At 43.5% G+C, this 59,628-nt stretch overlaps 1 protein-coding gene across 1 annotated transcript; it reads left to right on the forward strand.

Annotated features, from left to right (window-relative positions):
- Nucleotides 1-5,656: 5,656 nt before the first annotated feature.
- TRPM8 (transient receptor potential cation channel subfamily M member 8) lies at nucleotides 5,657-53,368 on the forward strand. The gene is made up of 25 exons (XM_064452172.1): nucleotides 5,657-5,761; nucleotides 7,381-7,454; nucleotides 8,994-9,150; nucleotides 13,866-14,043; nucleotides 14,394-14,566; nucleotides 15,698-15,872; nucleotides 16,928-16,995; nucleotides 22,053-22,250; nucleotides 24,662-24,764; nucleotides 25,747-25,865; nucleotides 26,203-26,493; nucleotides 27,622-27,717; nucleotides 28,610-28,739; nucleotides 31,174-31,319; nucleotides 32,045-32,157; nucleotides 34,311-34,527; nucleotides 37,394-37,485; nucleotides 38,465-38,606; nucleotides 40,248-40,419; nucleotides 40,660-40,837; nucleotides 43,256-43,446; nucleotides 45,827-45,926; nucleotides 47,271-47,304; nucleotides 49,468-49,554; nucleotides 51,503-53,368. Exons 1-24 carry the CDS (start codon nucleotides 5,663-5,665, stop codon nucleotides 49,516-49,518), a joined length of 3,297 nt encoding a protein of 1,098 aa, XP_064308242.1. The 5' UTR covers nucleotides 5,657-5,662; the 3' UTR covers nucleotides 49,519-49,554; nucleotides 51,503-53,368.
- Nucleotides 53,369-59,628: the final 6,260 nt, after the last annotated feature.

The following is a 59,628-nucleotide window of genomic DNA, read 5'->3' on the forward strand; positions in this document are numbered from 1 at the left end:
TTATCTCTTTCTCTGTGCCCTCCCTTAAAAGGAAAGCATGACACAGATTTAAAAAGGTGGGGCTTTGCAAGCTGAAGTATATCAAAACCTTCCTCTTTGAGTAATGATTTCAGTAGGATTGCTGGGGCATATTCTGGAGACTTTGGTAAGTGCTCCACACTGGTAGGTGATTAGGTAGTGTTTTATCTCTGCTTAAAAGTATATACTTTTAATATGCTGAAATTGAGGTAGCTGTGTATCTGAAGTCTAGCAACATCCTTTTCTTTTTGGAAGCTTTCACATAAAGCTGGTTGCTAGAATTATGTCAATGAAAACAGTGGTTAGATTTATCTGAAACCTTTCTGAGAATGGAAGCTGGTCTTGCTTTTTCAGTTGCAGATAAGTTTTTAAAAGCCTATTTATTAACGTCTCTTTAGAACTAGTTATTTTTTGTAACTTTTTTTTTTTATTAATCACTTCCAGGATGAAGATTTCCTTGAAATATGCTCCTTCAAGTGCTGTGGAAGTCATAGTAATAGTCTTTATATTTAGAGGTTTATTCTGATGTTTATCTAATGGTTATTACTCCCAAAATGTGTTAGTTTAAGAAGGTTATGCTTTAATGCACTAGTCTGTGCTTTAGAAGTGTCTTCCTATATATTTAATGAGTTGGAAATATGATAGAATGCATTTGCCTCTTACACAGACCGCAGCTGTGTCACATATTTTAAAGTATGTATGATTGTGTTATTTCTAATACTCATGGAGTTAATAAGCTTCACTCACAAATATCAGCTAAATGCTGTGGTGTCAATGCAGCTCTTCAAAACTTAAATTTACAAATAAGTCCAAGGTTTTCAGGCTTCCTTTGCACTCTCACTAACTTTTTTCAGTTTGTAGCATGGTCATTCTTATAAATTATTTACAAATGCTGTGAGACGTACTTGAAATCCTTTAGTGTTTTGAATGAATAATTTAATGCCCTTGTTTCCTTTTAATCTTCTCTCTGTACAGTTACTCCATAGTCACTTTTCTGATGTTAACTTATTAAACAAAACAAGTAAAGTAAAACTCTGCCAATAAGCATGTTGCATAGATCCAGACCAAAATTTATTTTTCCCCATGGAACTTTTGTCTTGAATTACAGCTTTAAAATCACCTCTACACCAAACATCAATCGTATGAAATGATAAGAACTGCATACTGGGTGATTAGGAAATAGCCTTCCAATGCACAGCTACCATTCTTAATCAGTTTAAGTGATTGTGTGTGTCTGTGTGTGCGCCCATCTTTGCTTGGTTTTAAACAGCATAGTGTTTTTAGGGACAGTACTCTCTCAGCCATCATCATCTTGGCTGTTACCAAAGTTAGCACTTCACAGGGGGAGGACAATTGCTTTGTGGCTGCAGGCTCTAAAATTCCTCTGGCAGCATGTCTTTGTAGAAGAGGAACTGCTAGAGCTGTGATAGTTGCTTCTTTGCTTTTAGCTCATGCCTTGAAACCATCCTTGCGCTAGGTAAAATGTGCAAAGCTAGTGTGCTGCCTGGGGAGGGAGGAACCCTAAAATGTTTGGGGTGCAGAGTGGATCATAGAATAGTTTGGGCTGGAAAGGACCTTTAGAGGTCATCTAGTCCAACCCCACTGCAGCGAGCAGGGACACCTTCAACTAGATCAAGTTGCTTAGAGTCCCGTTCAACGTGACCTTGAATGTTTCTAGGGGTGGGGCCTCCACAACCTTTCTGGGCAACGTGTTCCAGTGTTTCACCACCCTGGTTGTAAGCAATTTTTCCCTTATATCCAGTCTGAAACCTATCATAACCCAACACCAAGGTCAGCTGTGTCTTGTAGCTTGCCGTGTTTGGAAACACAGCATGAGAGCTATCAGTCTTCTGTTGGTGGACTTCTTGTTTACCAGGCCCTTCTTGATCTGCTCTGAGGTTAAGGTCATGCAGGGAAGGGGGCCATTACCTGCAGGACCCTGGACTTGTTTGGTGTTTAGACGGTTTGTGAAAAGCCAGGCAGGCCTATAGATTGGCAACAGGTGGTCCCATACTTAGGGAAGAGGAAGCCAGACTGTGTTTGACCAGACTGTATATCCAGCCTATAAAGTCAGAACCCCTATGTTTGGTCTTGCATCTGTAAATCAAGGAATGATGGTAGCCAAGTTGCTAAATGATTCACAGGTGGTTCCTTAGACTTCACTTCATGGGTGCCCAGCACGAGGCTCCACTGGCCCTGAAATGGTCTTGGGAAGTAATGAACAGAAATGGTAGTTTGCTCTTGGCAAGCTTCTAGTGCTTCGTATTCCTTTAATGGATCCTTTTCCATTGGGTCTGCAGGGACAAGCTGTCCTAGTGTATACATGCACACATGACACTCTTGGGGTTCACAAACACGCACATATTCACAGAACCCTTGAGCACTGGCACAGACCCTCTCTGCCCAGCACTCCTGCCTCAATAGTTAAGAAATAATTCATTAAAAAAATTGGAGTGACTGCAGTCATCAGGGCCTAGCCACACAAGACCACCTACTGATCCCATTTCATGTGCAGAGGGCCTGTTTTATACCCCTTTCTGCCTGTTTCTCTTTTGTTCCTCCCCATCTGCCTTCCCCTCATTAGCTGGCAGGGTTCCAGTGCCCCCACCAACGTTCTTGAACCTCAGGTTTGCATCATTATCAGCTGCAAAGCCCCAGTTTCCATACAGTTTTGTGATAGAACTGTCATAGCATGACTGACAAGGTGTGGGTTTTTTTCTTGCCTTTGCCTCCATTACATTTGCCTGCCAGGTTTGAGCCTCTCTATATTTCGCGTGTGGCTTCCCCCTTTTCCACAGTATCCCATTTGACAAACCAGCCCCATCAGATAACCTCTCTGGAATAAACATTCCCACATTCCACATACCCTTATCAATTAGTGTGGTTGACTAAGTCTGGGTCTCATTTTCTCAGTTTTTGTCTCTGTTTGTTCTTGTGTATGGCTTCCTCCTTTTCTTACCCTGTTTTTGCATGGAAAAAGTCCTTGAGCAGATACCTTTAAAGGAACAGAGCTCTCCTTCTGCAGACCCTTACAGTTCCTGGGCAAATAAAGCCATGCTTCTCTTTTGGACTTCTGAAGCAGGGCAGGATGAGACCAGTGGCCTCTTTGGAGGTCACTTTGTTCTAGTGTTTTTATGTGCTATTTTAGTAAGTTTGCTACAAAGACTTTTCTTCAATCTGGTGCAGAACTTGCCAGATTTCTACCCTTGCTCTGAAGCCGGGAAGTGCTAGAGTTATTAACACAGAGGCAATTATGAACTTCAAAGCAGGAGCATGCTCTATTTGCTTATGCAGCTTTTACCTGAAAAACAGCGTGACAACTTTCTGCAGTGCTGAAAGAGGAAATAAAATGGTCTGAGGCAGATGCACTGTCTGAAACCTTGAACAAGTGTGTATAGCCTGAGCCTGACATTTATCTGCAGCTGAAGGGTTCCCATGTGGAAGGCTTAGGCCAGCACAAGTGTAGGGTTCAATGGCACGTTTTGAGAAGTCACTTTTGGGTCACTATTTTGAAGTTTAAATTTGAGGGAAATATTATGATGGGAGGTGAAGAGATTATACACCATTGGGTTTTGAAGGAAAGAGGTTTTTTGGTTGTTATTCCTCTGGGCTGAGATTCCCGAATCCCCATGACTGGGGTCTGCAGAAGGTGGTATGGTGCTTAAAGCTCAGGTGCCTGTAGAGCCCACATGAAACGTAACCAAACTTCCGGACTATGTACCAGGTTTTCAGGTTTCTCTCATGTTACATGTAGGATAGCTCAGTTTGTCTTGGGAGGCCTGAGATGAGATTTTTTTTTTTTTAACTGTTTGATTTTGTTTTACAGAGGATATATAGGCTTCCTTTCTTCTTTCTCTGGAGGGATCTGTGCATTTGGAATAGGGTCTTTTCTCTGCAACAGGAATGCCAGCCCTGTTTGAAACACTGTGCTCTTGGCCATTCTTGCAGAGGCAGGCGTTGCTGTTCCCTCACACCCATTTGCTCCTCCAAGGTTTTGGTGAACACTGGCTTCCCATAGGTGCTGGTTCTAAGTGGTCAAATTAAAACCTGTGCCTGAATTGTGTATGGGTACCTTTATAGGCATCTTACTTTCATATAACACTAAAGCAGTGCAGAAAAATGAAACTTAACAGTGGAAATTGGGGACAACTGCACTATGCAATATGATGAAACACACTTTCCAGCCTTTTGTCTTCTCCTGTGTTTAATTCGTTCCTATTACAAGCTGGAGGTGGAAGAAGGAAGAGAGCTTTTCCCCTGTGCTCTTCCATCACCTACCAGTGACAGAGGGTGATCGAGATCCCCAGGCATGCTGAAAAATTTTGGGGAAGTACCTCTGGACTCTACCATGCACAGTAAACACCACAGTCAATCATGCTCAACACAAAATGTTTTTCAAAGTATTTATAAAATAACTGTGAAGAATAAACATACATGTTTTTGTGGAAACTTGCCTTTCCTGCTTTGGGGGTTGCTCCCATTGCGCTCCACCGTTCTATTTACGACTATAGCTTCCCACTGCCAGTACCATGCCCTTTTTCTCTCAAATGCACAGAGTAAATAGTTTTTCACACTTGCTAGTTTTTGGTCCTAAGAAATTATACATTCTTACACAGGAATGCTTTGTCAGAGCTTGAGAATGCACATTTCTGTATCTGAGAGGGATGGTTTTGGCCATACAGTGGCAGTATCACCTGAGAGGCAAGCTCAGTGCACACAGTGGGAGGAAAAGGCAGGAGAGAAAATACTGTTGAAAGGAGAAGCGGAATTTGAGCTCACCATGCTAGTTGGCTGCCAGCCTTCCTTTCAGGAAATGACCTTTTCCAGTATTATTTTGCAAAGTCACGTAAAGGGGATTAAAGTATTTGCTGTTAGCATAAGTAAAATTTTGTTCTGTGCTTTGGTGCAAATGAAGTGATGTTCCTTCAAAGACAGCTAGGTCAATACAGGTATCTGCTCTAGAGGGCAACTGATATGTGTTGGCTTCCAAGGCTGACTTAACTTTTGGATCCATTAACTTTATATCCATTTATATGGATAATTAACTTTCAATACACTTACAGTTCAGATTGCACATGTTGACTCTCCTTGTAACAGGAGTGGACAGAGACCTGAGGGATTGTTGTTCGGGTGCTGCATCTATTCTAAGCTTCTGGTGTACTGCTGGACCAACTTCTTTTTACATTCCAGTTTGTTTTCTCTGTGATGGAAATGTTTCTTCTTAATATCCCAGTTAATTTGTGTATACTCTGGATTAGGGACTGCTCATTGTATATAAACACTGAATAGCTCAAGCTCCTCAGCATGGCCATCAGAGACTGGAAGGGAGAGTTAAGGTATGGCAATGAATTGAATGGAATGGCATATAAGGTATGTTCCTTTCTCAAAGCATGTTGCTTTGGAGTTATTGGAGTGGGAAAGAAAGAGGAAAGTCTCTTTGTGGTATGAAATAAGAGAAAATATTTGTTCTGGATGTTAGTTTCACGTTTCAGGAATCAATACACATCCTAATTCTTTATGCTGGATTTGAATATCACCTCCCTTGCCTTCCAAGGGCACTAAGTGTCCTTGCTGTATTTTATCTAGTGAAAGAAATGACCGTTGCTTCTTCATCTCCCTCTCCCCTGTACTCTTTCAGGTTTCCATGGGCACCATGCGACACCGAAGAAACGGCAATTTTGAGAGTTCCAGACTCCTCTATTCCAGCATGTCTCGCAGCATAGATGTGTCCTGCAGTGATGCTGTGAGTATCTGCTACATCCTTGATAAACTTGGGTGTTGTCTTGGGTGTGGCCCCCAAGGGTTATGATTTAGGTCATGTCAGGAGAGGGATGACCCCCCCCAGTTTCCCCTTTATGGAGAAGTTTTTCTAGCCAGTGACCCATCAAGCAGTAGCAGTGCTTTGTTGACTTAGTGAAAGTCTAAGGATGTATTGCATTCCTTTTGATCCCTGTAACTCTTTATTGTACATTCTTAGCCCCTTCTGGTTTTAAATCCTTTTTCATATTTTGGTTAGAGACAAATCCTCAGTCTTTATAAAGAACCACCCCAACCTCTTCACAGAACTTGATAGCAAAGGCAGACAACGTATAATTATGGTAAACATCCCTTGAAAAGCCTCAATCATTTGCTGATCACAGCGATTGTCTGGCAGATTTCTTGCTTCTGATGGGCTTGCAAGAGGCCTAATGACTAGCTCTTAGGTCTTTAGCAAGTGGTTCCTCCTCCATTTTATTTTTTTGGTCTTGTATCATTGTGGCTTTTACTGGCTCATTATGTTCCTTTTCATTTTCTTTGTTTTGGATATTATAGTCCTTTTCAAAGAATGCTTTTCCATTTGGAATAACTTCCTCTAACTGCTGTTTAACTACAATGTTCAGTCAAAATGGTAGACTTAACTGTAGCTGTAAATCTTCCCTTTTCATCCCAAGCTAAATCTTGCCTTGCAAATCCAAGTTGTGCTTAAAAACTAACAAAAAACCCAAATCTCCAAACCTTTATCAGCAAGTGAGAAACTTTTCGTGCTTTGCTAGTTTGCAGAGGCAGATTAAGAGTGAATTTGCATCTCCCCGGTTTGAAAGTTCCCCCTGCACTTGTGGAATTTCAAGGTTAATATGAGAGTTAATGGTTAAACAAACTGGAGAGGCTTTGCATTCCATTGAGCTCACATAAAGCATGACTTCAGTTAGTCAGGTCTCCTGCTGGGGTCTTTTTGTGTTGAATTAAAATAGCCCCTCCCCGAGAGGACATTAATGTCTGTTGTTGTTGTTGTTGTTGCTGTTGACGGTGGTGGTTTGGGTTTTTTTCTTCGGAAAAAGTGTTTGCCATAGTCTTTTAAGCAGCATCTGGCCTAGAGTTAACCACTGTTTGAAAAATATTGTCAGTGCTGCAAATTATTTGAAAACATGGCAATGCATGCAAATAGAAATGCTCTGCAGTCTACAGCTACCGTATTGTGCCACTAAATTCAAGTAAGATGTTTTCTGTGTCGGTCTTTTGGATTAAAAGCTGAAATTAAAATAGGATCTCCAGCAACTCTTAGGGTATCAAATCTGCTTTGCTGTTCAAGAGGTTGTTTTTTTTGAGGGGAAAGCCATATCTTTTGTCTCTTTAGTATATATTGCACTTGACAGATATGAAAATACAGATATCACGTGTTTTTTTGGAATGCCTATTTATGATTTTAAGTAGTGTTTTGTGTCCTGTTGGCTCCCACCAGTACTTTCTAGTTGCCTCCCACCATCCACTTTGAGAAATGAGACTTGTGAATTTGCACTGGTTTTACTTTGTGTTTAAACTGACTATGCTGTTTCTGAGGTTTTTCCTGTTTATGAGTTATCTGAAGTATTTTTTTTCCCCAAGGATTTGGTCAACTTCATTCAAGAAAACTTTAAGAAGAGAGAATGTGTCTTTTTTACAAAAGACACAAAGTCAATGTAAGCAGACTTTTTACTCCTGTTTTACAGGTGTGGGGGGCTGGGAGGTGAGGGTATTTCTGCCCACTAAGAAATGTGACGGGTTGGGTGGGGAGCAAAGTTTTTGTTTTTTTTTCATAAGAGTCTGAATCTAGCAGGGCCACCTCACCTCAGCCTCACTTGTACAAGTCCCTGCGCTGTCGCTGCTTGTTTGCATATGCCTGGGGTATTCTGCTGTCATGGTCAAAAAAATGGAAGTTGGACAGGCAGCCTGGAGTGCTTCTTCCAGCTCTAGACTAGTGCTCTCCAAACTGTTTTGACTGGACACCCCCATCAGTAAAAAAATTTTGAGCATACCCCCCAATATATGTTTATTTATAAACTATGTATATCTACTACTCTACTGATACTATGTACTTTATAAAACATGAAAAATAGCAATTAAAAAAGGATGACATAAAGGTGAAAAACACTATTTTTAATTTTTTTAAAGTTTACTTAATGCTGGGATTTTTGTCTATCTATTTTTAAGGTAAACTGGTTTTATTTGCAAGCTACAGCAGAGTGGAAGGAACCATATAAGTTTTCTCTCCTTCAGAGAGGCATGCTGTGACTTACCTTTACAACAGTCTTCGCAGGGGAGCACTCAGTCTCATGTTTGCAGTCTGTAAGCTAGCTCTAAAGGTCACTGTAAGCACACAAATTAATTCCTCATCTTAATCCTTTTGGGCCAATGCATCCCCCTCTCCCGTATATTGCCAAATTGCACAGTGCTGTTAATAGCATTGCTCCTCTTGCTTTGTCTCCCCATCTACTTTTCTTTGTGCTTTAGCAAAACTAACATTGTGCAAGTGTTTACCTGATGTTCCTTGTTAACTCAGACTGTAGGGGCCCCACTTGCTCCCTCCTACTGCTCTTGATAATGCTTACTCTGCTGTCAGTCAGCCCTGTCTTTTCATAAGCAAGGACCCTTTTTCCATGCCCTTTGAGGAAGCAGGGATTTGGCTATGCAGAAGACTTCATGGTCTGTGCTGCAGCTCTTCCTGGGAAAAGAGTTCTCCTAGGTTCCCAACTAGTCCTGCACAACTAAAGTGCAGATTCTTGGTGTGTGATAATGAAAGAGGTCACACAGGTACGGCCCATCCAGAAGTGTCTGCCCATCTCTCAGCACAGACTGCTAGAGAGAAGCAGATCATAGGAGGAGCAAGCATGATTAGGTGCTGGTCTCAGCTGAGAGTTGGCTCCTCTTTGCTGTTAATTTGTCAAATCCAAGTAGAGTCCCATGCACAGCTAGTTCCATAGCTCCACCTGCTGCTTGGTTTGCTGTGTTTGTACAGCCGTGCTCCCAGAATTTGCACTGGACGGGAGTGCTATGGTAGGCACCCTGTATTCTACAGGCTCTAGGTTTGCTGCCGAACAACACTTCTTGGAGAAGTCCTGATTGAACAGAAGGTTTCAGCTGTGAAAAGTTTCTCTCTTGTTAATAAATATATCGGAGCTTACTTTTCTGTGCTTAAGATTATAACTGTGGGGTTTTGTGCCTTTTCACTTTTCTTTCAGGAGTAACTTATGTAAATGTGGATACGCTGAAAATCAACACGTAGAGGGCACTCAGATTAATACCAATGAAAAATGGAATTACAAGAAGCACACTAAGGAACTTCCTACTGATGCCTTTGGGGACATTCAGTTTGAAAACATGGGAAAAAGAGGAAAGGTAAGTGGTTGTACTAAAGGTATGCATCAGGCCCTTGTTGGGCGAGCTGTATTCGGAGTCCTGAATCCAATGCCAGCGGAAGCCCTTGCAAAGTAGGGAAGGTGAAGCTGAAGTTGATTTTATTCTAATGGGAATGGAAGGAGTTTGGCTCCGAAGGAAACATGCTGATTTCTCAAGCCTTGATAACAGGTAACAAAGTTTGTTTCATAGGCCAACAATGGGAGTGAAAAGAGGTTATCTATTTCCAGGCATGGCAGAAGAATGGGTGAATGAGGATGGTGCTTGATTATTATTTTTCTTGTAGCTAGTTCTACTGTACTTGCCTTGTAATACAATTCTGAAGGTCTTGGGCTAGGAGGAAATAATTTTAAACTAGATCTGTGATGTCTGTCACTGGGACTCTGTTTTCAGTGGAACGATTTGTATGGAAGTTGGGTCCCCGAAGGACTATTTCAGTGTGAAGTTACAATGGCTGTTTTGTAGTCCCCATGTATACTGAAATGTCATGGTGTTGAGGCGCAACTTACTACCCTTTTACCCATCTTCAGTGATGAAGCCAACATGATAAGCTTAAGAGCCCGAATGATCAAGCTCCTGATAAAGATGTTTTGTTCCTGACTTTAATGCCAAGACAAGGCTGGTTTTTTGGAACATTGCACCTTTCTAGTGTGGACTAACTTATGCTTTAGAAAGAAAATGGTGTGAGGGTGTGCACCGGTGCAACTCTTGGGAGAGGATCACGTGTAACATGCTTTGACTTTGAAGATGCAGCAGGATCCATGAGGTGATAACCATAGGGATTTCATATCTGTAGGGAGGTAAGACCTTTCTTCTGAGGGTCTGTACTTTTCAGTGCAGAAGCTGCAGGTACTGGCATGCTACTCCATAAAACCATCACCTGTGCTTCTTAATGGCTTTAACATTGCACAGCACATCATCCAACGCCTGCCTACAGAACTTGCTGACCTGTATGCCCTTCCTTCCTAGCTGTTGTATGTGCAGGCCGTTGCAGTCTGTGGATGTACAGTGTTCCTCCTTTCCATACAGTTGTATCTTATGCCTTGGACTGGACATTCTGAAGGATGTTGTGGGATGTTGGAATGGGCTTGTGTGCCCCACACCCTCATAGAGTAATTTTGTTTGGCAGGGCTCTCCAGTGTTTTCTAGCCAAAACTCTTGCTCAAAGCATACCCACAGAGACCAGCTTGCTCAGGCTCATAACAAATTGAATATAGTATTTCCTGGAGATCCTACAATGACAGTAAATTCAATGGGGATGTAAGATACCAGTGGAACTTCAGAAGTTTTATTCTGTTTGGGTTTTTTCTTTTTTTTTTTCTTCTGTTTACCCTTGGTGTGGGGATAGCAGAGGGGCAGAAAGAAAAAAAATAGCTGCTCTTGTTGTTTCTGATAATTTATACTGATACTGTGTGAGAAGTCACATGTGGCTGAGCTCATCTGCCTCTTCTGAATGACTGATATTTACTGTCAGCGCTGCTTGCTTAAGACAATCAAAATAAATGAGGAAAAATCAGAGCATGCTATGTAAATTAACTGGGTTTGTTTTATGCAAAGTAGCAGAAACGAGGCATTTGGGTGGGAAGTAAGACTGAAGGTTTTGAATCATGTTTAAACTGATCCAAGCACTTCACGTATTTGTTGATAAGCATATTTTAGCTTCATACTGCTGTGTTGTAAGCTGCTGTGTATCTTTACTAAAAGAAGAAATTTTTTAATTCTATTCCAAATTTCTGAGTTCTCAAAGCTTAAATGTCCTTTCTTCATGTTATGTCCCACTTCCCACCCTGGAAGTTGGTTTGTGTGCCCATAGTTGTTTCATGAGGGCTCTCAATGCCACTGTGCATATTTCAGAGCATAGTTTGTTCAAATGTAAGTCTGCTAATCCATCCATTCAGCACATTGGCTGGAGTTATGTGTCTGTTCCACATTCTCATTCCCTATATTGCAAGGTACCTGCTGGTCTTAAACTTTGCAAAATATTTTCTCTTGATATTGTGCACAGTGGGGAAAACTGTAAACTTAAGGTAACTTAAGAGCAGCAGATTATTATCCATGAGGGATGGGAGTTTTATACCCCACATCTTACTTTTTAGGATGGATAAGTACTAAAAAGTCCTGAGCAGAAACATTAGATGTAAACAGACCAATAAAATCTCTACATTTAATAAATCCTGTTTGCACTCGCTTATTTTTGCAGTGTTGCTCGGATCCTGTAATATCCAAGGACGCTGCAATTGCTGTATTTTATGTTCTGGTAGCCCTCAATCTGAAAAATGCTTCTTTGGAATACCTTTCTGAGTTCAGCTACTGTAACACTTGGCATCGCCTGTGTTTGAGGGCTGGATCAGTGACGGTTGGGGTGCACCAGCAGGCTGTACCAGGAGATGGCACCGTTGTACCTCGGAGAAAGGAAGTGGCTGAACCCAGGGGTTCATTGCCATGTATAGAGCCTGCAAAGGACTCTGGAGGTGGCAAGTGCCAGAGGTATAGTTGCTGGTACATTGAATGAAACCTAGTGTGTTTGCAATTGCACATTATTGTGATGTACAAGAGAACGAGATAAGCTGTACAGGCAAGTCAGCTTCGGCATCTTTTATTTGGTACTTGCTTTTTAGATGAAAATTACTTGTATAGATGAAAACAAGTCATTCAACTGGAAGCCCATACCTGTTGATGGAACAAAGGCAGTCATACAGGTACGAGGTACTTTGCGTTATCAGTAGGGTTTAGGAGAAATGCCCTCTAACTACAGAGCTAATAAGATTTGCTGTGGAGGTAGCTTACCAGTTCTGGAGCAGTTAATATTTCTGTCAGGCCCCCCTCTGTTATGGGGGATATTCTCCTGAAAAACAACCAAGGCTGCATGCGTCTGATGCTTCTGAGAGCAGAAGCTGTGAGAGTCCCTTAGCTCTCCTTTGTAGCTGCTGGAGCCTGTGAGGCTTCCTCTGTGATGTGCTGTTCTGAGCCAGATGCAATGACTACTCCTGGGAACCCCTCCTGAAACAGATTAATATGTTCTTTAGTTCAAGTTAAATGCCTCTCAAGACAGGACATTTCTTCCTCAGACTAACCCCTTAGTTTAACTCTCCTGCAAATACCGGGCAATCTATAAAAAATCCTCTACGATTCAGGTCCAAGTTACTCCTTTTCATCCTCTGGTATGGGTTGTATAGCCATGACTGTCTTCCAAAAGTCCATTGCACTAAACTATTAACAGTGATGAAATTGCAAAGGGGCTCTTAAATAGCATAGCAAAAAAGCCAGAGAACCTTTTACATAAATGGAGAGATGGTAGGTCCATCTGACGCCAGCTTATCCCTCTAGTGTGCTTTACGGCATCCTTGTACAGCGTTAAAGTTTTACTAAGAGTTTGATAAATTTGTGATGTATTAACTTAAAATGCTGTTGTGGGTATGTGTTGTGATGAGCATGCCATGCTCATGGTGCCTGGAATTTGTAGCTAGTCAAATTAAGGCTTTAATAGTGTAATCAAAATAAGACTGTAATTATTAGTAATTCACTTACAACAGTGCTACCACTAATCCATAATCCAAGCTACAAACAGCTTTGTTACAGTTAAAATTGTTATACCGTAAACCTCCCTGGTGTTGTATTCATCCTTCCAAGGCTCTTCTGAATCCCAAGGCCAGTGCTCTTGTCTTCTTTTAGTGGAATGAGGATTTGGAGGCTTTATGCTGACTTCTGAGGTCTTTGAAGGGATGTTTTCAGTACTGATCACAGGGATCCCATCCTTGCTTGGATTTCTTTCTAGAGATTTCTCTCAAGCCAGTTTGTTTATGCTCTTTTCTTTTCGGTGGTTCTGAATTATACAATTCTTTTGGTTGTATTTGTTATTTTTAAAAATAGTTTTACCTGATTCACAAAGTTGCACTCAAATAATGACCATTACTGGCCTTTGTGATTTGTTTTTACAGACTGGGGCATCTGTCATTTTTGTCTGCATTATTCCATGCCACCTTTTATTCTGGCCATAAATTGTTCAATCCCTGCAGAATAACTATTTGTTACTGTTATAACCTAAAGCAAATCAAATGCAGACAATAGTTGTTACACTGCTAGGCAACTGCCATCACAGCTGTACTCAGCTCAGGCCAAACATCCTGAAAATCTGCACTCTCTGTTCAGTACAAAGCCTGTGGACTTTTACTGGTAATGGCAAAAACTGTATTTCCAGGGCTGCACAGTTTTGCTGCTGACAAACTAAAGACGTACGTGGCGGAACGTGGTAGTGTAACCTGTGCACTGCACTACCCACTGACCCGACAGACCAGGGTGCTGGAGGTGCAGGTTGTAGTTTTGGGCGGAACGTGGAAATGGTGGAGCCGGAAGATCTTAGAGCCAGCAGTTATGTTCTTCACTATTCTGCTGATCCAAGACAAGTACTTTTGTTCTGCTTGCAGTAAGACTCTGCCTTATCTCTGGACCTGAGCACTGAGCTGTCAAGAGCGGAGATCACCTTGCAAGTCCTAGTTATGAGTGTCTCGTTGTAGGGGGAGCGTAAAGATGAGAAAGAAACAAAGACTTAAGCTCTGGTTCATCATCACTTTACCCTTTTTCTACCTGTTGCTGGAATAAGAGCGTACATTAGAGAAGGAAATACAATTCCTGGTCTGTTCACAGCTGTCGTTATTTATCTCTTGCTTACTTGTTTCTCCTCTTTTCTCTCGCCCAAGTACATCCGTTTGTCATGTGATACAGACTCCGAAACACTCTATGATCTCATGACCCAGCATTGGCACCTGAAAACCCCTAACCTTGTCATCTCTGTCACTGGGGGTGCGAAGAATTTTGCACTCAAGCCCCGGATGCGCAAGATATTCAGCAGGCTGATCTACATTGCCCAGTCCAAAGGTAAAGACCTGCATATGTGCCTGTATTATTTTATTGCTGCTTAATGTTGTTGGCAAGAGCAGCTCAAAGGGTCAGCAGGGCAGCAGAGCATTTGGTTTGTTTCTGCTTGGCTGGTGCACATGGGGCAAATGTGACCTAACAGTGTGGAAGTAACAGGGTTAAGAGCTAGTTGTCAGGATGCCCATGATAACGTAAGGTAAGTTGTGTAGCATATCGTTTGTATTTAATTGAAGAATAAATGCCTCTTCTGAGATAAGGCCTTGAGAGGGGATTGGGTTGTTGTATCTTAAAGCATCAGGGGGGTGGGTATTCCACTACATTCTCCCAGGTTATTGCATGTTGTTCCCCAGGTGCCTGGATTTTCACAGGAGGCACACATTACGGATTGATGAAGTACATTGGGGAAGTGGTCAGAGACAACACCATCAGTCGGAGCTCAGAGGAGAACGTGGTGGCTATTGGCATAGCAGCCTGGGGCATGATTTCGAACCGAGAAAGTCTGATTCGCAGTGGTGATAATGATGTAAGAAGTGCATACGGGTTGGTGGGGAAACGAAAAGGAGGCTCGGCGGTCAGTTATACAAATTATGTCCCTGACTGACTACTGCCCTTAGCAATAACAGTATCTGCGCTAGGCTCTGGTGAAGCAGAACTCAGTAGAATGCTTTCCAGTGCGATGGTAACATAGTAAGGTGTCTGTCTGCTTAGACTGACCTACTTTATCCTAAACGATTCAACCTGGGACCAGGTTTTCCACAATGTATGTAGCACTGAGATGAAACATTAGGTGCTCCTCCCAGAACAGGAGGAGACTAAAGTCTTCTCATATTTGATATGGTTGCACATGTCAGGCCTGGTGGGGGGACCCACATGTGGTTTCAGCTGTGGGCTTAGCATGTCTATGTGTAAGTTCAGCTGCCCTAATTTAATATCTGACAAAGCATTAGGGAATAACCTCTTCCATAGTTATTCTAGCTGCTGTGAAATCCCTACACAGTAGCCTGTAGTGGGGATTCCCATGAGCTAAGACACGTTGTACCTGCTGCTGCTGTAAGAATCTTGCTTATCGATACTGTTGTCCTGTCTGTCAGATCCCTTGACTTCTGTCCTCTAGATGTTACAGAACATGTCTAAAAATTATTCTGCTAGATAAAGAAAAACAGTTTAGTTTACTGAGGGTTCTAAGGAGCTTTGAGGTTTGAACTAGAAGATCTCAAGATGTCATTTTAAACCTAAAAAATTTGGTGGTTCTGTGAGGTGTTGAAAATAAGTTTCCCACAGATTTAATATTTCTGGTGGCTGAAGGAAGCATGCATTGCCTAACAGTATCTCTGAAAGGACTCAACTTGCAAATAACTTCCACTGTTCCATTGGCTGAGGTGAAGTTATGAGAGGATCATCTCAAATCAGGCTGCTTTTGTAAAGAAAAAGTATATCTGCAAATATTTATGCTGTGGTCTTGTATGGGGTTTCTCTCACTGCCTTTTGTTGCTGTTGGGACTGCCATGAGCACTGTCTTGAGTCAGAAAGTCCAGACTCCTAACTAACAAGGAATAGTTGATGGCTAGGGGTTCAGTTGTTGCTGCCTTGTCCTTGAAGGCTTGTGCATGCTCTGCCCTTGGATATCTGTTAAACGCTGTGCTTGTGCTTCTAGGGGTACTATTTGGCCCACTACATAATGGATGATCTCCAGAAAGACCCCCTCTATTGCCTGGATAATAATCATACCCATCTCTTACTGGTTGATAATGGTACCCATGGACACCCCACGATAGAGGCAAAAGTACGAACTCAGTTAGAAAAGTACATTTCGGAGCGGGTTATCCCAGGTAGGTGTGGACATCAGGTTGCAGAATTCCTTATTAGTCCTTGTGTGCTTTGGGGCTGATGCACAGCGATTCTCTGGGAACAACAGGGTAGTGGTAGCATCCCTTGGATGCTGAGCTGGAAGGGATGTGTTAACTGTGTTGCATCTTGAGCACTTTCAGGAACAACCAGGCTTCTTCAGAGGAATACTCCTCCCCTCATCTTCCTTTCTGTATGTGACAACAGTCCTTTGTGGGACACAGCAGATAACCCATTTCAGCAATACAGCCCTTCCCTTTCTTCCTGATGGGCCATCTGTTGGAAGTTGACCCTTCTACATATTTCCTACCAGGCACTGAATTCCAGATAGCTGAAGCACAACTACGCAGGAGCTGAAATTAGGCTTTTCACAAAATATTCATTTGTGAGGGTGATTGATCCGTCTGCAACCTGCATCTAAATAATTTCTCTTTCAGCCCCTTCTTTGTGAAAATGGGAAAAAACCCCAAAAGCCTTGTCAGCAAATTCTTAGGGTTTTTTTTTTGTTTGGTTGGTTGATTTTTTTTTTTTACTGTATACCTCAGCTGAAGCATACTTGCTGTTAGCCATGATGAAGCACCCAGAATCTTTATGAAACTTGGTGTCTCTTAAACGCTGGTTCCTAGAGTTACAGGATTCTTAGCTTTCCCTTACAATTGAAAATGTGAAGTCAGAGGTTCCGAATCTTCAACTTGTGATAAGAACCTTACACCTAGACTCAAAATAGTCAAAGCAGTAAGTAAATACAATAAAATCACATGTTTTGTAACTAATTTTAGTAAAAATTATGATTGTTGGGAGGAAAAAAAGCATCTGTTGGAAAAGGAGTCTGAAGCCAGCTATGCAGAATGTTAGCTAAAACTGAGTTTTTGTTAAAAACAGGAAGAGCTGTTAATAGATTTGGCAAAATCAACATGGTTAGGGAGTGTCTGCATTAACTGCTTGGAAATTCTTTGCTGTACTCAGGGAAAAATAAATTGTTGAAACTGCACTAATGCATTGAATCTTTCCCCTTTTTTCTTTTTGGCATGTTTCACAGAATCTAATTATGGTGGGAAGATTCCAATTGTGTGTTTTGCCCAAGGTGGAGGGAAAGAGACTTTGAAAGTAAGTTTATTTCTTTTACTTATTTCCAGGAGCAACACTAGGGATGTTGCTCTAATATTTAAGACAGATTACTCTACAAGCAACATGATAGACTGTCCTACTATTTACTGAAGCTTACCTATCACTTGCTATAGAAAGATCTTTCTTGCAGTTGCATTTAATCTTATGAAGTTTGTTTCAGTTAAAATTTTCTGTGCAAAATTTCTACCTCAGGCTGACATACTGGAAAACTTTTGGCTGGACAGTTCAGTTGTCTTGGTTCTTCCATAACAAATCCAGCACAAAAATGTATGTTTCTTGTGTTTATTTGAGCAGCAATCAGAAGAGCCTTTGTCAGCCATGTAGCTCTTGATCCTTTTTATACCAGTTTGCCTTAACTGTTGTTTGAGAAAACTTGGCTTGCCTATGCTCAGTGGAGATCAGTGTTCTCTTGTAATATACAGGGTAGATCAGCTTGTGCTGGAGATACATCAGCTCAGAGCTTGCGTGGACTGGCTTGTGATGGCCGCCCCTGAGACCTGTGGGCTGCACCTAGTTGAAATCTAGGCAGCTGAGCAAGGCAGGAGGGTTCTGCTGACTCTGACCCCTAGAAGGGGAGGGAACGAAGGGACCTGGCACCAGGGATTTCAAAGTGAGGGGATGTGCAATCAGGCTCTGTGGGAAGGGAAGGGAACAATAACAGTGAGGCTGAGGAGATGATTCTGACTAACAGTGAGAAGAGGAGCTGATGTAGCCTGGGCTGAAGGGCCTTGATAAGGAGCTGGGAAGAAGGCTGGGTTTTGCAAGAGGGTAGGGTGCAATGAAGGGAGTATGTCAGTGTTTGAGTTGGTAAAATTGAAGCAGGGTGCTATTTATAATTATCTATCTTGAAGTGGTGATCTTGGTACTACCTGTTCTTACCAGAGCTATGCTGTTAACATTGAGGCTAATCAAACTGGTTTGCCTGTCAGGATGACAATCAATGTGAATCCAAAGAACAGTCTCTGTTACCACTTCATTGCTACCATTAATCAATTAGTCTGAAACACTCCTTGCAACTTCAGATCATTATCCCAGCCTCTGTGTATGTTTCCTGGGTGTTTTGGTTCTATTCACATCATGAATTTTAGCTTTGCATATGGGTAGATTGTAGATGAATACAGATGCAGAGCTCAATGTGTTAATCAGAGGTCCTAAGATGAAACTAAAGCACCCATTCAGGTTTAGAGCAAAGCATTGCTGAAAGTGACATGTTGAATATGCCTATCTGTCCTTTTAGTTCCAAATTACCAATGTTTAAGAGAGGATTTGACCGTCACTGAAGGAGCTGTTTCTATATGCCATGCAGTGTAGTTACTTGGGCAGCACTGATTACCTCAAACTCACTGTTAAGAAATGATATATAACACAGACTTACTAGCCATCTAATCAGAGTGAATAAAAACCTTGGTAAATCAAGGTATAATTCCTGGGAAGAGTGCTTTCTGAAAAGTAACTGGATGATAGTTCAATTAAGGGTTCATGCTGGTCTCTTGGCTATTTATCAGTGTTACTATTACATGGAGATATTCGTGTCTGCATCATTTGTAGGTGAAGCCACCTTCTCAAGGAGTAAATAGTCTCTGTTCAGCCCAAACCCAAAGTAACATAGCAGGTTCCATGCTGTGAACATCTGTCCTTCCCATGCCTTAATCTTAGTGGTGGTGGTGAAGAAAGACTCCCTTTTTCTCAGCTTCTGTGACTTCTGCATGATGACAGGAATCAGCTTCAGCAGAGGACAAGTAAAACTGTTTCAAGCTTCTGTTTTTTAAACTCACTGTGCTATAAAACATGCACTTTAGCTGGACCGTTCTTAAGAAAACTACTTTGATCTAGTTGGTAAGAATCATAGAATTGTTCAGGTTGGAAAAGACCTTTAAGATCATCAAGTCCAACTGTTAACCCAGCACTGCCAAGTCCACCACTAAACCATGTCCCTAAGCGTCACCTCTACCCTTCTTTTAAATACCTCCAGGGACGGTGACTCAACCACTTCCCTGGGCAGCCTGTTCCTGTGTTTGACAACCTGTTCAGTGAAGAAGTTTCTCCTAATATCCAGTCTAAACTTCCCCTGTTGCAACTTGAGGCGATTTCCTATCACTAGTAACTTGGAAGAAGAGACCAACACTGACCTCATTACAACCTCCTTTCAGGTAGTTGTAGAGAGTGATAAGGTCTCCCCTCAGCCTCCTTCTCTCCATATTAAATAATCCCCATTACCTCAGCTGCTCCTCATCGGAATTGTTCTCCAGACCCTTCACTAGCTTTGCAGCCCTTCTCTGGATACGCTCCAGCACCTCAATGTCCTCCTTGTAGTGAGGGGCCCAAAACTGAACACAGTATTTGAGGTGTGGCCTCACCAGTGCTGAGTACAGGGGCACGATCACTTCCCTGCTCCTGCTGGCCACACTATCCCTGATACAAGCCAGGGTGCTCTTGGCCACCTGAGCACACTGCCGGCTCGTGTTCAGGCGGCTGTCAACCAGCACCCCTGGGTCCTTTTCCTCTGGAGAGCTCTCCAGCCACTCCTCCCCAAGCCTGTAGCATTGCATGGGGTTGTTGTGACAAAGTGAGGCATTGTTAAACCTCACACAATTGGCCCCGGCCCATCGATCCAGCCTGTCCAGGTCCCTCTGCAGAGCCTTCCTACCCTTGAGCAGATCAACACTCCTGCACAGCTTGGTGTCGTCTGCAAACTTACTGAGGGCACACTCAATCCTCTCATCCAGATCACTGATGAAGACATTAGACAGAACTGGCCCCAACCCTGAGTCCTGGGGAACACCACTTGTGGCTGGCCACCAACTGGATTTAGCTCTCTTCACCACAGCTCTTTGGGCCTGGCCACCCAGCCAGTTTTTTACCCAGCAAAGGGTATGCCTGTCCAAGCCAAGAGTAGCCAGTTTTTCCAGGAGGATGTGGTGGGAAATGGTGTCAAAGGCTTCACTAAAGTCCAGGTAAACAACATCCACAGCCTGTCCCTCATCCACTAAGTGGGTCATCTTGTCACAGAAGGAGATCAGGTTAGTTAAGCAGGACCTGCCTTTCATAAACCCAAGCTGACTGGGCCTGATCACCTGGTTGTCCTGTACGTGCCATGCAATGGCACTCAAGACACTCTGTTCCATAACCTTCCTTGGCACTGAGGTCAGACTGACAGCCCTGTAGTTCCCCAGATCCTCCTTCTGGCTCTTCTTGTAGATGGGTGTCACATTTGCTAACCTCCAGTCAACTAAGACCTCCCCCGTTAGCCAGGACTGTTGATTGATGATGGAAAGTGGCTTGGTGAGCACTTTCTCCAGGTCCCTCAGCCCCTTGGGTGGATCCCATCCGGCTCCATAGACTTGTGTGTGGCTAGGTGGTGTAACAGGTCACAAAGAGTTTCCCCTTGGATTATGGGGGCTTCATTCTGCTCCCTGTCTTCCAGCTCAGAGGGCTCGGTACCCCAAGAACAACTGGTCTTACTGTTAAAGACTGAGGCAAAGAAGGCATGAAGTACCTCAGCCTTTTCCTCATCATTTGTCATTATGTTTTCCCTCTGCATGCAATAAAGGATGGAGATTCTCCCTAGCCCTCCTTTTGTTGCTAAGGTATTTATAGAAACCTTTTTTTAACTGTCTTTCACAGCAGTAGCTCGGTTAAGTTCTGTGTTGGTCTTTCGTCCTTTTAATTTTCTCCCTGCATAACCTCATGACAACCTTGTAGTCCTCCTGACTTGTCTGCCCCTTCTTCCAAAGGTCATAAACTCTCCTTTTTTTCCTGAGTTCCAATCAAAGCTCTCTTTTCAGCCAGGCTGGTCTTCCCCGCTGGCTCATCTTTTGGCACATGGGGACAGCCTGCTCCTGCAACTTTAAGATTTCCTTCTTCAAGAATGCCCAGCCTTCTTGGACTCCTTTGCCCTTCAGGGCTGCCTCAGCCAGGCCCCTAAACAGGCCAAAGTCTGCCCTCCAGAATTCCAAGGTGGCAGTTCAGTTGACCCCCCTCCTTACTTCTCCAAGAATTGAAAACTGTCATTTTGTGATCACTGTGCCCAAGATGGCCTCCAACTGTCATACCACCCACAAGTCCTTCTTTGGTCACAAACAGCAGGTTCAGGAGGGCACCTTCCCTAGTTGTCTCACACATCAGTTATATTCCACACACCAGTAACCTCCTAGACTATTTCCAGCATGAAAAAACATTGTGCTTTTGTCACAGACCTGCTGTCCAATTGACAGGAGTAATATGCTCACAGTTTTGATGACTCCAGGATGATTTTTTTGTTGTTGTTGTCTCTTCAGATAGCTAATAGATGTTCTGTCTTTCCAGTGTTTGACGATAACTTGCATTGATTCCTTTTGTACAATTTGCTGGCAGACAGTTTATATTCTGGTGACTGCGTTCTCAGTGGTAGTGATGAAAATGAAATAAGTGTCTCCTGTTGTGGTCTTTGCAACCGGAGCTCTAATGGTCCTTCCATCATTATTTCAACACAATACCTTTTTTTTTTCTTGCCGATTAGCCCTGTGCAACATTGCTGTGTGAAAAATCACATAAATAGCTACTTTGGAGACGTTAACATTGGAGTTTGATGTTCTAATGGTACAGAAGTGATCTCTGTGTAAAAAAACCTGCTGCTTGCATCTCCAGGAAATAAAGCGAGAGTCCTTGTACTCAGTGGTGGTGGTACTTGAGCAATGCTGTGCCGTAAAACAGCAGTGACTGTAGCTATGCAGTGTTGCAATATGTCCTGAATGCTATTTCCACTTGGCAATTTTCCTAATCTGGTACTCAACTCTAAAATTTGCCAGATGGTGATTTCTGTCAGTCAATTTCTGTGGAGCTCTTCATAGCCCTCTGTCATTAGAGAAATGCTGTTTTAAAGAGTTGTCATTGGTAAGGTATCAGTGGGTAGTAATAAAAATACTACTCTGGATCATGGGTTTCTGTTTTTTCTCACCTAAGTCAAACCTACAGTCTCTAGGCTTTCTCACTGAATAGTAGGCTCTAGTAACACAGTGATACTTCAAGTGTTCACGTCTCCCTCTTTGGCTTCCCAGTCTATCAATGTGGCCATCAAGAGTAAGATTCCCTGTGTTGTGGTGGAAGGCTCTGGCCGGATTGCTGATGTTATTGCTAGCTTGATGGAGGCAGAAGGCACTCTTGCTTCTTCATGTGTCAAGGAGAGCTTGCTCAGGTATCTGCCTCGCACCATTTCAAGACTCTCAGAAGAGGAGACTGAAAGCTGGATCAAATGGGTAAGTGTCTGCCACTGTAGGGAGCTAGGTAGGCTGAAAGTGGGAGAAGGGTAGAGGAACCAGGAGGTCAGGAGCAGTCAGTGGCTTCCAAATCAGGGATGTTAATGTCTGGTGATACCTGTAGGATATGCAGGGCTCTTTGCCGTGATGTATCCATGAGGTGTGCGTTTAACAGGATTTAAAAAAGCAAAATTCCAAACTGTACTATTTTATAGGGATTGGAACAAAAGGGGTGGGGAATGGCATTATTTTGGAAAGGCAGCACACGTCTGGGTTTAGGTTTGGGCACAGGAGAGCTAAGGCCAGATGCTTTGTAATAGTCTGCTTGCAATTATTGCTGCATGTGTCTCTTGGCTGATGTGTTGGTTTGTGTTGCAATTCCCTTGCACACTTTGTGAAGGTGGAGAAGTTGGATATTTGCTGAATCAGGCCTCGTGCTGCTAAATCCTGCAGGATTGCTCAGGGAAAAAAGGTTATCACTGCTACCTGATGGACTTTCACATTTTAGTGAATCTACTCTAGGATTCTGTCATTTGTTCCAAAAGTTTTTGTCTGTATTCTTGAATTCCTTAAGATATCAGGCAGGACAGATTTCCCTTACAGACTAGGAGCAGGTCCTTTAGGACTAGCAGCTTACTTGGTCAATATTTTGTCACAGCAGCATCCTTACACTGTCTCCATTGGGACACTGTTGCTAAATAAAGCATTGAATTACTAGTACTGTGTACATGGGATGCAGTTGAAGATACAGCACTGTGCATACACCAGCCAATTCTTCTTTTGCTTTTCTTTGCCTCTTTGATCAGAGATAGAGCCTTCAGGATGTAGTCACCACTGGGATCCCATACGTAACTCTATTACAAGAGTGTTTTTTGGAGATCGGGGAAACTGGAGAACTAAGGACAGCATCTGCTATTTTGGGTTGCTTGGGCCAGTCTCAGGAAATTGTTGTAACTCTCTGGTTATCTGACCTTCAGATGGACCTGGTTTTAGGTACACTTCTGCTCTCCTTAATAGGAACAGAAGAAAATGGAGCTCCGGAAAAATCTTAATGGTCTGTTATTTTTTCAGAAGTTTTAGTTCCAACAACACTTCAGCTCACCAAACAATCCATTAACTTGAGCTAATTAACTTTGTCAATTAACTGCCCAATGCTTTATCCTGGGGTCTCATTCTGTCTTCCTCTCCTGGTTAATTATCTCCTACCCTCGCTCACAGTGGGGAGCAGCGAGTGGGGAGTGATTGCATATTCAAACCTCAGTGAAAGTTCATAATGGGGAATGGAAAATATTATATTGCTTCCTGTACACTTGAGGTCCCTTCTTTCAGCTTTCCACCCCCGTCCCTAACTTTTTAAATTTTTTTTTTTTTTTATGACTGTACCATTGCAAGTTGTTTACAGGCCCCAGAGAGGAATTCAGACACTCAAACTCTTCTGTGTGTTTTCTTTGACATAAACCACACAAAGCTTCTGGTACTGAAGTTTAAGCAGCTGTTGTCTCTGGGAAGGCCTGAGTCAAATCTCTTGGTCAGAGCTTGGCAGAGTGAGTCCATGGGACAACCTGCAAGTTCCACTGCGCAGCCTCCTACACTTGATCCTGTTTTGAGCAGTGGGCTTGGACTAGATCTCCAGAGCTATCTTCTAACCTCAACAATTTTCTCCTCTGTAATAAGAAGCTTACAGGAAAAAGGGCAGGAACAGGGCATGGTCTTTTGCAGAGACAGTCCTGCAAACACTGCGACTGAACTTACACTTTGAGCCTGGGCGCTGTGGTGTCGAAACCTAAAGAGGAAGAACTGCCATCTGAGCAGACCATGAGCCTCTGGTTTCCAGAAGGAGCTCTGCACTGGGGAGTGTGGAACAGCTGAAGGCAGTTTTCCCTGTTTGGTCACCTGGCCACACTCCTCACAGCTTCTGCTGAGCTGCCTTGGAGCATACCTCCTCCTGCAATCAAGAACGACTTGTTTTCTATGTGGTAGAATGAAAGTAATTTTATAAGGCTTGGTTTTGTGAGAAATGACCTCTGTTTCTGACAAAGCACAAGGAGGAAGAAATTGTTCTGTAATAAGCTGCTAGACATTTGTCAAAACTTGTGCTGTCACAATCTGTTTTTTTTCTTTTTAAGTAGTTTCTCATTACTGAGATTATATCTTTTTGGTTATGAAGTTCTGCATAGGGGAATCGCAGTTATCTGCAGTATGTTCAGAGGATAATTAATCTTGTACTTTGGTGACTTTAAATCTCATTATCTACTTCTATCTGGACTTGATTAAATTTTATCTGTATGTGGAAATAGGACTGAGAAGCAGCTTTGCTACAGTGTGATGGGAAATTTCTTTTAAAGATGGTCTAGGAGATCAACTTCTAAATGGCCTAGATTGCTTTGAAATGGAACTCTTTCTTTTTGTAGATCAAGGAAGTCCTTGAGAACCCTCATTTACTTACAGTTATCAAAATAGAAGAAGCTGGAGATGAAATTGTGAGCAATGCCATTTCTTTTGCTCTGTACAAAGGCAAGTAATTGTTTTTCTGTTTTGATTGTGGGGTTTTTGTTTGTTTGTTTGTTTGGGTTTTTTTAATAGGTGGAAAAATGGCTATTTATTTCCTAGAACAACCTTCCTTAGAGACACGGCATGGCTCTAGAGTTAAGCTCCTGCCAGTGTGGAGCTTATCTTAATCTGAAGTGTTGTGGACAAGCTACAGCAGCATTATGGGATCTGTTAGTGTAGGTGACATCAAAACCCAGTCCAGATAATTGGGAAGGTGTTTAGCAGAGGTTCAGGGATGCTGGGTTAGCATCTCAGAGTAGCACATAAGTATGCAACACAGCAAGCTGTCAGGAAGCCAAGCAAAGGATCTTTTCTGGTTAAACTGCAGAAGTGGATTACTCAACATCCTGCAATGTAAAATCAAGTGTCTTTTGGTATATATGTGGACTGGAGAGGTTTGACCAGCATTCATCAGGGAGAGAAGCATCCAGTTAATTAACAGTCAGTGTGCAGGGTTGCTTCCTAACTCTTTCAAATCCAGTGGCTTGCTACCATGATTAATTCAGACCTGGGCTCTCTACTACTCCAGCAGAGCAGAAGTGCTACTCAGTGAAAGTTGCTGGGCTGAACTCATTTTCTTGTCTCTGCATAGAGAAAGCCTATGAACATTACAGCTTCTCATGACATGTCTTGTGTAGGGCCCCATGGGGAATCCTACAGAATTTCTTTTGCGTAGAGGATGCAGGACACTGAGGAGCCTGAAAGAAATGGTGTGCTGAATTTGGTTGATGAGGTACTCCTATCAGCTCATTTGTGGCCTATGTTGGATGTGTCTCTAAGCCTCCAGCACCCTCTAAAAACCAATCAGGAAGATGTGCATGAATTCCAGAAAAGACACATGGTAGGGGTCTTGTCAGGTAGGGTGTGAAATGTAGAGATGAACAAGTATGCCAAGAAGCTCTTCTGTCTCTGGTCTTTTACCTAGAGGATTGTTCCTCCTCTGCAGCTTTCAGCACCAATGAACACGACAGAGATAACTGGAATGGGCAGCTGAAGCTGCTGCTTGAGTGGAACCAGTTGGACCTGGCCAGTGATGAGATCTTCACCAATGACCGAAACTGGGAGGTAGAGACCGCTTCTGAGTACTGTGATGTGGGACAGGGGAGCAGTGGGAACAGAGATATCGTAACAGCAGCCACTATCTCAGCACCCCAACCACTGTGATCATAAGTAAGAGTGTCTATTCCTCCTTGCACTGACATCACTTATTGCAAACGTTATCTGCCCATGCCAGAAGTACTCTAGGCTGTCCAACAAAGGCAATTGCACACAGGATAAACTAATTTTGTTGAAAATGTGGCAGCATGAAGGAAAATGTGGCATTTAGCTACGTGTTGGGCCCTTAGCTAAGTTTTACGTGTCTCATGTACTCCCTAATATTTGCTTTTCTGTTTCTTCCTAGTCTGCTGACCTACAGGATGTCATGTTCACAGCCCTAGTGAAAGACCGGCCCAAATTTGTCCGTCTCTTCCTGGAAAATGGCTTGAATCTGAGGAAGTTCCTTACCACAGAGGTCCTTAGAGAGCTGTATACAAACAACTTCAGCAGCCTGGTGTTCAAGAACCTGCAGATCGCAAAGAACTCTTATAATGATGCACTCCTCACATTTGCGTGGAAGATGGTTGAAGACTTCCGAAGAGGTCTCAAAAGAGATGACAAAAATAGCAAGGATGAGATGGAGATACATCTTTCAGTAAGTGATGAACAGTTTGATTCCACTGTGTGTCCCCTGAAAGGAAAAAAAAACAACAAGAATTTTATTTTGTTTTTGTTAAAGCAAATCCTGCTATACCAATCTCAGCCTTGTTGTACATTTAAGATACTGACCCATGTAAGGGTCATTTAATTACAAGAGAAATGGGTGAGCTTGGGTGTTGAGTTGAAATATTTTCTATTAGAGCAATCAATGCTCTAGTTATGCTTGCAATTTATACCAATATAAATTCAGAGTCTGGTAGAGGGGTGCCAGCTGGGTATGAGGAATTTTGACTGTTATATTTTGGTATGGACTCCTGTACCTTAAACCTTGCTTGTTGCAAGGGTGTCAAGCACCTTTTGGACTTTATCTCATTGTCAGGTATTACCAGACTTCTTAGTTATTATGGCACAGTAGGTCCAAACATCAGATCCAGATCTGAGTTTCAAAACTGGAGCTCGGGCATCAGATAGGAAACTTTTGAAGGCACTTGTTGACTTCAGAGATGCAATGCAACACATGTGACATTCAGGGGAAGCTTGGTTTGAAAATGCTGGTTAGCTTTGAGATTTTTCCACCAAAGCCTGTGGTTCTTAAAAGTTTTGTTGTTCAGGAGCCATTTTGTCATGACTTTGCCATTCCCAGGTGCTAATTCCTCTAATGCAATGATGGTGGTATAGAAATTCCTCTCTGTTTAAGATTTTGTGAAGGTCAGGGTCTCGCTTAAACACAAAAGGCATATTGGTATAAAGTTAGTATTCCTTTTAGAGGATGTTAATCTGTGTTCTCTAAACACAAAGTCAAGCTGTGAATGAGGCTATCTGAACCCCATGGGTTAGAGCAGAAAGTGACTTTTGCCCAAATGTCCTTTAATGCCCATTTAGAAAAAACAGGGAGGCTGATTCTTCCACATCAAATAGGAAAATATAAGGATTTAGTATAAATGTAAAGTATAACCTAACTTAACATGAGTGTGTGACAAGTGTCAGATAGCCGAGAGGGGATCGGTGGGCTGGCTGTAAAAGGAAGAAAATATGAAAACAGGAGAGTGGCAGGCTAGGATTTGTTCCAGTTGAAAACAGTTTGGTGACCTTAGCTCTGAGGAGTTGCTGCTCTTTCTTTCAGGATGAGTGTCCTATCACAAGGCACCCATTGCAAGCTCTGTTTATTTGGTCAGTTCTTCAGAACAAGAAAGAGTTGTCTAAAGTCATTTGGGAGCAAGTAAGTTGAATTCTTCCGTCTTCCTCTTTGCAAGCAGTGCAGTGGTGTTCCTTGTCTTTGGCTTGAGGCCTTTGAAGGCTCTGGATCCATCTTCAAACACAAACGTGCAAGAGATAATTGCTAGATGGGTCTGTAAGTAGGTTTAATATTACCCATTTTGTGTTTGGGTGTGGATTTTGTATTTTCCTTTCATGATGTCATGCATGAGTCAGCCATCCAAGCTAGCATTTACCTATAGTTGTGTGTTCTCACCTGTGTTCAAGCTTGGGTGCTGAGTTCCCACCCATTCCACGATATGGATGTGTTCTGATCCCAGGTATTTGTTCGAAATTCATTTCTAATTTTGATTAGGTGGTATATTTATTGATGAATTTATCAAATATGTAGTTTGCAGGCTGCAAATGTGAGGCTAATGCAAGCAAAGCTAATGGATGTTCCTTCTCGTGTTGGTCTTCGAGTCTGAAACAGTGTGTTGTCTTCCCTGTACATGTAGATGCACATTGGTCTGCGTGTCCAAAACAGTGCTTCTTCCCAGCACATGTAGATGTTTTGAATGGAATGGACTAATGTAGTCTGGGCAGTTCTGGGTACACCCAGCTGGTCAAGATTAGTGGACAGTGCAAATGGTAGTGTAATTTGTGACAGACCAGACCCTTGTTTGTGAATCTTCAACCAGAGGTGCAAAGCTGATGTAGAATTATCAAACACCGGACATCTTCAGCCTGGTCACAAAGTTGTTATCAAACCAGTACACTGTTCTGTTTTGTGGAACTGTATCTTCCTTTGTCAGTCTTGACTGGGAACTGAGCAGCTGCAAAAAAAAGGGGGATAATTTTTAAATATCACATTCCCTTTGCAGAGGACTTTGCATGACTTAACTCTCTCTCCATAGACCAGAGGTTGCACTTTGGCAGCCCTCGGGGCCAGTAAGCTCCTGAAAAGCATGGCAAAGGTGAAGAATGATATAAATGCTGCTGGTGAGTCTGAGGAACTCGCTAATGAGTATGAGACAAGAGCAGTAGGTAAGTAAGTGCCTTCTTTAGATCCTTTAGAAATTTAATAGGATGGGTCAGAGGTCAGGAAACTGTTTCCGTTTTTGGAACATTACTTGTTTTAATGATGCCTGTGTCTGGTGTGTACCAATGATTGCATAGTAATGTGTTTATTTTGTGCAAAGCAGAACTGATAACTCTGCTAGTTTTGTTCACCAAAATGCAAGGCAAGATAATTCATTCAATTTGCCTGAAAAGTTGCCCAGAAATCCAGCCTGAATTTTAAAGAAGAGAAATGACATCTCAAAAGGAAGTAGAAAGAAAACTTTAGAAAACTAGATATCCAATATTAAATGCTTCCCTTTAATGTCAAAATGTGTTTTACTGCTTGGAAATCTCTTCCACACCATCTGTTCCCAGTAGAAGCTGTGTGTCCTGTCTGAACAGCTTGCCTCAAAAAGTGGGTGTTGTGGGGTTTTTTTTGGGGGGGGTAGAGAGTTCCTTTCATTGGGAAGAAAAGCTACCCAGCTCTAATGGCAAGGCTGAAGAGGGTGCCCAGAAATAGGAAGGAGAGTATAGAATAAGAGAGGCTCTCTGCATGAGTGCTGATAATATTCAGGTTGAGAAAAGCCACCCTTCAAATTTGCAGCAGGAGTATGTTTGGGGCATAAGAATAAATTTGAGGTAAAAAGTGGATTGGATTCCTAAATTCTGGAATGCAAAATCACACACCTTCCTTCTAAGATGACAAGCAATGCTGTCGCTCACTGAGAATGGAGATCTAGCTCAGTTATTTTTCTTCCTTTGTAAGACCTTCAGTTTCTCCTATTGTAAGGACTGTCAATAATTCAGAACTGAGCCCTGCGTCTTGTAGGCTGAAGTGTGAAGTGGCAAATAGTTTCTTCTTTAATGATAGGTGACAGGAGAGTAGGGGGATTTTTTTTTTTTTAGGACTTCCATTTCCTGAGCAATAATGCTAGTGTTTTCTCAGTGTCTAGTTATCCTGCAAATTATTCAGAGAAACATGCAAATGGAAGCCAGTTGGCAGATACCAGGACAGGGATGAATTTGTAGCATCCACAGTTTATAAATTCAAGCTTACCTGTGGAGCAGGACCTTGGTTCCTTAACTTGGGAGGAGATAGATTACAGTGTTGCCTCTGGGGCTTTATTGCAGATTACAGCCTTGTTCTCTTGCCTGATGCAGACAACAGTGGATCTGTAACAGCACTGCTACCCAGCAATCTGCCTTCATCACCATCAGTCAGATTAGGTGACAGTTAAAGTGCAATAGCCTGCAGGTTGAGCAGGGAAGCTATAGAAATGTTGCTGGAAAAGGCTATGGAGGCCTCTGGTCCAATCTTCTCATTGAGGTGGTGTTACCACCAGGACTAAATCAGTTCAGCCATGGTTTCATTTAGCCAAATCTTGAAAATCTCCACAGATGGATATTGTTTTACTGCTTCTAAAAGCAGACCTTGTTTGTTCCTTTTCTGGGGCTCATGGAGACTAGATGGACCTGTTGAACTTTATTTTTATTTGTGTGTATATCAGAATGACTACAAAGCTATTTCACTAGCCACTAAGAAGTGGCACATAGCAGTGCTGAAAATATTTTGCTTGATACCAGAAAGTAACTCCTATTTCATAAGGCAAAGACTGCTAAAATAGACTTTCTTAAAGGTCTCTGCATCCCTCAGGCATGATTATTTAGCAAGACATTTAGAAAGGAACAGGTCCCATTGGACTCTGTCTCTCAAGATCTATCCACATATTGCAGTGTATGTGGTAATACCACCCGAAAGTATCTCTGTATTTGTGCATCTTTGCAGTCACAGTGACACAGCTGTTTGTGAAATGCTTGGGGAAGTGCACTGTTGGAGAGAAGTTACTCTAATGAAGGCTGGTGTATTTTCAAAGAGTCTGGATTGTTCTTCAGAACGCTTGTGCTCTGTCACAGATACAAGAACATTGTTAGGGGCAAAAATCTATGGGCAGAATAAGATGCTTGTGACTCTTCTAAAACAACTATGTTTGCAATGTGTTTCCCAATGAAAAAGCACCAGATTCCGCCCTTCTTGTTCAATCCTACTGTTAATATGGGACTACTGAGACTGACTATAACTCATTAGATCAGTGCTAAATGAATGAAAAGATGATGAAATGAGCAGATACACTGAGTCATTTGAGTGGAAGTTCATATTTTTAATGCAATTTTTCAGTGCAGAACTCAGCTTAATGCTCTCTCTCTGTGAGCTGATTTAGTATTACAGTTTTTCAGGCAAGCGGCGTTGTAAAGCAATGCACACGTTGTTTTACTGAAAATGTGGAAAGAGTTCTTGTCTCTGTATGCTTTAATATTATAAATATTATACTCTGGAAGTCACTGAAGACAATTGCATCCGAGTTGGTGGGAAATTGAGTGTGAAGTTGGAGCTCAGTGTGGGGTTGCCTCTTTCCTCCAGAGCTGTTCACCGAGTGCTACAGCAATGACGAAGATCTAGCTGAGCAGCTGCTGACCTATTCCTGTGAAGCCTGGGGAGGGAGCAATTGTCTGGAACTAGCAGTGGAAGCTAAAGACCAGCAGTTCATTGCACAACCAGGGGTGCAGGTAATGTCAATGAAAAGAAGGTGCACTGATTACTGTAACTCTTGCGATCCATGTAGCTTTAAAAAAAAAAAGTGAAAATGCTACATCCACATGAACAGTCTATGAAAGGCCAATGCTCTGACACTGTCCTCATGGAAGTGAGAGCCTCTGGGCGAGGTTTCCCAGCCCTGTGAATGCTGAGCTTTGCACAGTGGCAGCATAGCAGTGTCCTGCAGCATGCTCACAAAACTAGCATCTGCAGTGCTGTGAAATGCTGACTCTGGCTGGTGGGGGGCAGGGTGTGTGGCTCTTCTTGAAACAGGAGGTGGCTGATTTGCCTGCAAATGCTAAGTCAGGAGGAAGAGACTTGGTTTAGAGCTGTAAATCATAATGAACCAGATGATAAAGACTGCCTGAAGTGGCTTCTCCCTTGGCACAACTCCCTTGTATGCACAGGGTGGATGTATTGCCCAGCATCAAGTGCCTTATAAATCAGGTCAAGTCCTGCTCAGCCTCACTTTGAAGTCCTTGTCACGTAGAATGGAGAATGGCTGGACTAAGGAACCAGCACAGTGTTACAGATCCAGAAAGCTTTCTGTATTGTTGAAACAGGAATCCCAGTTATTTTGATTGAAATCTCGAAGTGGTGTGTTTTATTTTTTTCTAAATCAAATGTTCTCTAATAGCATTCCTAGATTATTTTGCTGCTGCTAGAACAAATGAGGATATGTTCTTCTTCCCTGCAGAATTTCCTTTCCAAGCAGTGGTATGGAGAGATTTCAAGAGATACTAAGAATTGGAAGATTATACTCTGTCTGTTCTTTTTCCCTTTAATAGGCTGTGGTTTCATCTCGTTCAGGTAATCAGCTGGATTCTCATTAGCAGAAGTATAGCTAGTCAATTAGTCACAGTACCATAGAGCAATTCAGGCTAGAAAGAACCTCTGGAGATCATCCAGTCCAACCCTGCTCTCAAAGCAGGGTCGGTTAGAGCAGATTGCCCTTTTCACCAACAATGCTGAAAAGGCAGAGATCCTCAACACTTTCTTCACTTCTGTCTTTACCAGCACTGCCAGGTCCTGTGCTTTGGGAATGAAATTCCTGGCTGATCCAAACACCGACCCACCATCAGTGAAGGATGAGTTAGGACATGAATTATTACAGGACCTTGACCCCTACAGATCTATGGGCCCTGGCCATCCACCCAAGGGTGTTGATGTCAGCCAGCTGTCTCATTGCAAGGCCACTCTCCATAATCTTCGAGAAGTTGTGGAGAATGGGGGATGTCCCAGAGGACTGGAGGAAGGCAAATGTTACCCCTATCTTATGAGAAGGGCTCAAGGGAGGATCTGGGTAACTATAGGCCCATCAGCCTTACTGCAATCCCTGGGAAAGTTATGGAACAAATCCTCCTGGGGGCCATCACAAGTTGAATGAAGCACGTGATTGGGAAAAGCCAACCTGGCCTCACTAAGGGCAGATCATGCTTGACAAACCCGGTGGCCTTCTACGACAAAGTGACTTGCCTGGCTGACATGGGGTGGGCAGTGGACATTGTCTACCTGGGCTTCTCCAAGCCTTTGATACAGTCCCCACAATCTCCTCCTGGAGAAATTAATGTGTTATGGCCTAGACAAGTGGTCTGTGCAGTGGCTGGGGAATTGGCTAACAGGCCGCACCCAAAGGGTGGTGGTAAATAGCTCCTTTTCCAAGTGGCAACCTGTCACAGGTGGGGTCCCCCAGGAATCAATATTGGGCCCGATGTTATTCAACATCTTTATAAATGATCTGGATAACGGCATCAAGTGTAGCCTGATGAATTTTGCGGGTGACACCAAATTGAGTGGGGAAGTAGACACTCCAGAAGGGAGAGCTGCTTTGCAGGAAGATCTGGATAGGCTGGAAGAGTGGGCCAACAAGAACCTTATGAAGTTCAACAAGGAGAAGTGCAAGGTCTTGCACCTGGGAAAACATAATCCGGGAGTGCAGCACAGACTGGGATCCACCTGGCTGGAGAGCGGCTCTGTGGAAAGGGACCTGGGGGTCCTGGTGGACATGAAGCTCAACACGAGGGAACAGTGTGCTGCTGTGGCCAGGAAGGGCAACAGGATACTGGGTTGCATCAAAAAGGGCATCACCTGCAGAGATAAAGAAGTCATTATCCCTCTCTACTCAGCGCTTGTCAGGCCACACCTGGAGTACTGCATACATTTCTGGTCCCCACTATACAAAAAGGATGTGGACAGGCTGGAAAGGGTCCAGAGAGGGGCCACCAAGATGATCAAAGAACTGGGAAGCCTGCCATAGGCTGGGAGAGCTGGGTTTATTCAGCCTTGAGAAAAGGAGACTTAGAGGGGATCTCATCACCATGTACCAGTACTTCAGGGGCAGCTACAAAGAAGATGGAGACTCCCTTTTTACAAGGAGTCACATGGAGAGGACAAGGGGGAACGGACACAAGTTGCTCTTGGGGAGATTCTGATTGGACATGAGGGGGAAATTTTTCACAGTGAGGACAGTCAACCACTGGAATAATCTCCCCAGGGGAGTGGTTGACTCGGCCACATTGGACACCTTCAAGAGTTGTCTGGGCAGGGTGCTGGGCCATCTTGTCTAGACTGTGCTTTTCCTAGAAAGGTTGGACTGGGTGATCGCTGAGGTCCCTTCCAACCTGTGATTCTGTGATGACTGTCCAGTTGGGTTTTGAGTATCTCCAAGGATGGGGATTCCATAGCCGCTCTGGGAACCTGTTCCAGTGTCCAATCGCTCTCAAATGAAGATATTTAATGGCTGAATGAGCTTTTGACAGATCCCATCTTCACTCCGATCTGGAGTTAAGATGTGCTAATTTACTTGTGTGCCTGAAGTTAGTGGATGCAGAAGGGCATTGCGCTTGAAGTAATGTCCTCTGCTAGGCTTTGCACCTTTCTAATTTTCACTTTGACAAATAGCACAAATATTTCCAGGCATAAAAGCTGTGCTTTGATCCCTTTTCCTTCTCTTAATTCCTCAGGAAAAAGCCTGTGGAGAAGAGCAAGAAACTCATCTTGTATTATGTGTCTTTCTTCACCTCCCCCTTTGTGGTCTTCTCCTGGAATGTCATCTTCTACATTGCTTTCCTGTTGCTCTTCGCCTACGTGTTGCTTATGGATTTCCAGAAGGAACCTACCATCCTGGAGATAATCCTTTACGTGCTGGTCTTCATTCTGCTTTGTGATGAAGTGAGACAAGTAGGCAGCGCTTGCAAACCAAAAATGTTTAGTGCTAGATTAAAAGCCTTGTGGTTCTTCCCCTCCTAGCTGCATAAGGCAGTGTGGGCTGCTTCTAAGTTACAGGAGAATCACATCTTGGTAGATATGTTCAGGCAACCCAAGGCACAATGGGTATTTTTTACTTTTTTCCCCCAATATTTAATTCCTATTTATACCCCAATAGCTGCAGTGTCCATGCACTGACAGGAGTGTGTACCGACTTTGAGGCTGTGTGGATAAACTGATGCCAGTGGAGATATTTCTCAGGAATGCTTGGCTTGGATTGCCAAAGCAGTTGAGATCAGGTTAGATTTAGCACATTTATCTGGATGTATATCTCTAGATCAAGTGATTCCTGCCTCTCTTCTCCACATCCCACCCCCTTTTTGTTTTTTAACCAATAAGCGACATATTATGTATTTCTGTTTATCTTTTAATCATAAATACCGTTTTTTGCTAGTTTCACATAGTCCCAAGGACCAGCTTTGGACTGCCTGCATTCTTGTGCTGGCGTGGTGTGGGAAGAGCGTGCAGGACTGCCTTTATAGCCAGCCGCATAGTTGATATTCTTCTCACTTCATATGTAAGGGGACATATAAAATATGTTGGTTTTTGGGCAAGCTGGTGTCTACCGGTGTTCAGAATAGTGGGAAGATGCTAGGGAAATCAGAAGAGAAATGGGTGTGTGGTTTCAGTGCAGTGCTGCTTTCTGGGTGTCCTGTAAGGCTTTAGTCTCCACATGAGGGTTTGTGGGTGATCTGCTGGATCAGACTACCCTGCAGCAACATTTCTTGCATGAGCTCTAATGACACGGCCAAGTGCTGATGTTACTCTGCACAACTTGCTGTGTGGTCTTTTTCCTTTCTAATAGTCAAGGTGGTACCCTCTTTAAGGCAACTGTACTTGCTGTGGAAAATGGGGGAAAAGTAAAAGATGCTGTTGCAATGAAAACACTAATGGAGCGTTTGTTTCTGCTGATTTAGGTTCTGGTGTCTCTGGACCTGTTCTTACATTTCCCGTGTGTACCCAGCAAAAGTCCTGGGGAAAGCCTTAGTCATAGAAACCTTTTTTTTCCTACCAGTGTCACTATTTCTCACTACCCTGAGCAGGTAGAAAAACATCAGATCACAGCGCTCCTATTAATAGCTGGTGGCTAGACTGTCCCAGTTTGATTGTGGGAGTGGAGGCAGCTAAAACAGAAACTTCATAGAAGATTTAAAGTTATCTTAAGCCAGTGTCCTGGCTTCAAACCTATTTTGCTAAGGAGCAAAACACAGAGCAATGTCCCAGTCCTCTAGGCTTCTCAGGAAACTTTCTCCCTGGCTTCCCTGAGATAAGTTGGGCGTCCATTGGTCTAACTCTGTAATCAAAATAATATCTGTGTCCCTAATATATGTATAAAAAAAAGGAGTAATGTTTCAGATTTTGTTTTCACATCAAAGGAAAAGTAAAAGTAACATTGCCTGGAGTCCTGCTGTAGCTGCTGTAGTCAGATAACTAGTTTTGGGGAGAAATCAGCCCTCTGATTAGAATGGTATGTCTGTGGAGGTGACAGCTACTAGAAATTGTTCCAAATTTAAAGCAGATTGTTTCACCATCCAGGAGAACTGAACTGTATCTGAACCATAAGACACTGGCTCAGGCCCGTTTTCACTTCTGATGGTCCTAGAGATTTTCAACTAGCTGGAGCTACTTTCTGATATCCCATTTAGAGCTGTCATGGCCATGGCAAAATTGGAGATGTCTTTTTCCTGCTATCTTCTTAGCCACATGGATGTAGCCTCCAGCCTGGTGAGTGGGTAGACTTGTGGGGTGTGCAGGAAACCCCCCCTTTTTCTCAGAGAAGGAATCTGGACAGAACCTCTGTGCATATTAAGCTTTAGCCGTGGGAACTACTTGATATTTGAAGGACTGAACTGCACTGCAATCTTGGTTGTTCTCACCTGTTTGCATGCGGCTGCCTCTCTTTTCTCACTTCCTGCTTTAGACCAAAACCTGTTTCCTTTCCTTCATCCGCAACTGTGCCTTTAATAGAGGAAGCATCAGGCTTAAACCTGCTGCATTTAATACAGCTGTACTGCAGTGATATGCTTATTGCTTTGTGAAAGACATTTGGACCCTGTGCATCTAGTTGTTCACATAAAACACCACTTCGCTCTCAGGTATTGCAAGACAACTTATGTGTGATTTAAACAGAAACAATCCAATGTCACTGGTGTCAAGACACGCTGTCCCCACTCAGTGCTCAACCTTTGGTACCTTAAGTAGTAAGAAAGGGGTGTGTGGATCCCAAGATGCTGAAATAGTATCTGGTAATATCTTTAGCCTGACACCTTGGTAGTGCTGCATCTGTCCATCATGTGACACATATCATCATGTGAAGAAGATGCAACAGTTGTGCAAATGGAATAGCAAAGTGGGGTGCTCTACTCACAGCTCCTTCTGCAATTAGAAAAAACTCCCCTCAATCTCAGTTCCCATAAAAGTACTGAGAGCAGACCTGTCTTCCTTGCATATGACTGAGATTCACTAATCAGTACTCTACTAAGCTTTGGTTATTTCAATTAAAATTAAAACCATGATTAGGGACTTAGTCTATTTCTTCAGGCCTGGTGGAGGTTTCTCCCGGTTAAGTTACTCGTCCTAATGACTTGTATCCAGAAGTTGGTTCTTGCGCAAACTCTGGATCCAGGGTGCAGTACCAGTCAGTCTGGGAATGGGCAGAGATTCTCACTAGACTTACAATTCAGAAATAGAGAGCCAGGTACTTAAAAGAATAAATTAAATCTGCATCTTTGATCAAAAGCATGTGTGGTGGTTACTTTCTGCTTTTTTTCCTTTCCAGTGGTACATGAATGGCAGTAAGTATTTCTCAGATCCGTGGAATGTTATGGATACACTAGCAATCTTCTACTTCATAGCAGGGATTGTGTTCAGGTAAGCAGTATCTTTTCTTGTGGCCATGTTATGGCTTTGCTTCCTTTCTGGGTTTTGACTACAATGGGTAACGAGATTTTGGGAAATGACATGTTTGTGAAACCCTCTGTTCTTTATGAAGCCAAATCTTGACACTAAATCTTTAAAATCAAGTAAATAAATAAAATGAAGTGATTGGGAGAACATCTGCATGCAATATTTTCTCTTTTTTGTTTAATGGAAGTTGAGTCTATCCCTGAAATCAAAGGTGGCTTTCCTGAACTCAGATCTTTATGGGCCAGCAAGACAGCCCTTAATGCTTAGGTTGTCATGAGCGTGTTTTAGATGATGATGTTTGAAATGGGCTTAGGTTTAATGACAAGAAACTGGCTATATAGAGCATATCAGAAAAACTTGCAGGGTAAGATGGCCGATATCTCAGAGTCAGAAGTTCTTTGGGATTTTCCCTGGCCCCTGTTGCTGACTATTTAGGGTGGTAATCTGGACTCTCTGAGCTTTAGCATGTTGTATTTAAGGAGACTGTAATTGTATGTACCTACAGCAATCTAACAGAATGTCATTAGCTCACATAAACTGTTTTACATGAATGGGTGAGTTAACAACCATGACAAAGAAATTATGGAAGCACATTTTACAGTGTAGTTGTTCAGTCAGATGTAACTTAGTTCTTGTTGCAGAATGGTTATTTTTTTGGAGGGCTGTGGGAGTATCTAAAGGTACAAGATTTCTTTGCTGTTAATAGTTTTAGAGCTGATGTAGGTAAGATTGGAAGGGTGTAAACAAGGTGTGCATTAACCAGTTCTACCGTCTGTCATCAGGTGGGAGTGGGTGGGAGAGGACATGGGGCCCTGGATAGCTATGCACTGTTTTCCAGTTACTCACTGTCCACTCCCCATTTCAGTGTTTCAGTATATTTTCACCTGACTTCTGCATGCTTTACCCAATGCTTCTCTTAATTTTCTTTTACTGTCTCCATCAGGCTTCACTCATCTGATGAAAGCTCTTGGTATTCTGGGAGAGTAATTTTCTGTTTGGACTACATAGTTTTTACTCTGAGGCTGATCCATATTTTCACAGTAAGCAGGAATCTAGGACCCAAAATTATTATGCTGCAGAGGATGGTAAGATTCTGGCAGCTATTCAAGAGAGTCTAAATAAATGATGTGACACTTTCTTTTTTTTCCCTTAAGAGTGAAAATCACCATGGTTCTGATGCTGGCAGCAAGTTTTCTCCTTCTCTTAAACATGCTAAACAGGATTAATTAAGATTTAAATAGGACCTAATTAAGAGCAGGGCCCTTTTTTCTCCCTCTGTGCAGGGACAGAATAAAGATCAGGCTGAAGAACAGAAGATTGCTTCCCAGTAGCTCTTGTCTTATGTGTCTCAAATGTTTCAGTGGTATTTTCCATCACTCTTGTTGCTCATGTGAACATTCCCCAGAAAAGACAATGATAATAAATGGTATAGAAGGAGGATTTTTGTGTTCCACTGCATCCATCACACAAGTAACTGGAGAAGGAGGCTCCATGAGGAGCCTCTCATGGAGTAGCCTGGCTGATTCTGTCCTTTGTAGCTGGAGGGAATGTTGTTAGGAGAGTAGGAAAGATAACAGGAAGAGAGTGGAGTTCCATATAATACAGATGTGGCTTGCTGTAGGTGTGGGAATGAGGAACACTGGAGAGCTGGAGTATGCCTGCTTGAATCTGTGCACATCACCTGGAGCTGATCTTCCCTCCAGGGCTACCTCTGCATGCTCACACACATATACTCCAAAGAAAAAAGATTTGAAGTGCACTCAACATGGAGAGCATTTGGGGAATGGGAATCAAAGGGCATGTGAAGTGAGTGTTGTTAGATGTCTTTAGGAGAGCTTTTCCCTGTCTTTCTGCATTTCTGCAGTGGTTGGGTTATCTTGTGCCATAGCAAAGGATTGGCATATATGGAATTTAAAAACCATCTGTGTGGTAACATATGGGAGTAATAGCGTGGTCTGCAGCTTACCCAGAAAGCCTTTATTTTGCCTTGTACCACAGCTGCAAAGCTGAAGTTTAGAGATTACCTGGTCCTAGAGTGCCTTATGATATGGAAGCAACACCACAGGATTGTTTCCTGTACATTTTTCTCTTATTTGACCTTCTTCAGAAGGGACAAGTTTTTGAGTAAGTCTAATAATAAAGATGCCTGGGGCTAGTGGAAGGGCAGATCTTGGTGGAGGTGGGTCTGCAACAAATGGGAAAGCTCAGCTGGGATATTATCAGTCTTCAGTTATCTGTATGTTGTTACAAGCCAGAAATTAATGAAACTGTTAGCCAGTGTCTGGACTATAAATGCTGCTTTGAAGCCATCCAGAGTGGCATTTTCAGAAGTGGTGGCTGCTTTCACCTGACACTTGGCTGCAGGGTCTGCAGCTGCACCTGCTGTATAAATAGTCTTTGTATGTGGATCTCACTCTTGTGGGTGCAGCCTGTGTGATGCCAACAGGATATCCTATATTCTGAAATGTGTCTTGGTTTTACGGTTCTGTAAGCATTTTTGAAGTTCCCTGAGTGGGAATGGTCAATTATTTGCATATGTGTGTTGGTGGCCATACATTTATGGAGCAACTATCTGAAAAGTTGCATTAAAATGGTGCTAACTGTGTAGGCTTTTCTAATGTTTGTTCTCCACCCTAATATCAAATCAGGGAGAAAAAAAAAACATGTGTGGCTTGCAACAGGCACACAGAGGGGCACTGATGTGTTTACTTGTTGTCCTTTTTCAGATGATAGATGTCTTCTTCTTCCTCTTCCTCTTTGCTGTGTGGATGGTGGCCTTTGGTGTGGCCAGACAAGGCATCCTGAGGAAGAACGAGCACCGCTGGGAGTGGATATTTCGATCTGTCATCTACGAGCCATACCTGGCTATGTTTGGCCAGTACCCTGATGATGTTGATGGTAGCTATCTTCTGTGGGAAGCTGTCCTGGGTGGGTGGAAGGCTCTGTCCTTTCAGTGGTTGTCCAGTCCTGTGTTAACTCCTTTCTTCCAAGAAGCAACAAGGCAAGGTTTTATGTCTGATGGGCAGGCGGGGAAGGAGAAGGCCAGACATATTGTGGCCAGAGGCAGTACCTGGGGCTGGACCCAACAGAAAGAGGGGAAGGGGGCTCACTGGTTGCTCTCTGCTCTCACCCTCTGAGGTACCACCTACAACTTTGACCGCTGCACCTTTTCTGGGAACGAATCCAAGCCCTTGTGTGTGGAGCTGGATGCCAACAACCAACCCCGCTTCCCAGAGTGGATTACCATTCCCCTTGTCTGCATTTATATGCTCTCAACTAACATTCTTCTTGTGAACCTGCTGGTGGCCATGTTTGGGTACGTAATAAAGGAGCAAACTCTTGCTTGTGATGTCTGTATCAATGTCTCTCTGAGAAAGAGAATGAAGTCGTGGAAAACAGCATGAAGCCAGACCTTGGACTCTGCCTGTGTCTTTTGCGGAGGAATTGCTGGGAGCATTTTGGACAGGGTTCCCAGCTTGAAACAGACCTCTCATGTTTAGGGTGTGGTATGGGAAGATGAACAAAGGCAAGGTTATTCAGTGTTTCTCACAGCAATCTGATCAAAACTGGTACGATGTCCTGGGGATGGATTGCTGCCTGTCCTTTTACTGCTTCTCTAAACAACCTTTGCACAGTAGGCTTAGTACAAACCCCTGTGGTTCACAGAGGGGGTGATAGCTGGGTCAGTGCTTTACCGAGTTTGAGTTGCTGCCCAACTGGCCTTGATAGATTGAATAAATGGGTTGTTATCAGAGTCTTTTTATGACACTATGGTTTTATTAACCAGAACTGCTGTGTGATGATGATGTGTGTGTTACTGCTCTGGTGGACATGCTGTTTATCATTCTGTCTGATACCAGAGGCAATGGGCCACATCTCTTTGGGGCATACAAACCAACTTTGTCTTGAAAAACGCCAGCGCCTCTGTTTTTATATGGTAATTTGTCTGTCTGTGAGTGTACCAGTCAGGAGGCCTATTCTGGCATCTTGTGAGGTGTTACACCATGCAGATGGATCAGACACCTGAAATGTGGTGCTGGTAACTGCTGACTGTATCACATAGCAAGCACTGATTTGCCAAATACAAGCTGTTCCTGTTGTGCACATTATCAAATATATATTGACTGTATTGGGACCAGCAAAATCAAACCATAACTGGTCCTCAGGGAAAAGTTTCCTCAGGTTCTTCCAGAAATCTCTGGTGTTTACACCGCAAGCTTTGACACAGAGTTGAGTTAAAAATGCGAAGTCCGTCATAACAGACTTGGGAGTGTGTGCCCCTTCTGTCTCACTTCTGACTTGTGAATACAGTTGGATCAGTGCTGTGGCCTTTTTCTTCTCCCCAACCCTGCTTCTTTTCTGCTTTACACTCCCATGCAGCCTAACAGAAATACTTACAACCTCTTAGCATCATTCTCGAGGTCCGCGATATTCATTTTTGCATGTTTTGATGGTACTTTGGCAGTGACAGGCTGGGCAGGAATTTGCTTTGGCAATAAGAGTACTTACAGGAACTGTTAAGGACTCTCGGTTTGCCTTACGAGGATCTTCCTTCTGAATGCCAGTGCCAATTTTTCCTGGCCTGAGATAAGATGTATTAGCTTTGGGATCTGCTCTCCCTTCTGCTCTGAACCTTTCTTCCCAGGCTGACCTGGGCTCCAAAGACAATCAGAAATGTGACTTTTGGCAAGGCAGCTAGGACTGGAGCAGCATATCTATTGACTGTACGTGTGTTTTACTAACCTGCACAGGACCTGGGGACAGAAGACAATGCTTATGCTCCCTAGAAAGGGTGAAAGCTATCCACATTAATAAAGGAAAGTAAGCCAGCTCTACCCTAGGGCTGTGTATGTAGTATTTGTCAATCTTTAATAATGCTGATGTCTATTAGACACCAGTCCAATCGGTATCTCTATATGTTCTATTTACAATGATATATTAATTTTAAAAACAGAGAATCCAACTTTTTCTTTGCATCCAATATGCATTAGCTGAAAATGATATTACCTTTTAGATACTTCTGAAATTCAGGATTGTATTTATCTTCTAAAACAATAGATAATTTCCACCAGCTGAAGGTTTTAGCTTATCTTGTATAAGGGTCAGTTAGGATCTCACGACCAACATTTTGGAAACATCCATCTACCTTTTAATGTCAGCAATGAGAAGTCTGGCAGTGTGAGCTGTTTGCTCTCATGGTTGTTGCTTTGCTGGGTTTGTACAGTGCTTAGTACAGTAGGTTTGATCCATGGCTGGACCATTCTTAATGCTTCCACTAAAAATGTCAGGAAATTTTCAGTTTTTGTAAATGTTCTATTTTTAGGTGGTTTGTTTGTGAGAATTTTTTTGTTTGCTTAGAAAGACATTAGCTGATGAATTAATGAGACACAGTATCTTGCAAAGAAGCATCTCGTTCTTATGTGTGTAGGCAGGAAGAAAATTGCCTAGAGCTAAGGTAGTGAAAGTATGTGGAGTATTTTCTCCCTGTTCCTAGTTTTTCCAGTTTATTCGTAACTTTAGTTTGGGGTTTTTTTTTTCCTACTGTCCCATTTTCGTATTTCTCTCTAAAACAGAGGACAAACTCACTAATCAGTAAAAATTACCAGCTCCGGGATGACGTTACAAAAATGTGCCCTGGTATAATAAAGACAAATGCTGTGTTACTTGGCTCTGAGATGGAGTTCTCTGGTGAATAACTAATGCTGTATGTATTTTTCTCTTTTTTGCCTGTTAGTTACACTGTTGGATCAGTACAAGAGAACAATGACCAGGTGTGGAAATTCCAGCGTTACTTCTTGGTGCAGGAATATTGCAGTCGCTTGACTATCCCCTTCCCTTTTGTCATCTTTGCCTACATATTCATGGTGATGAGGAAATGTTTCAAATGCTGCTGTAAGAAAGAAAGTAAAGAGCCATCTATTTGTTGTGAGTAGGATTATTCCTTATTGCCTACAGGCCAGATATATGGCAGGTGCATTGCCACTCTTCCATGGTGTGGTGTGCTTAAACCAGTCAGTGTTTTGGGAAATTTTCAAGGGCAACGTGGACCTTGGAGGAGGTGGTTGTACTGGGAAACGAGGAGCAGCTCATTCTTGTTCTCCATCAAATGCAAAACCACTGCTGGAAATCTCTTCGATCAGATTCAAATCAAAGCCCCTGGCTGCTTCTCAGCCATAATCTTCCTTCAGTACTCAAGGTGCACGTTCTCTGAGATATGGGGAATTATATTAACTCCCTATGCTAAAATTCCAATTGAGCATCATTGTGATCCCAACCTTTCAATAGCTTTGGTTTTGGTCTGGTTAGAGAGCTTTTGTGTTCTACCATGAGACCTGCTTTGCTTGAGTACTGTGCAGAGTTATCCAGTGCTTTCCTGTCCAAGACAATTTTGAAGCATACCTCATGTATGTAAATTGATTAAGTCTTCAAATTAATCCTATCAGTTTAGGGCTGCCTATGCTGCTTCCTAGCTTTGAAAGGGATTTCTCTCTCTTTTTTTTTTTCTTTTTTTTTTTCTTTTTTTGTTTTTTTTGGTATTAGAGCACTGAATAAATTCACCCAGAGCCTGCAGCAGCTGAAATTCATCTTCATGGTCTGCATGAAAAATGTAAACAATCCCATTTGTCATTAGCATCTGATAGTGCATCCTTCCTGCACTGCTCCCAGGTGGCAGAGATCCCTGATCTTGCACGCTCTGAATGTTTAGGTAAACCATTCAAGAGGTGGTCTTAGTCTCTGCTTGCCGCTTTACCTTCTGGAATTGCATTTCTTTTTGTTCTTCCATTACCGTCTCCCAGCTAATACAGCTAGTGGCTGCTAGGGCAGCCTAGCAGGCTAGTCTGCCTAGCAGGCAAGACAATTGTCTTCAGAGGCTCTTATGCCTGCTGGTGAGTGACTGAAAGAAAAAGCAGGGTCTCCTGGCCCTCTGGACATGGTCAAATGGGTGACCTGCCTCAAAAATGAAGAAGTGGCTGATTCAGTCCTGTAGCTATTTCCCCCTTATTTACTCTGTCAGAAGGCACAGATACAAATTGTTTTTAACAAGATTTTTTTCTTCGCCCAACAAATGGAGTGTTTTCTCATTTTTTAAGTGCCATTCAGAAGCAGATGAGAGAGGATAAATTGGGCTAATTGACAGACTTATTCCCATCCATCAGCAACCTGACTGTTGCCCTGCAGCACAGGCTGGATTTCTTATTAGTTTAGGAGAAAGATGCCTGCTTTGGGATATAAAATTCCTTAGCACTGACTAAATCATTCTGGCTGTCCAAATCACTGTTTGGTATCCTTGCTGGGGAGGTTGTTTCTGGTTGAAGACATTTCTGTCCAAGTGATGCACAGCTGATGCTGCAGTTCTAAAAGGAAATTAAAGAATTAATTAGAGACATAATATCATTGTGGTTGAGCTAGTGACAGGAACTGAGAACTGCACGGAGAAAGTATACTAATGTATTGACTATTGCAAAATCCTGGCTGCTCCACTTAACTCTTATGGAAATGGTTGGGATTTGGGTCCTTAAATGCCTGTTCATATCTAGGAGAACAAGGGAGCCTGTGTGAGGTCAGTGGAGCACTGAGTGGAGGAAATGGGACTTCAGTCATTTGCCAGCTATGGGCTTCTTTTGTCTTGGCTAGCCTTTGTAGTTTATTTATTTATTTAATTAATTAATTAAAACCTATGTGGTTTGTGTTGTCCTGTGGGAACAGGATAAAATGCAGAAATGTAAAAGTATTATCCTGGAGTACTTTGATGTCTCAAAGTAGTTTGCTCTGTGTCACTCTAATGTACAGCATCAACATGAGGTGCTTGTTAGAGAAGATGATGCTTCATCATTTCGAAATGCTTTAGTTCAGTGCTAAGTCATACAACACGGTTCTTAAGACGTGTTACTCTTAAAGATCCAATATGGGATAATGTCGGAGCAAATGGAAAGCTTAAACCCAGATAGGAACTTTCTGGAATGTCCCATGTCTTTTGAAGCGGCTGCAATTTCACAAAGCACTAGCATTAACCAGGACTCAGAAAAATTCCAGGAAGACTTTTGGAGCTTGTTGGGTTTTTTGTTCTTTTTTTTTTTTTTTTAACCAACTCTGGTTGCCAGGGGCATACAGTAAAATGCATTTATGTCATGTTTATCAGAGCTGTGTCACACGTGGGAAGTGGGGCTGTGAATGCTCTGGGTGCAGAGGAAGCAATCATTAGCCTCTGTATGTGAGCACTAACCCAGCCTTTTTGCATCTTAGCATTGCAAAGACAAATGAACTGAATCTAGTGTTGTTGTTTTTCTTCACATACATTTTCCAGGCTCAAAAAATGAGGACAATGAAATTCTGGCATGGGAAGCTGTCATGAAGGAAAATTACCTTGTCAAAATCAATACCAAAGCAAATGATTCATCAGAAGAGTATGTCTGCCCTTCTTTGTCTTCATTCTCTTAACTTGTTGAATATTTTTAGTGAAGGCAGGTTTTCTGCAGCTCTAAATGTTTACAAATGAATGAGTAGATAAATAAACTCAGCATAAATGCGCCTTTGCTTTTTAAGTAAAATGATGGCGCTTTTTTTGTCAGCTGCTGCAGACTGCCTTTAGAAATAATTGATTGGGCTGGTAAAATGCTAATGGAAATATTGCAAGGATTATAATGGCATATTATGCACACAGTGGCTGGGTAGATGTATTGAACATAGTTGCTCCAAATGTCCATCACAGTATTTCTCAAATGATTTCACCTTCCTGTACTTGTGTCTTTCTATTTTACCACCAGAGGAGAAAATGTTGTCTTCCTATAGTGTTTTGAGGTCTCATCATGGAAAGCAGTGCGATAGCTGACTAGTTTTGTAATAGTATGCAGTTAGCAGAGAATATTTACTGTTAGACCTGGGATATCAGGCATTGCCGTGGTATCAGTCTATATGGAGGTCTGTACTTAATAACACGAGTAGGAAAAACCTCTGAAGAAGGGAAGACAATATTTGGAATGATGGTATTTGAAGGTTGGTGACTTGGACTACTCTTCTTTGACTGCCAGATCATGACACTTAATCTTTGGGATCTGTCTTGGTGTTTTCAGAGTGAGGGTATAAGAGGAAAGAGAAATATAAAGCTAGAAAATAGCAAGCAACAGTAACCTGCTGTCTATGACGGCTTAATTCTGCAGCTAGCTTACAGCATCTTGAGTATTTCCCTTAATTAAATGTAAGGGAAGAGCTGATAAGAATGAGTAGGAAAGACCAGACTCCTCCATGCCCCTCTGCCTCTGCTGTAGATGTTGCTGTTCACAAGTGCTTGCTAAAACTACCCAGAGGCACTCAGCATCGGATAAGAAGCCAAACAAATGCAAAAAAAAATAGCTTTTATACTGGAAGCAGAGGAGTCTTGACAAGGAAAACGGAATAGTGCAGCACTAACAGTAATTCATGTTAGTTAATATACTTATAAAAACAACAATGGCAAGCCACCTGCAGCCCTGCCATCTTGGAAGAATGAAAGGCTGGTGTTCCCCAGCAGGGGCGTCTGCAAACCATCTGTTTTGTAACCAGCCTCTGACTATGTGCAAAGAGGGCAATCTTCTGGCAACTTCAGATTCTAATTGCCTTAGCTCCGTTCTTTGGCCAAAGATGAGGACTAGATCTCTTAGCTCCAGACAGACTTCTGCAAAGCAGGTCTGCACAGTTTTGCAAAGAGGGGAAGCGGGATAGCTAAGGCTTCTCTCTTACCCAACTCAGTCTTCTGTCGTTTTTGTTTTCAGGATGGTGCATCGATTTAGACAACTGGATGCAAAGGTACTTGTGTTTCAGACTTCTCTGGGGGATGTGCCTCTGTCTGATGAAGCAGGTAGCGGTCCATAAAGAAAATGAGCATCACCAAGAGTCACATGCAGTCTTTGTAACTATCACCAGGACCCCTCTTTAACTGGGCTTTTTTAATGTGCTCCTTTGCACCTTTGATTCCATATGTAGCTTCATATTGTGCTGGAAGATGAAGTAGAGAGACACTCACTTAGCACTGAAGAAGTGTTTCTCAGTATTCCTTATTGGATAGAATAGAAGTAAAAATAATGTCTGTCTTATAAAACTGCAATATTTTGCTGTGTAACAGGCCCATAGAACACTGATGGAAAGAAGGGGCATTACACACTTTAGAGTATCCCCTTCTCAAACACGTGTTCTGTCAAGTTTAGCCTCCAGAGCTGAAGGCATGACGTAATAAATCCTACCTTTTTGTTTGTTTAACCTCTGCTTATAAAACAAGGTGGCAGTTCAGATATATTGTGGAAAGTCTGGTGGTGCTTCAGATAGCTCAGGCAACACCTGCTAGGTAAAGAAAGGATGCTCCATACATGTAGGGGAATAGACAGGGATCGGCGACCGGAAGATCACGGGATGTGACGGAAAGATAGACTCCTCCCCATAGGAGTGGCAGGAACAGGAAGCGCAAGAGCTATATAAGCGTGTGATGCAGCTAAATAAACGGACGTTTTGTATCCATCATATTGATGTCTGTGCATCACTGTCCCCAGGGTGGGTAGAGCCCTGTGTCCCGGAGATATGCGGCCCAAGATAAGTTCTCCCATAGAAGCGTACAGCAACACATACATACTGCAGGGTAGGAAGACCTTTAGTTATGATTAAAATGACCAATTCTCATCCAATTCACAGAAACATCCTGTGCTGAAGTAATATAATGCTACCAAGCTACTAGAGAGCCCATCATTATCAGAATTGTCATACAAGTATACTTTTTATGATTGTGATACTGAAAAGACCTTCCTAATGGGTATTTTTTTGAGAGCTTGATTGACTTATGTATTTTTCCTCTGAAATGGGGAGTTGCTTTGGTGTGAACAACAGACTTTTTACAAGTCCAAAGGTGAAAAGGCCCACATATACTTAAAAATGCTGCTTTTGATTGCTGTCAAATAATGTAGATTACAAAATAATAGCTTGCTTTCAAGACTGAGATGGAAATGGTGAGCGACCAAGTGTGTGTCCAGTGATGCTCCTCTTAACACTGAAAGGAAATACCATAACTTTAATTCTCTGGTGAAAAGTGTACCTCATATTCTGTGAGAGAATACCTTACAGCAAGCTGTTTTTTCTATTCATCCCTCCAGCTTTAATGACAGAAATGTACTGAGGCCAGGGTTTAGGAGTGGTGCCCTTGAGAGCAAGGCACTTCAGGGATTTCTCACTGGCTTTCACTTGCCGTGATGTCCTAAAAACAAGTCTGAGGATTTAACTGAGTCCTAGGCATGAGCCTTGATCATGGGGTAAACTTTTCTTTAGAGTTGATGCGGCTGTCCTGAGGAATAATGGACTCCAGTTATGGCACAGGGAGGGTTTGAAGGCAGCTCCATGTGTCAGAATGAATGCTCCACAAAACTCCACTGATCTGCAATCTCTGCTTTGAAGGAGCACAAAAAGATGGAGTGTAAATGGGAGCTCGGAGCTGTCGTGATGCCTGCTTGTGAACTAGGTGAAATACATATGCATGAGGGCTCACTGCATTAATTGTGTTGATGAAAAGTGTAATTGGGAGTGTCCTTTCAAGCACTGTTGCATTTGGTATAATATTTGAAGAGGCAATTACTTGTTACTCATATTACTTATTAGCATTGCTTTCCTGTGAAAAGCACTATTAATGCTGCTTCATTTGCCACTATGGTGTGACTGCTGAATACAAAAAGGAGTTGGTTATTGCTTTTGAATTAGTGGCTGGCATTCGCAGGGTGGTCAGGGAGGCAGGAGTTCAGATAAGGGGGTTTTATGCCTGTTGTTGCTGAAGAGGTAATGTTCTAGGGTATGTATGTTCTAGGGTATTTTAAGGTCTTTACTATTGCTTGCTTGTTATGTTCTCTTCATTTCCCTTCATCCCAAGCTGCGATCATCTGTTAGAATGTTAGACTGACTTTAAACATAGCTTCTTTTTTTTTATTATTTCTTAAGCTCTCTGATTTGAAAGGCCTGCTGAAAGAGATTTCCAGCAAAATCAAATGAATGCAGCTGAAACCTGAGAGCAGCTACTTGAGCAGGGTAAGCCCTCTTTAAATCCATTCTCTGACTTGAATAAGTTTTCAGCATCTGATGTTAAATTGGTGTGTGTCTGGAAGAAGGGTTAGTATTAATTATTGATGCTTATATTGATGTTGTCTAATATTGGAAAAGAAATAAGAGCTAAATTCTCTTCGTCATTGTGGTTTTTTCTGAAAAATATAATTTTCCATCTGGCGTTTCTAAGAAGTTTTGGTGTGGTTTAAAATATCTAATTTTGCTCCCTTGCCTTTGAAAAACTGTGAACAACCCAAAGTTATTTTAGTTGTCTTTGTGCTGGAGGTCCTCTGGAAAATTAGGAGCTGCTGTGCTGGATCCTTTACAGTTGGTTCATTTTAACTCTGAAGAACATACAAACCAAACAGAAAAGACAGAATTGTGGGTAGGAATAAGGTTTATCTTCTTACTGTCAAAGTGCGGTATTATGGCAGATCGCTATAGCCTTCATATGTCCTATATGATTAAACTGCAGAGTGAAGAGTTGACCCAAAGTCTCCAGAGCTGCAGTTCAGTGTCTGGTCATGAGCCTTGTGTCCTTTTTCATCAAGTTCTGCAGAAGAACTGGGGTGGAGCCACAGGTACCAGTGGGATGTAAAAGCCAGGCAAAATGCAGAGGGACACAGAGAACTCTTTGTCTTCTTTAAAACAGCAAGTTAAGAAGTGTAGCTGTTGTCAAGGATAATCTGGAACAACTTTATTAGCCTGAACATTAGAGCCTGGCTCCTTCTCCCATAGTGGGTTTTTCTGCAAGATAGTTTATACCTGTGCCAAACGTTCTTGAATCAGTTGTCTCATCATTTCTTTTGTTTTTAGGGATAACTTCATATTCACTTATCCTGAAGTTCACTTTAGTTATAAATGGCTTGCAACCACCTAATAAAATTGACATGGGTCACCAGTTACTGGGCGTTTTCTTGGATGCAGGAAACTCCAAGTCACCTAGAGAATAAGCTGTAGAATAATGGAAGTCTGGAGGTCATCCAGTCTGTCCCCACACAAAACAGTGCCGGCTCAGATCAAAGGTAGCTGCAGTTTGGCGGAAAAATAGGTGGCAATTCAGTAAGAACAAATGCAAATTTGAGAGTTACCTGGGAATTGCTGGCTACACAGGCACAAAATGGGGGGAAATCTGGTGAGACAGTAGTTCTGCAGAAAAGTGTCTGAAACGGAATATTAAATAGCTAGTGTTTTGTTGTCTCTGAGAAGTACAAATTAATCCTCCTGCTGTTTATAGTGCAAAGAATCCTCTGTTGGGTACAGCATCCAGTGTTAGCACTAAGTTTCAAGGAAGACAAAGGAAAGGCTGGAGAGTGTTCAAAGCAGTGACAAGAGGAACTGCAAGTCTTAACAACATAATCTGTAGAAAGAAATTAATGAATTATGGTTAGCTAGCCTGGGAAAGAAGGTACTTATTTATGATGGAACTGGTGGAAACAGCCTCTCATTGTATATAATAAGTGCCTTAAAAAAATGGAGTCCCTTTCCAGTTTGTGCCTGATAAACTACCTAGGTGGTGTCCTGGTTGTGATCAAACTGTTTTGCATTTGAGCTGTCCTGACTCTGAAGCTGAGCCTTGGCAGTCCGCAGTACTAACATCATGGTGTGAACAGAGAGGTTAGTGTCTCACAGGAAGCAGATCTCATCTGAAAGGGAGTGCTTGTATCTGCACTGACCATCTTCAATACGAGATGCTGGATTGGCTGTTCCAGGTACTTTCCATGCAGGTGTTTCATTTGCTTTCACCTCCTGACAAGTAATATCTCTGCTATTCTGCTAAGACAGCATGTTCTGGATGGGTGCCACACAGAGCTCCTCAATCCTCAGTATTGCACAAGATATCCAATTTTCTGAGCTGATGTCATGAGGATGAAAGCAAAATGCTGGGATGGGCTAGGAGCTCTACTCTAAAATTTTTCTTTTGCTCACACAGGTACTGATTCATCAAGAATAATTTCTCTGAGCTGGCAGTAACCACCAAGCAAACGGTAACTGATCCACCAGAGTGTCAAAGTCTCAGCAGGACTTAATAGGATTTTTTCTGTGGTTTTTTTTTTTTTTTATAGAACAGCCCTTTTTGCTTGTTGCAAGATGATGGTAAAACATTAAGATGACTGTTTATCTCCTGGCAGGACTCCCATGTTACCCAAGCTCTCCTTTTTCCTCATCTCCCCTGATGTTCAATGGCAGCAATTAGTCCTTGTCAGCTGCTGTTATAAAGCACTCCTAATTCCAAGAGTGCTGCTGCTAAGATCACTTTGCTTTTCAGTTTCAACTCAAAGGGACCTGTTCATGAGTTTCCTTTAGCCACTAATTGCTTGACTTAATGAATCAATCTCCCTTCCCTTTTCTACGTGTAGTAGCCAGATCTAGCTCATTACTTGCACGGTCTGTCTGTCAGACCTGCTGAGGTCTGTAGTGCCGGCATGCCAGAATATAGTGTATTTCAGCATCATCCTCCAGAGGAAAGACAGCCTTTGGTCCAACCATGCACCCACATCTCAGACTCTACATGAACAGCGTGCATTTCTTCCTGCTCTACCTGGAACCGTGCAGCAATGCAGAAGCTCAACTTTACAACCCCGCACGGGAGAGACTTAGTTCATCTAGAAAGTGTTTCCAAAAGCCTCATGTCTAATCCTTGCTTGTTTTGTGTACTTGGAGCATTGCAATTCATTTAATTTCTTCAAACATCTGTTTGCAGATGTTTGCATTTTGAAATGGAGAAGAGATTGCTGGCCAGCTTTAACTATTGTGATGCTTGCTATGGTGAGGTTGCTCTTTTTGCTTTCTGTCTGAAATAGCAGCTGAATCTTGTGGCATTTTGTGTGGTATAACTGGATGCATTACCAACTGAAGGGAAACCACTACAAATGGCACTTATTTACCTTGCAAAGCATTTTATCCATCTTCATCCCCAGTGTCTAGGAACAATCTCCTGAGATGTTTGATTTTTGAAGGTTTAGGTATTTTCCTTTTGCTGGCAATGGCTATCATAGTCCATACACTTTACCATGACTTGCAGCTAGTCTGAGGGCTGTCAGGCATAATGTATGGGTGCTTACATGGGTGCCACATGAGGTCTCCGGGTGAGTAGTTAGGTAGATGGAGAGATAATTTCTGCTGAAGCAGAACACTCCCCAGGTGAGTCACCTTGACCAGAGGAAATACAGCCGTCTGCTGCCTGGCTAGAAACCAGAGACTGTGTGCAGGCCCACCTCTGTGCACAACAGCATGTTCCAGTCCGTGTATGCTGTACTTGTTGGTTCAAGACGGTGAAGACAAGACTTGTTTGTTCCGTGTTTCTAATGAAAACTTCTAGTTTTGAAGTCTTTCTACTTAAGGATGTGGCTGATTGAGGTGCAACTTACTGACTGAGGAGGCCAGCACAGGCATGTGTCGTTTACTGGAGCTGCTGCTCTGCTTGTCTTTGTAGCTGAACATTGAATAGTTTTACAGGCAAAACAGTGATGAGGCATTATCAGAAAGGCTACTACTCTTTTCTTGCTGCTTCACATTACCTAACTTTATGCTGTGCATTACACGATCCTGGGGGATATAGCACTACCAATAGCAGTGATACTTGCTTACATGTGGAAATATTTGTGGTTTTCTGTTAAAAAGTTTATAAAGGACTCAGGCTTTCATTGACTTCTGTGGCAGTTGGGTTGCATCATAAATTAAGACAAGTTTCCTTTCTAGAAACTGTTTTTTTTCTATGTAATTTGTATGTCTTGAATGTGAAAATTGTGCATTTAGTTCATTCCTTTCCTATATAAAATCTGCCATATACTTGCCAGTAGCTCTAGTGATCTGTTCTCTTGTAAAATGGGGAGCATAACTTTGGACCAAAACCCCAGGGTCTGCCCCTGCCCACTGCTGCAGCCCATCACCACCAGACTGTACCCCACACATGCTCCTGTCCCTCCGGTGGGCGGCCCCATGGGACCTTCTCCAGGCTCCTCTCCCTCCCCAAGCCCGGGGTGCTGATGGAGCCCTGTCCCAGCTGGGCTTTGGCGGCAGAGCAGCACCACAGCTCCCTGGGGAGCTCTTGCCTGGGCATGATGGGTCTCCTGGCAGCAAAGGCCAGTCCTGGGTGCAGGGGGAGGCTCTGCACCAACCCTTCCTTCCGTCCCCTTCCGCTCTCTCCAGCTGGCAGAGCATAGCAGCAGAGCAGATGAGTACCTGCGCCAGTCCCTGCTGCACCTGCAGAGCCCACAGGAGTCCGTGCGAGAGGCGGCCGTCAGGTTCATTGGTGAGCCACAACCCCCTAGGGGTCCCTCCCTGCCCCACTGCAGCTTAGCCCCAGCCCAGGCTGCTGTACTGGCAGCAGGAATTGCCCCGGTGGCTGTGGAGCCTCGACTACTTGATGCCAGGTCAAGGGTGCCCACGGGGCTCCCTGCTGCCCTCTCCCACCCCTGCCCTCGGGCATCATGCTCGGGGATCGCCCCAGGCTCGGCCCTGCCAAGGGGAGGAAAGCGTATAGCTGAGCTGGTGTGGGGAGGCTGTACTGCTGAGGCTAGCGGGATTTGTGATGGGCTGTGTGTTCCCAGGGCTTGCTGGGTGGCACGTGAGGGGTCAGCAGGAGCAGAAGCTGCAGGTCATCTACGAGGGTGAGTGAGGGCAGCGGGGTGTCAGCGGGGTCTGGTGGGGAGGAGGAAAGTCCCTGAGCAGGGAGCTGCAATCCTTGCCCTGGCTGGAGAGGGCTGTGCTCCCTGCACGGATGAGGGGCAGAGAGGAGAGAGATTTCAGGGGCACGTTGAGTATTTGTGGCCAGCGCCTTCCAGCTCATCCCATTGGCCCCTGCTCCCTCCTGGCCATGGGAAGGGCTGGGTGGGGTGGCCCTGGCACGAGGGGTTCCTGGGTCTCCGCAGATCCAGGTTCTGGCCTTGCCTCTGTCTCTGTCCCAGCCCTTCAAGGCTCAAACCCTGTTTGTCCTAAGACCTGCAGAGAGAAAGTTGTCTTCTGGTTTTAGACTAGCAGTGCTCCAAGAACAGCTCTGGAGGACACAGAGGAGGAGGAGACCTTCTCTCCCATGCACCATCTTTCTGTGTTGCTGGAGCTCTGCACAGAGCTGGTCCTGGGCACAGCTAAGCATGCGCAGAAGGCTGGGTGGCTCCTGGCCCATGGAACAGCTCCAGCCCTCGGGTCCTTTCTGTCCTCTTCATGTGCTCCCAGGTCATCCCTCTGCCTGGCCTTCTGCAAATAAACAGTCTGGCTTCTTCACCTTATCTGCATGTCTTGTCTTTGTGGAAATGAAACAGCAGAAAACTTAGGCCTTGAAGCGCACAGGCCTTTTTTTTTTCCCCCCATGTGCTGCATGCAGAGATGGAGAGGAACAAGGGCAGTTCACAGTAGAAATGTCTTCCAGAAGAGTCAGTCCCTGTTGTTAGGGTCCTGACACCTGCACAGACACAAGAGGATCTTTCTCTATCTGGCCTGGGTCTCAACGTTGAAGAGGAGAAAGCTGGCAATGGATTTTAGGAGAATGCCCTTCTCCACACAGGGGGCAGATGGGTTGGGGTGCTGAGCTAGGGGATGCCTGCCTTGGAGAAGGAAGTCCTGGAGCTTTATTCCTGTGCTTCCCTGCATATTTCCCAGGTGTTTATTGCTGAGAATAACTGCTATTTCATGTCCTGCTCACCCATCCACTAGCTGGTTGGGGCCACCATCTCAGATAGCAGCTGGACCTGCAGAGAGCATTCATTGCTCAGGAGCCCAGCTAGGCTTGCTGCTGCTGCAGGGATCACCAAAGGGTGACCAAGGACAATTCTCAGGACACAGCGGCTGCCCCAGCTCCCCAGGGCAGCACTACAGAGATTAAACCTCTCCCAGCGCACCTTGTACCCATTGCCCATTGTCTTCTTCATATGGCTCCTTCTGAAGAAAGGGCCTGCATCCTCTTTGCAGCTACCCTTTAAGTATTGTGACGAGTTATCCACCCCAAGCCTTCTCATCTCCAGGGATAAGAGAGCTAACTCCTTCAGTATTTCCTTACAGGGCAGGTTCTCCTGCAGTTGCTGATGGGCACCCTAGCTAGCTGGTGGCTGTACAAGCCTACCCAGAAGCTTAAGGTCTCTTGAGAATTAGGCTTATTAGGCAGTGGTTTAAGGTTTTGGGGGGCATGGTGGTAGAGACGAGGCAAGGGCTGTGCTCTGAAGCAGACAGGAATCAGCTACCTGAGCAGGATAGCCTGGGATGGGTGGAGGTGGCCACCCAGACAGAGCTTTCTGCCAGGGAAGCTGCTGTCCAGGTGGAGGGCTGCAGAGACTGCACCCTCCGTCCTGCGTGGATGCTGCTCCCGTGCAAGGTGTGCTCTGGTGGAATCACTCGGGCAGCGGGTGGAGGAGGTGCAGGAGGAAATTGGCAGACTATGCTGTATTAGTGGGGGTGAACAAGAAATAAAGTATTATTTAAGGCTTTGCAGGAAGAAATACTAGGGCCCTTTGGCACTGACCTGTAAGGACCATCAGGCAAAAAGCTTCAACAGTGAACAGACAGCACCATGGTCTCTGGTGACCTGTAGGCCAGGATATCACTTCACTCCTCTTCTTCACATGTACCAACCAGCAAGACATATGAAGCCTTGACAGCGGACAAAACCAATGAGCAAGATTCACAGGGAGAAACTGCACCACCAGCATGTACTAAAAGCTGCAAAAGGAAACGTTGAGTGTTGCTAGTGGGTGACTCTGCTGAGAGGCACTGAGGCACCCATCTGCTGGCCTGATATACAGTCAAAGGAAGTTTGCTGCTTGCCAGGAGCCAAGATCTGGGCTATCACAGAGACTGTCACAACTGTTAAAAAAGCATGGACTGCTGGACTCTACTTCTTTTTCCATGTGGGCCAGCAGAACCTGGTCTTCATGGGTGACTTCAGTTACTTGGACATTTGTTGGGGAAAACAATACAGCTGTGTACAAGGCATCCATCAGGTTCCTGGAATACATTGAGGACTATGTCCTGGTACGGATTCTGGACATGGTGACTAGGAACAGTGCGTTGCTAGATTTACTGCTCACAAACCAAGATTTACTTGATAACATAATTACCAGTGTTATCCCTGGATACAGCAACTGTAACATTGCGGAGTTTAAGCTCTTGCTGAGCACACTGAAGACCAGCAGTAGGACAAAGACCCTGGATTTTAGAAGAGCCAACTTCAATATTCTCAGATCCCAGCTGCAAGAAATTCCATGGGAAGCATCCACAGAGGGCAAAGGAGCTTGTGAATTTAAGAACAGCCTTCTGAAATCACAGGAACAGTCCATCCCCTAGAAAGGGAAAGAAGAAGGCAGAACCAGAGACCACCCTGGCTTAACAATGAGGTTTAGGTGTGCTTGAAAGTGAAAAAAAAAAACATACTGGCTGTGAAAAGGCAGCCAGATGGCCGTGGAGGACCACAAGAACCTTGCTAGAGCTTGCAGAGGTACAGTCAGGAAGGCTAAGGCTGACCTAGGAAATTGGCCAAAGATGTCAAGTGCAAAAGAGTGTTCTTCAGATGCATGAGCAGTAAGCAGAAACAGCAAAGACATAGACCCATTACTAAACATGGCAGAGAAGCTAGTCACTAATAATGCTGACAAGGCAGACATTCCCAATACCCTCTTTGCCTCTGTCATTACCAGCATAGGTGGCCCCCAGATCACAAGATCAAGTAGCTATGATAACGAATGTGTTGACCCACCAGTAGTGGAGGAAGGACTGATCTGTGAGCTCTTGCAAGGACTGAACCCACATAAATCTGTGGGCCTGGATGGAATCCACTCCAGGGCATTGAGAGAAGTGGCTGACATTGTTACAAGGCCACTATCTATAATATTTGAAAAGTTGTGGGGATCAGGGAATGTCCCTGATGTCTGGAAGAGGGTGAATGTCATACCCATCTACAAGAAAGGCCCATTAGTCTCACTTTAGTCCCTGGGAAAGTAATGGAACCTCCTAGAAACTTTTACTAGCCAAATGAAGCAGGTGACTGGGAAAAGCCAGCATGGATTTATAAAGGGCAAACAGTGCCAGACTAACCTGATCACCTTCTACAACAAAACAACATCTGTTGACATGGGCAGAGCAGTGGATGTTGTTTACCTGGACTTTGGCAAAGTGTTTGACACTTTTCCACAGCCTTCTCTGGACAAACTGGCAAGAAACAGATTGGATGGGTGGTCTGGGTGATGGGTAGGAAACTGGATTAACAGGTCATGCTCGGAGGGTGGTAATGGTTTTACTCAGGCTGGCAGCCTGTCACAAGTGGGGTTCCCAGGGATTAATACTGGGCCCCATGCTGTTCAACATCATGGATGATGGGAATGAAAGCACCCTCACCAAGTTTGCTGGTGCCACCAAACTGGGTAGTGATGTGAACATGTCATAAGGGAGAGCCATCTTACAGAGGGACCTGGACAGGCTGGAAGAGTGGGCCAGCAAGAACAGTATGAAGTTGAACAAAGATAAGTGCAAAGTCCAGCACCTGGGATAGATTAGCCGAGGAGCACAGTACAGGCTAGGGTCTGTGTGGCTGGGGAGCAGCTGTGCTGAAAGGGACCCAGGAGTCCTGGTGGACAGCAAGCTGAATGTGAGTCAGCAGTGCGCTGCTGCAGTAACAGCAAGTTAGATCCTGGGCTGCATCCGCAGGGGCATTACTAGCAGACACAGGTGTGCGATCATCCAACTCTACATAGCACTTGTCAAGCAGCACCTGCAGTAGTGTCCAATTCTGATCCTCAGAAATCAAGAATCCCCATCCCTGCGTAAGCCAGTCAGAAATCAAACAAAATGAGACCAGAGGTAGAGGACCCTTCTAGTCTGTCTTGGACAGTACTGCAAAACAGCTGAAGATGCAGCTGCTGCTTCTTCCTCCACCAGTGTTTGGGGTTTGCCAACAGTGGATTTGAGCCAGGTTGTGCTCCATTTTCCAAAGACTGTTCAGAGCAAGATGAAAAATGCACAGTGGAGAGTCCTGGATATTGCTTAAAGAGCATCCTATGCGAAAAGGGATCTGGTGTCTCTGTCACTGAGAACAGACTGTTTTTCCTCTGATGACTGGAGGCAGGAGTTCAGAGATGTGAAGAAGACAGCAGCCAGCTTGTGTTTGCAGAGGGCCTGGGGCTTTAAATCTGAACCTACACCTGGAAACAGGCTTGGAGAAGTAAGAGCTAGAATGTCTGTTCTGAAAGGACTGTGAGTAATTCAGTCTTGCTAGGGCTTAAGTATGTGTTTGTTTTCCCCAAGTAAACTACTAATTGGGGTAAATCCTTTTAGAGGAAAAGGGTTTGCTTCCCAAGGAAAGCTCTTGCCAAAAAGTTCCCAGTGAGTTAGGTATAAATGTCTTGCTTTGGATCTCTCTGTGGTCCTTTCACTCCTTCTGGGCCATTGCAATTTAGAGAGGGGCAGAGGAAGGGAGAATGCTTTTCACAGCTGCTGCTGTGAAGAGCAGGCTTGGGTTCTCCCTGCAATCACAGAGACAAACTCATGTCTAAACATGGTCCATCCCAAGCACCTGCCAGCAGGGTCTGTTACCTGCCTTTCAGCTGAGGTCTGAGCGGGAGTATCTCCGCCCAGCTGAGCCCCAAAGCAAGGGGGACACGCAAACCCTGTCACAACAAAAGAAATCATGCTGGATGAAATGACTGCTTTATTGTCAGTGAATTATTCAACATTAAATACACTGTCATGGTGGCTGGCTACCTCCTGGGATGTGGTCTGTTCAGTACAGCAGTGAGAGCTGTGGATTAAAAGGCCTTTACTCACACAAGCACATCTGTCTACTTAAGCTTTTTTAATCCATGGCAATATGTGTTTGCCTGGCTTTTGCTGCTGTGCCCTGAGAGATGATGGATCTATCCTTCTTTTTACCTCCCTTACACAATAATCTAAGCTGGGGATGCATAAATTTATGTGTATGATATTTTAGTGCCTAATCTCTCTAGGCCTGTGCTGCCTCTTCATGCAGGTGGAGATGGTTGCAGACAGATGGAGAGTTAGTCACAGCCTCTTCCTTGGTGGAAGCTGCTCTGGCCCAGAGCCTGCACAGAGCTGAGATACATGGGCCATGCACCT

Source organism: Phalacrocorax carbo, chromosome 5 (genome assembly GCF_963921805.1).
Source record: "Phalacrocorax carbo chromosome 5, bPhaCar2.1, whole genome shotgun sequence".
In the NCBI taxonomy this organism is placed as follows: domain Eukaryota; kingdom Metazoa; phylum Chordata; class Aves; order Suliformes; family Phalacrocoracidae; genus Phalacrocorax; species Phalacrocorax carbo.

Bases quoted from the DNA above. Each gene is read 5' to 3' on its own strand.
- TRPM8 (XM_064452172.1), top strand. From the start codon at position 5,663: ATGGGCACCATGCGACACCGAAGAAACGGCAATTTTGAGAGTTCCAGA. The intron at 37,486-38,464 runs GTAAGCAGTATC...TGTCTCCATCAG, and splicing joins ATAGCAGGGATTGTGTTCAG to GCTTCACTCATCTGATGAAA. The intron at 47,305-49,467 runs GTACTTGTGTTT...TTATTTCTTAAG, and splicing joins TTAGACAACTGGATGCAAAG to CTCTCTGATTTGAAAGGCCT.